This window comes from Microtus oregoni, unplaced genomic scaffold, assembly GCF_018167655.1.
Source record: "Microtus oregoni isolate MIOR12 unplaced genomic scaffold, Mior012 000102F_ref0000329, whole genome shotgun sequence".
In the NCBI taxonomy this organism is placed as follows: domain Eukaryota; kingdom Metazoa; phylum Chordata; class Mammalia; order Rodentia; family Cricetidae; genus Microtus; species Microtus oregoni.
The window spans coordinates 409,327-481,415 of record NW_024544716.1 but is presented as its reverse complement, the minus strand read 5'-3'; the positions used below and the strand labels follow the sequence as shown (position 1 = coordinate 481,415).

Genomic DNA, 72,089 nt, shown 5'->3' with positions numbered 1-72,089 from the left:
AGAATGGTGAACCCTCGGGGTCCTGTCCATTCTGGATTTCCTGCCGCTCTAACACTTTTTCTTTTGCAGTCGTCTCTGCCTACTTAGCAATGCTTGTCCTTCACGGCTCATGAGAAATTACCAAGAATGTTATTGACTCTAATTCTAATTTGTCTAGCAGTCTTGTTAATGATGTCTATTTAAGATACCCATTAAAGGCCTATGAGGTTAATTAAACGGACAATTCCAATACAGTTCTATTAGAATTAAATTAATATTATAGACATTTAACAGATGTCTTAATGAGTCATTATAGATAAGAAATGCAAACTAAATTAATACAAAACCCATTGTCCAGAAAGTGAGCCTTTTTACCATAATTATGTATTTGGGAAGAATCTTCATGTTTATTATTCAGAATCTGAGAGCCTGGTCACTGGATGATCCTTTCCCGCATCCAGAAAAGACTGGCCCAAGAATCTATGGTCAAATCAGATGTCAGGACTGAGAGACTTAGATGCCATCTGGAATGTACCATCTTCAAATATTGGTGACTGGAGGAAGCAGGTGGTGTTACACAAACACATAGACATGCGAGTTCCACTCCTGGGACCTGACTCTGTATGGCTGAAGTGCAGCATAGGACAGCTGCTGCAGACATGTGCCTGCTTATGCTGCTGCAGGAATCCCAGCACCCTGATCTAGGAGGCCTTCATGCAGTAAGTTGTCTCACTTGACAGATGGTAGGTAGCTTGGAGACCCTGAAAGATTTCAGGTGTTGATGAACTGATCAGAATTTTGTAACCTGCCCCTTGGTTTACAAAGCTAGTTCCTGCTGTGTCTTCCCCACCATTAGAGAGCTGGGTGCAACCTGAGGCATCGCCATTGAGGCCAGTGGTCACATGTCCCCTTCCCATTTCTCCTCCCCTAGATAGACCTTCCCAAGCCTTGCTCTGATTTCCTGGGTTCTTCAGGTTTCTGACCTGGGTGTGATTTAATTCTTCATATTCCACAGCTCCCCTCAGGGGCCAACTCTGCCCATCTCCCATGTTGGACTTTTTGTCCCTGTGATAAAATCCCTGACACAAGTGACATGAGGAAGGCATTATTTTGCTACAGCCGTCAGCCATTATGGCAGGGAAGGCACAGTGGGACAGGACACGTGACAGAGAAGTGGAGAGCAAGCTTCCTTCTATTGTTTCCAGCTCCTGACCCTAGGGAATGAAACTTCCCATGTATAGGGTGGATCTTCCACCTCAGTTAATCCTCTCTGGAAGCCTCAGAAACACACCAAGAAGTGCCCTTTTCAAAGCATTTCCCAATCCAGCCATGTAGACATTAACCATCCCCTCCCTCTACACATTTCCCCCCGGACTCTGCTGGCTCCAGTGGAACAAGGAGGGAGGAGTTTGGCTGCTCACAACTTCGGGACTCTGGATACTGTGCGTGCACCTTAAGTCAAAGCCCATGAAATTCAGGAAAATGTGAGCTCGTAGCCTAGCAGTTAGGCTGAGCTGCCTGGTGTCCCAAGCATAGCATACAGCAAAAAAACCAGCAGAGAAACCCAGGCCACTGTCTGTGGATGGGGTCCAGACTGGACATTGCCACCTTCCTTGGAGGTAAAGCCAACTTTTCTAATTAGGAACATTTTACAGTCGTTACTAACTACCCTCAAATTCCCGTGTTGAAGGTCTAACCTCCAACACGACTGTTTGGAGATAGGATCTTTATGAGGTAACAAAGGATAAACGGGTCATAGATGAGGTGTTATCTCATCTCATCACACCGTCGGAAGAGGCACACTAGAGCTCCCTTCTTGAGGACAGACCATGCGCACAGAGAGGTAGCTGTTGACCAGTCAGGAGGAAGCCTTAGCAGAAACCAATTTAGACAGCAGTCTGAGCCCTTTCTTGAGGTGCCAACTGTTCTTCCCATTGGCTTCTATGGCACTCTGCATGGGGCTCATGTTTCTGTAGTGCATGGTTTACATTCAACAGAGTTGGTTGTCATGTGACTCTCTACACCCCAAATCTCATTTCTACCAGTCCTATTCCTTGGAGACAGTCACAAGTACCAGTACCATACCCCCTCCATGAAGTTGTGGGGACTTGGATAGTCATGCTGTATGTAATACCAAGTGCAGTTTCCTCAGGACCAGAGTCTGGAGGATGCTGGGGAGGTCAGGGAGACAACAGCAGCACATCCCAGACAAGGCAAAGAGCAGAGACTCTATTTCAGGTGAGCAGTACATTGTCTCCCTTGAGGGAGAATGTCCTTAGCGAGTTAATGGACACTTGAGTTGGGGCCAGCAGTAACATGCTTCACTTGGCAAGTGGCACCAGCAGCTTTTCTGGGAAGCAACTGTGTTTATGCAACATAGCGCGCCCCTTACATCACAGAGGGTGGGGCTGGACAGGTCTGCTCTGAAGGTGCAGCACCTGTGCACTTTGAGCCAGCTAGAACAGCAGTCACTCTACACAGAAGAGTTCCTTGGTAGAGCGCTGGGTAAATAAGGAACATACACACACACTTAGCTGTCTCTCTCACCCCCCTGTGGCTGTCCTCCTGGGAAGAACTTGACTCTGGAGCCAGCTCTTCTGGTCCAGATCTTAGCCTTTCTTTACCAGTCCGTAAGACAATGATCATTTTCAGGCTGAGAGGTCATGTGTGCCCTGAACCTGGGTGGCAAGGACTGTGATAACACGGGGGCCAGGTGGGACGGGGCAGTGCCATGAGGAATGTCTAGATGATGTTGACAGAACCAGGGCCTAGATAATCTCGGGGACTTGGGGGAGCACTTTGGTTTCTGAGAGGGAGTAGGCTTTCTGTTTTTCTGTCATATAAAGATCATCAGGCTCACTCATTCCTCTTCCATCCAGTGCAGTCTGAGTGGGAGGCACCGAGCAAAGACCCCCAGCACCACTGCTGACCTGGGGTGAGTGCTGGATGTGCCGTCACCTACTATTGCCAGGGCAGTTTCTGAGCCGGCCAGCAGTCACACACCTCTTACAAACAAGGGGCAACTGGCCCCTCCGAACTAGGTGTCAATGACAAGGCCTCCTCAAGGCTACTGGCACAGAGTAGCTGGACCCCAGCCATTTTTAATGCTGGTCCTGACCTGTAGTTCCAATGGCCACGTGCAGAAAGACCTCATCTGGTCTTACACAGTAGAAATGTTAAAAATATAGCAGCCAAAATGGAACTAAGATGTCCAAATTTATCATTATTAGCACAGAATGTTCCAGAAACACAGGAAAGTATGAAAGACAGAACCTAATGGCCACCTTCTTCAAATCACCCAAGGTTAGTCCTGGTATATTTTCTGTTAGTCTTTCCTCCCTGGAGAGACAAATCTCTATCCCCGACTTCTTCCTTTGTTGTTCAATGTTCTTTAGCCACTCTTTTTTCCCTGGAGTCAAGACGAGCCACAGCCAGAAAGTGCTTCATGGAAAAGTGTGTATTTAAGGTGTTTCCAGTTCTCAGCTGCCAGGTACATCTGTAGCCAGTGGCAAAGAGTTCACAGGTCAATTGTTCCCTTTACTTTGAACTTCTTGGCAGATCTCTCACTTGACCGAAGCTGGAAGTTGCTTCCATAAATGTAGGAAATGAAGCCATCAATTTCTATGGTGAACACACAATTTAGCTTGGGGATAACTGAATGGAAAAGAAGAAAGGAAAAAGAATGAGGAACAATACAGACAGTGCGTTCATGTTCATGTAAGCATGATTCATGCACGTTTACAATTTAAATTGTATTAAAGTAGTCGGAGGCTGCTTGTTCACTTCCCAGCTGCCAAGACCCAAAATAATCACACAGAAACTATATTAATTGCAACACTGCTTGGCCAATAGCTTAGGCTTCTTACTAAGTAACTCTTACATCTTAAATTAACCCATTTCTATTAATCTATTAATTCTATTATTGCCATGAGGCTTGTGATTTACCGGTAAGGTTCTGGCATCTGTCTCCTTCGGCAGCTACACGACATCTCTCTGACTCTGCTTTTTCTCCTCTATCTCTGCTTGGAATTCCTGCCTTGTTCTGTTTTGCTCTGTCATAGGCCCAAATAGCTTCTTTATTCATTAACCAATAAAAGCAACAATACAAAAGGACTTCCCACAACATTATTAAGGTGATGCTAGACCTTTATGGCCAGCACTTAGGAGACAAAACAGGCAGATCTGAGAGTTCAAGGCCAGCCTGGTCTACATAGCAAGCTCCAAGCTAGCCAGGACTGCATCTAAGACTGTCTTTAAAAAAGTGTACAGGAATGAGAAGACCCATGCCAGAAGTACGCAAAAAAGACCTGGGCTATTTGATTCACAGTCTAAATATAACTCACTGCCTAATTTCCAGATTTAGGGGTGATTAACTTAATTCCCAGAACTGAGGGCTCTCACACCACCAAAGCCAATTTCCCATACAGTCTTGAATTGGTTCTTAGATTTGTGCAGAGTGGGGAAACTTCTACATTACTTCCTTAGACTTATAAAGTGAGCAGAAGAACATACAGGGAAATGGAAAAACAATGAAGCAAGGCTGTGGGGGTAGCTCAGGCGTAGAGCCCAGGATTAGCTTGGTCTTGATTTCTAGCATCAACAGAAATGAGTACAAACCCCTCAACTGTTGTTTGAACTTTGGATTTGTGGGCAAGGTCAGGTACTGGGGTATTGGAAGATTCAAAAGTACCTGCTGGAGTGGCAATAACCATGCTATGGTGTGGGATTTCCCCCTGTATGCTATGATTTCCATTAATGAATAGAAAAACTGCTTTGGATCTATAGCAGGGCAGAACTTAGCTAGGTGGGGAAAACTAAACTGAATGCTGGGAGAAAGAAGGGCTGAGTCAGAGAGAAGCCATGGAGCCTCTGCCAGAGACAAACTCTGGGAACTTTACCTGGTAAGCCACAGCCTTGTGGCAATGCACAGATTAAGAGAAATGGGCTAAATTAACATGTAAGAATTAGCCAATAAGCTAGAGCTAATGGGCCAAGCAGTGATTTAAATATGTGTGATTATTTCAGGGATAAGTGGCTAGGGATGAACAAATGGCTCTCTCCTCCCAACAACACTAAAACTCAAGAGTATCTCCAGCAAGGGTGCAGTTTTCAGAACTCCAGTGGCAGGCTGTTTTGGTTTCTTCTGCCTGTCTTTTAGTTATTCATTTGAGAGGTGGTGACCTTAGCAATGAGTGCCGAAGACCCAGATAAGCAGTTCTTCTGTCCTATTTATGGACAGGCTGCTGTGTTCATGATGTCTCTTGGTAGCCATAGGGGCAGGGGCCTCTCTCTGCAGTTCATAACATAGCAAGAACCTGCAGACTCTGACTCCATTGTCAAGTAGAACCTGAAAACCTCAAGGAAAGGATAATGCTCTCTCTCTCTCTCTCTCTCTCTCTCTCTCTCTCTCTCTCTCTCTCTCTCTCTCCCTAGGGACACAGCACACACCTTTCAGTCTGTCTTCTTTGGTGATGATCTTGAAGACACGCTTGGTCTCCTGCAGGAGCATTCCTGTGACCCCCAGATAGGAGGGGCACTTGGATTTTGTCACTGCAAAGGAGAAAAGCAGATGAGGGTAAGGCCTGGGTAGTGCCAGCAGTCACAGCTTGGCCTCAGGGACTAGGAGCCTGGCCCTTCTAAGCTGAGGAAGAGAAGGCCCAGAGGATAGTGGCTCTGTAGCTGGGCAATGACCAAGCCAGCAAGAGCCCAGGATTCCCAACTCTTAGTCCTGAGCTTTGCAATCTCTGGGCTGTTCTCAGGTATCCTTTGGGTTTTATGCAGGGTTCTGGAGCCACAAGGCCATACACATAAAGAACTAAGTCCAGTCGTGTTGCTTTGATGGAGTAAGTGCCATGGGCAGGACATCCATCATTCACTTTTGACTCTCCTGAACATTTCCTTGAATGCAGTCCTCCTGTAGAGCTGCCCAGAAGTGACAGGCGATTCACCTCACTGGCAGGGCCCTGCCTCCTCCATGTAATCAGCACTTGGAGCTAACTATGTGCTTAGTGTGCTAGGTCAGTGCTGGGACAGGACACTGAACGTGATGGCCTGTATCCTGCTCCTGTGAGCTGAAGCTCTCATGGAGGACAGTGATAGACAGCACGGGCTATTCTATTTCTTGATACTGATAATGGCTATGAGGAAAATAAGAACAGCACAATGAGAGTGGAGGGGAAACCTTAGTGGTGGTAGACTCTCAGGAAGTGACATTAGGAAAGGGACCTGAGTTACAGCAGGAGTCAATGCACGAACCTTCAGAGCCCCTTCGTGGAGAGAAGGAGCCAAGCCAAGGTACCAGGTGTGCAAGTCACACAGAGGGCAGCCAAAGGACACCATAGATTTTTACTCTGACTGGATGGGAAGCTGCTGGAGGCTTAGGACAGGCAAATGGCAGTCGGGAGTCTGATGTCTGATGACAGCCTTCATTCTGTGTATTTCTTCTGGTGTGTATGTGGGAATAAAACAGTATGTGAGCCGGGGGAGGGTGAGAGAAGCTTCCACAGCAGCTTGAGGGAGTTAGAGGCAGGTCAGATTCAGGAACTAGGTGTGTTAACCGACTTGAGGTGCAGGATTAGGAAAGAGGTAATGTGTATGTACTTCTAGGTCTCTAGCCTGAACAAACTGATATGGAGATATGTCATAATCAGAGAGCTGACCTCAGGGGAGACCAAGGGCTCTGTGTGAGGTACTTTGAGGCCCCTCCTGGCTGTCCAAGTAGCTGTTGGGTGCCATGGGGTGAATGAGTCTGGCAATCATGGAAAAAGTCTGCACTGGTGATGGCACCCTGGAAACATGAAGAGGGGGATCTGTCCCCCAGAGTCTGCACTAGAGGCGAGGTGACAACAGTATGAGCTGACGGCATGCAGACACCACTTAGTGCGTGTTTAACAAGTCCCAGCACGGGTCAGGACACAACCACCTTAGATCCTCACTGCTTGTAACTTAGAGAAACCTCAGGATGGCAAGTGACAGATTCCAGGCTGAGTACTGCCACTGAGTAGCAGTCTCCAGATGACCATATGCTCTCACAGAAATTACCTGAAATAATAGCACCGTGAAGATCCGCCTTCAGGAGCTTTGCTTGAATCATCTGTGGCTGCCTAGGAGGTCAAGAGAGCCCACAAAGAAGAGCTGGTAACAAAGCAAACAGGATCACAAACGCCCACAGCCAGCTGGTTTCCCAGGCTGCGTCTCTAGTGCACGCAAGACTTGGGATCTAATCCCATGGCAGGCATCAGAAATAAAACTCACGTGTCTGGCTTGAGCCCGTTGCACAGGTCACGGATGTACTGCTTCCAGAGTTCATGCAGAGGGAGGAAGAGACTGTATCTGTCAGAGTCAGAAACACGAGCTTGGGATTTCCAGTGTTCGGCAAACCAGAGCTGGGCTCAAGGCCGAGAGTAAGCACGAGGGAATACCCGAGACTGCGTGGAAGCCGTAGGTGCCCTGACGACAATGTGACGAAGGCCAAGTACATTCCCCTCCTTGAACCTCAATTTCTTCCCTGGCAGAACCTTTTCAGGGCTAAATTACTGCTCTCGAGAAGGGAAGAGGGGGCCCTTTGCCTTGATGCCCTTCCTCCTGGCCAGTTGTAGACATGATGGAGGAGCCCCTGGCTCTGAGCAGGAGAGCATCTGAAGGTGGTGATGTAGCCTCAGCCATAACAACCCAGGTGCAGGTTTCCAGGCAGGCCCTTGTATAAGGTGGCAGGATCGTCTGGAAGGGAGGGTAAAGGACCAAGAGCTTTTCTCTGGGGTTATCCTTTGTCTTGGTGCCCATTCATACCAATCCAGGATCAGAGTCAGGAACACCAGGCTCGAATCTGAAACAGGCACTTCCTGCAAGGACTCCAGGAAGGCAGCCCCAGTGCAAAGTGACACTCTCTTGCCTTCTGGGACAAGAAAGGCTGCGTGGCTATGGAGTGTTATACAAAGCCTAAACATAGTGGCTGTAAACACAAACTCAGAACCATCTCGAGGGAGACATCCTTCCACAAAACAGTGACACATTCCTTTCAGAAACTTCTGAAATGCCAAGGCAGGACCTCTCTCTGGCAGCAACCTCTTAGTGGATGATTCTGTCTGGTGATGTTAAAGGGTATAGGAAAGCACATATTAAAGAATATCAGCCTGTTGCTATGGGAAACAGAGACACTTACTAGTGAGGCTAGGAGAGAAGTTAAATGATGAAAAGTCCTCAGTCTGACCAATGCCTGTCTTTTAGAGGCCAAACTATGACATAAGAAAATTGGTATCGGGAAGCCGCCCCCTTGTGGCAGATGGCGAAGAAGCCCCTGAGACTAATGGGGCAGAGCTGTCCAGGGAATCCTTGGGATCCCCAGTCCAGAGCCCTACCAGGAAGGCTAGGCAATGGTGAGTGGCAAGGCCATGGGAAGACTGGAGTACCTCTGTTGCTCTGGGCTAAAGTCAAAGAGCCTCTGTCTCTCCTCTGTTTGGAAGAGAGGCCTTTGGATTTCTTCTTCTGCTTTGGTTTCTGGCGAGTGAAGTATTCCAAGACCACAGCCTTGCGCTGCAGATGGCTCTCACAGTCTTGCTGGCTCAAATGAGGGATGGTCCGCTTCAGGAAGGCCCTCACAAAGGCCTCAGCCCGCTGGGTTCCCAGCTCCTGCTCAGAGACAGGGTGGTGTGGTTCACTGTTCCGCTCTCAGACACCAGGGCACTCATCCCGTTCCTGAGAGCCACCATCTCTGCTGAGCTAGGCTCACACATCTCCTGTCTGCCTAGTGTTTCCTACACACAACTACCAAAATGTAAAAGTCACACTCATGTGCTAACTGTGACACCGCCCCACACTGCAGCCAGGTCAAACGCTGACCAGTCCTGCTTCCTTGAGGTTACTCTACTGAGCATTCAAAATCCTTTGTAATGCAAATCTTCTCTAATCCTTGTGGGGAAGGAAGCTTGAGAAATGAACTACACAGGTTATTTAATAAGTCATGACCACAAGACTATCTTGAAGTGAAAGAGAACTGGGGTTGTTAGGGAAATGAGCCATTTCAGTATTAGGGGAAACTGTCTGGGGGTTCCAGGTAGGTCAAGGAGGAGAAATTCTGACAGTGAGCAGCACAGTCCTCTTCCCTTGCTTTCAGCCTTGTGGACTCCACGCGGCTGCCCTTGGAGAGGTCTGCTCCAGGCCCACTTTGAGGCAGAAACTGTGAAGTGCATCTCGGGCACACTCACTCTCAACCACAGGACATATACAGAGTTATATGGACTCCTGGGGAAGGTTGGGAGACTGTTTCACAGCCGCATCAGTCCTGAAACATGCTTCGTTTCCCACCTCTCAGGCTGGGGTAGCAACAGTCTACTCTACACTGGCCGGCAGGTACCTCGCTTGGCCTTCATCTGCTGCAGCTCTGGGCAGTGTTCTTTCCTGAGCACCTACCTCTTGGCTGGGCCATTTGCTGGGTTCTTTTTGCATCACCCAGACAGTAAAAACAAGTCTGAGGCTAACTGCCAGCTTTAGGTTAGCATATCAATAGTAAATGATACCCTCTTTGTGCTAATACAGGAGATAAAAAGAATACATAATCTTTGAGGTAGTTCAAGTCAGGGATGGCTAAACATTCATCATCAATAGAAGGACAATTTGGTTCTTTTAAATACATATGTGGTCTCTCTTTCAAGGGGAAATACAATTAAAGGTGGTTAACTGGCCTTTTAACATCTTGATTTAAAGGATATTCATTCTCTCTCTCTCTCTCTCTCTCTCTTATTCTCTCTCTCTCTCTCTCTCTCTCTCTCTCTCTCTCTCTCTGAGACAGGATTTCTCTGTAGCTCTGACTGTCCTTGAACTTAGAGAGCTGCCTGCCTCTGCCTCCAGGTGCTGGGATTAAAGGCGTGCCCCACACAACCTGGCAGGATAGGAGCCACAGGTAAAGCTTCTGCCCAATTGACAAAGCCTGTGAAGCATCCAGAGAGAATCTGTAACATCCACTTATGGAATGGGCTGAGCACTGAATGGGGCACAGAAGCAAGATCAAGACATGTTTCTGGTAAGCACAGGCTGTCTGTCGTTCCATACAGAGTGGGAGATGACATGAAATTAAGAGCTGACTCCGGTACCCTAAGAAAGGAGCCTAGAACATGAAGACACCAACCAAAAAGACCTTGATTTGGCCTAAAGTACGACCTGTGCAGATGAGTAATCCATGGAAAAGAACAGCTAGATGAGTCTAAGAAGACATTGAGCCTGCTCTGCTGTCAAGTCTACTGCTCCCAGCCTCCTCTGAACGACTGTACCTGCACCTCGTGCTCTCTGGCTTCTTTGTGAGGAAATGCACGGTAAATCACAGCTGGGGACAAACACAAAAATAGACGATTACTTCTGTTAGGAATGAGTATAATACCCAAGGCTTTTCTAACTATGACAATAGCTACACTTATTTAGAGAAGGAATACTGAGTTAGTAGGAAACGGCAAAGCTTTCTTGGATGATCCTCCTGTTTTACTCTGCAGTGTTGGGGGGTTAAACTCAGTGGTGTTTTATACACGCCAGGCAAGTGCTTCACCTTGGATCCATGTCCTGACCCTACTGAACACTGCTTAGTTACATATTACTTAAACAAGGCCTCACTTTGTATCCTAGGCTCGCTTAGAAATTGCTATGGAGCCCACAGTGGCCTTAATCCCCCAACACTCTGGTCTCAGGCTCCCAGTGCTAGTTGCTGGGATAATAGACATGTACCACCTCAACTGTCTTACATACTTCTTCCTCTTTCCTCTGGCTGGATTTGTCCTAGAAATTCCCAGGATGAGGTTTAAAAAGAACACTTCTCAAAGCTTAACATGTTTAAGAATCACTGGTATCTTATTAAAGCATGGGTTTAGTTCCTACTCCAGATTCTGCCTGTCTAAAAGAAGTCCTCACTGGAGCACTCTAGAGTTGATCTCATTTAAAATACTGGTTATAGTTACACGTGGGCAGCGCTCACTAAGTAGTGAAGACTCTAAAGGTGAGGTGACATTAATGGCTAGGGCATGTGGTTGGTTGAAATACTACAATTTGCTGACTACAAGAAATTCGAAACAGATTTTTCACAGTTCAGAATCCTGACAAGATAAAATACAACAGTCTTTTTTTCAAGTTCTAAATATGTCCAGCATGATGCTGAAGTCCCTTTAACCATCCATGCTCCTGTTTCTTATTTGTTTGGAGGAAACCATCATGGTGGCACTGGGGGACAGAGTACAGGAGTAAATGGGATAAGAAAGAGCAAATGACCAGAAAATGTAGCTCACACGACCCCCTATACATTTATTTCTAAGGTGAGTGTAGTGACACACATGGTTAATCCTGTCACTTCAGAGGGAGAGGCCAGCCTAGTTTACACTGTGAGTTCCACCACATAGCTCGCCTTATCCCAACAGCAACAACACAAACAAAGAAACAAAAACCCATCTCTGTTCTCTTGGGCTTCCCTGAGTACATGTTTGCCCAAGTAAACAAACCAAGGTAGTTAGCAGTTTTACATGGAGAATCTGGTTCTCCCTTGAACTGTAGATTGAGTTTGTTTACTGAGAAAATTGTGCAGGGCCTGGGACCCTAGGAATAACTTTGTTTTACCTACGCCAGATGCCTATCATCAGGATTAGAAGTCTTTATGCATCAGTACACATGTAACAGCTCTGGTATACTCATTGCTTGTCAAGCAGTTGATTTAAAAGGACACAAATACACTCAGAAGTGTGTGTGCACATTTACTTTAGTCTCATTAATTCTTCTAAGCAATTTTAAATTAGTTATTCCTAACTATGCCCATAATATTTCAAAATTTTATTTATTTTTTATTTTTTTTCTTTTTAAAAGATTTATTTACTTTTATTATGTATACAACATTCTGCCTCCATGTATGCCCGTGCTCCAGAAGAGGGCGCCAAATCTCATTACAGATGGTTGTGAGCCACCATGTGGTTGCTGGGAATTGAACTCAGGACCTCTGGAAGAGCAGCCTGTGCTCTTAACCACTGAGCCATCTCTCCAGCCCCTAATCTTCTAAAAAAAAAGTATTTATTTATTTATTATGCATACAATATTCTTTCTGCGTGTATGCCTGAAGGCCAGAAGAGGGCACCAGACCTCATTACAGATGGTTGTGAGCCACCACGTGGTTGCTGGGAATGAACTCAGGACCTTTGGAAGAGCTGGCAATGCTCTTGACCGCCGAGCCATCTCTCCAGCCCAAATTTATTTTCTTAAAAAACCATCTCTTTACATTTTACATACCAATCCCAGCTTCTACCCCATCCCCCTCCTCCCGTTCGCTTCACCTTCTCCCCCACCCTACCACCATCCACTCTTCAGAGAGGGAAAGACTTCCCATGGGAAGTCACCAAAGTCTAGCAAGACCAAGGCCCTCCCCAGTATAAGGCCGAGCAGGGTATCCCTCCAAAGAGAATGGGTTCCCAAAAGCCAGTACAAGCAGTAGGGGTAAACTCTGGTCTCACTGTCAGTGGTCCCAGTCTGCCCCAGTCATACAGCTGTCACTATAAACTAGAGGGCCTAGTTTGGTCCTATGCTGGTTGCCTCTCTGTCAGGCTGGAGTCGGTGAGCTCCCAGTTCATGTAAGCTGTTTCAGTGGGTATCTCCACCATGGTCTTGACCCCGTTGCTCATATTATCGCTTTCCCTCTCTTCGACTGGACATTGGGAGCTCAGACCAGTGCTTCACTGTGGATCTCTGCATCTGCTTCCATCAGCTTCTGGATGAAGGTTCTATGATGACATTTAAGATAGTCATCAATCTGACTACAGGTAAGGCCAGTTCAGGCATCCTCTCCACTATTGCTTAGGGTCTTAGCTGGGGTCATCCTTGTGGATTCCTGGGAATTTCTCTATGCACATAATACTGAAGTCGAGATATGCCAAGGCACGCGATCTCTGAGAACAGGACAGGGCAGGAGTGCGAATCATCTTGATCGTATCCACTCTCCCCTCTAATAGTGCTCCAGTGCTTGCTTCCCCTTCCTGACACATCTGTGTTCTGATCAAATACCACCGCCTTAGGTTTGAGATACTGCGCCTGGGAAGATTTTTTTACAGGATGAAGCGTGAAAAGCCAGGCTGTAGAGGGGAGCAGGCACTTGGCCACAGTTATCAGGGCAGGCAATGCCTAGTTCTGGCCAAGGCCTTGGATCCACCTCTTCTAGTTTCCCGGGTGAGAACACACTCGATCGATCGTGACATCTATTCCTAGCTTAGAGAGAGTCGGGCCGATTCACACTCTGGGTCTCGATTTCTTTTGTGTGCTGAGTCAACTCCATGGATATTGTCCTGGGACTCTTTGGGACAGGTATCCCTGATTCATCTTCCAGTCCCGACCCTTTCTATACTGTGATCCGTGCCCAATTTCGTGTCTCTCATCCCGCTTACCCTTCATCGTCGGAACACTTCCGGAGCGCTCTGATGACGTCTCCTTCGGGCCTCACGATTCTTTCTTTTTCTTCGTTTTGTTCTGCAGCTTTCGGTCACCAGGACTCTTTCTTGTCTAAATTTCCGCTAGAAAACCAAGAAACAACGTAGGCACAGTACACAAACAGACTTGCTCCAGCGGGCAACAGTGGACTGCGACCAGATTTCGGAGATGGCGCCTTGCGTGACGTCATCAACGCGCGTTGTCGTCTGGCGGTACCTGCGCCTTAGGTTTAGCTCCGCGGCCAAGGGAGGGGCGAGCTAACCGCCCCTTCTGTGCCGGGAGGAGTCCGTTCGTTGTGTCATCTTTCGTTTGAGTCTCTCACCGGTTGAAAGAGTCGGGTCACGGGTCAGAATTAATGAAGTACAGCGAGGCAAGCTGTCATGGAGGAGACGCAAGGGAGATTGGGGACAGGGAGGGCAGAAATGGGTCTGAAATAGTGGAGGTAATGGCTGTAGTGAGGTCTTAGGATTCCTTCAGCGTGTTTGAGACAGGGTTTCTCTGTGTAACAGTCCGGGCCGCCCTGGAACTCACTGTAGACCTGGTGCCCTAAGACTTAGACATCTGCCTGCCTCTGCCCCCTGAGTGCTGGGATTAAAGGCCTGACCACTACTGCCCCGATTGTCTGTCTGTCTGTCTGTCTGTCTGCCTGCCTGCCTCCCTCCCTCCCTCCCCCTCCCCCTCCCCCTCCCCTCCCCCCTTCTCTCTCTCTCGCTCTCGCTCTCTCTCTTCTCTCTATTATGGCGTGAACCACCGCCAACTGTTTATTTGTTTGTTTGTTTAGCAAGGGGCTCTTGTGACGCTGACTGGTCTAGAATTCCCTCACAGATACTATTCCCATCTTGTAACGGTGTCCGGGAATTTCCTTCTGTCTACTAAGGACAGCTACTAAGTTTTATGATCCCGTTTAAGGGTCTCTTTTCTATGAGTAAAGAAGGAGAGTAGCTTTATCTGCTTTTGCTCTCAGAACGCGTGCTTTTTTAAATTAATTTTCCCCTGTGAAGACAAAAGTCTCCCTGTGGAGCCCAGACACTTGCTATGTAGCCCAGACTGAGGATGGAAGTGTCAGTCCTGTCACAGCTCCTGGAGCACTAGAATTTCCCTGCCTCTCTGACTGCCTCTAACCCAGACAGCGTTCTTGAGACTGGGAACATTAATTTCTGTCGGTAAGATAAAAGACAACAAGTAATTCTCATGGCTAGAGATCTGGGACACAGAGGCCCAGCCCAGCCTTCTCAGGTTGCTTGGGTTCTGTCCAGACACTGCCCTTAACTTCTCATGAGTGCTGCCTCTAACTTGGATGGTGGGTGAGAGAAAGCAAAGTTATTGTCCCTGTACTCTCTTAAGTCAGTGATTTTTTAATACTGAGTACTATGCATACAACCTCCTTTTAAAGAAGGACAAAGAATTCTCAGAGAAACTTGGGCAAACACCACCACATCCTTGTTTAAGAAACATAGGCTTTGTATCTCTTTGGGTGATAGTTGTGTGCCATTTTGATCTTAGGCAGTATAGGACATGCTAACACACATATGGTTTAGAGCTTGAGGCCAGCCTGACAGCAACAGGATGGACATTCTGTGTGGCATTCGCAAAGGCCTGTGACTAGTTTAGCATCTATAAGACTGTGGAGAGAAAGTGCCCTTGGGGACTCAACATGTGAACTCAGTATTGTACCACTTGATTTCTTTTTGTGACTGGGTCTTTGTAGGCCTGACTGTCCTGGAACTGGATATGTAGATCAAACTGGCCACAAACTCTACCTGCTTCAATCCCAAGAGTGCTGGGATTAAAACATTTTAAAAGATTATTTGACAAAAATTGTATATATGTATGACATTTAAAATGACACTTTCAAATTTATATATTGTGAAGAATAGCTAAATCAGACCAATTAACCCAATACCCTCATATAATTGTTTTTGTGGTGAGACATTTAAAATTGTAGTGATGTTTTTCAAGCAAATGATGTTGCTATAGTTACTATGACATAATTAGAATATTATATGTGAACTTTTGGTTTTCTTTAAAAAGTTAATTAATTAATTATTGATGCTTAGGATCAACCCAGGACTAACTTATGCTGTATACCACTAAACTATTCCTCCTCACAGTTATGAACTTAGAGAAGCACAAGACAACAGCGGACTAGGTGTGTAGCTCAGTGGTAGAACACTTGCTTTGTACAATGAGGCTCTGAGTTTGATTCCCAGAGCTGCAGGGATGAGGTTGGGTTAGACAACAAAAGCAGCAGTCATTTTGTGGGTCGTATATGACTTCCGTGGACACAGTGACAGAGGCAAAGGCCAGTCTCTTTCAGGATCTTAGGAGTTTCTATTTTTAAAAGAACTATTTTTATTTTGTGAGTGGTTTTGCTTTGGTTTTCCAAGACAGGGTTTCTCTGTGTAACAGCCTTAGCTGTCCTGTAATCCACTTTGTAGACCAGGCTGGTCTGCAACTCATAGAGATCATCCTGCCTGCCTCTCAAGTGCTGGGATTAAAGGTGTGTACTACCATGCCTGGCTCAATTTTATAGTCTTTTGTCTTTACGTAGCTATGCGCACTGTGTATGCAGTGCCTTTAGAGGCCAGAAGAGGGAGCCAGATTCTCTGGAACTGGACTTAACACAGACAGTTGTAACCCTTTGTGGGTTCCATGTGCATTGATCCTGATCCTTGGGAAGAATAGCAGGTGCTCTTAGCTGCTGAGCCCTCTCTCTAGCCTAGTTATTAGAAACCACTTAATGAACTCTTTTCAGATAGCCAGCATAGCTTTGGGTATCTGCCAATGTTCCCTGTGATACTCAGATTACAGTAGGGTAATGAGTTCCCTAGAGCACAGTTGTCTGCTTACTAAATATTTGCTCTTTAAGAAGGAGATGCCCCCACTTTATCATCTTCAGAAAACAGTGCAATACAAGAAATATCTATTAGAATTCTTGTGATTATTCTTTATGATAGCAAAGTCTCAGAACAATATTTGACAGTCATGGGCTGAGCAAATAAAATATGTGCTAATTTATTTGGTAAATTTATCATGTAGGTGATAGAGGGCATGTCTATAATCCTAGCACACAGAAGGCTAGGCCAGGAGGGTAGAGAGTTTTTTTTTTAAATTTATTTATTTATTAAAGATTTCTGCCTCCTCCCCGCCACTGCCTCCAATTTCCCGCCCCCTCCCCCGATCAAGTCCCCCTCCCTCATCAGCTCAACCGGCAATCAGGGTTCCCTGCCCTGTGGGAAGTCCAAGGACCACCCACCTCCATCCAGGTCTAGTAAGGTGAGCATCCAAACTGCCTAGGCTCCCACAAAGCCAGTACGTGCAGTAGGATCAAAAACCCAATGCCATCGTCCTTGAGTTCTCAGTAGTTCTCATTGTCCACTATGTTCAGCGAGTCCGGTTTTATCCCATGCTTTTTCAGACCCAGGCCAGCTGGCCTTGGTGAGTTCCCGGTAGAACATCCCCAATGTCTCAGTGTGTGGGTGCACCCCTCGCGGTCCTAAGTTCCTTGCTCGTGCTCTCTCCCCTTCTGCTCCTGATTTGGACCTTGAGATTTCAGTCCGGTGCTCCAATGTGGGTCTCTGTCTCTGTCTCCTGTCATCGCCTGATGAAGGTTAGTATTCAGGAGGATGCCTATATGGAGGGTAGAGAGTTTGAGACCCTCTTAGCATACACAGTAGGACCCTGTTTGAAAAAGCAAACAAATGAAAGGCTTCAAAAATTCTGATTCCTAGGCGTCTCTTATGAGAGTTGCCTAGCAGATGAGTACCTAGAATCTGTTTTTAAAAAGGATTTTAAAAATTTGCCAGAGAAACCCTGTCTCGAAACAAAACAAAACAAATTTGCATGTTTGTGTGTGTGTGGTGTGCATGTGTGTGTGTGTACACACACATGTGCACGTGTGTGCTCACTGTACCTGTGCCAGTAGTCATAGAGGCTAGAGAAGAGTTCCACTGAATCTGGAGTTTGTGGAGCCACCTGCTGTGGGTGCTGGGACCTCTGGATGAACAGCAAGATATCTTAACCCCTGAGCCATCTTGCAGCCCAGAATCTGTATTTTTAGAGGATGTTCTCAGGTGAGGTGTTCTTAAAGAACAGCTGAAGTAGGGTCACCTTACAGGTTAGATAATCACAATGTTTAGGATGGTTATGGAAAAATGGTAAATGACACCAAATCTACACTGAAAAATTATACAATTACATTGAAAGATATCATAATGGGTCACGAAATGTTTTTGCTCATTTAAAAAATTCATCTTATAGAAGTGACACCTTAACTTTCCCCTTTATAGCAATGAGCGGTAACCTTTGCATCATGGATGTGCACATATTTTTCCACAAGCGAATCTGTGGAAATTCTGCGAGAAGTTGCGGTTCAGTGACATGACAGTGACTCCACCCACCTCCAACAACTTAGTATGGAAAAGTTGAAGTAGGATTGGTGAGTTGGCTCAGCAGGTAAAGTGTTTACCATCTAAATCTGACCATTGAATTTCATCGACAAATTCCACTAGGACAGAAAAGAACTGACTCCAGAGAGTGACCTCTGACCTCCACACATGCCATGACACGCGTGTACCAGCGTTTACACTCACCCTCTCCAGGCTGTAAATGTTTCTATAGCTAGATTATTTTGCTTGCTGCCCTAAGACCTTCAGCTTGCCATACTGAAGACTGAAGAATTTTTCATATAGAAAATCAAGAGTAAGTTTCAGTCATTAAACACATGAGTATTTGAAAATCAAGTGATTGACTTGAATTACTTTCTTTTTTTCCCTTTTTATTTTATTATTGTTTTTTATTTTTACTTATGTGCATTGGTTTTTTTCCTGCATGTGTATCTATATGAGGGCATCAGGTACCCTGAAACTGGAGTTAGAATTGTGAGCTGCCGTGTGGGTGCTTGGAATTGAACCCACGTCCACCAGAACAACCAGAGCGCTTGACCACTGAGCCATCTCTCCAGCCCCCTTTTTTTCTTTTACAGTTATTATGTGTGTCTGTGTGTGTTTGTATGTGCGCACCACAGCGCATGTGTGAAGTCTAAGGACCGGTGTAGGGGTCAGTTCTCTCCGTTCACTCTGTGCCCCTGAAATCGAAGCCCTGCCATCAGGTTTGGCAGCAGCATATTCACCCACTGTGTTAGTTAGGATTTCTGTTGCTGTGATGAAGACTACGACCAAAAGCAACTTGGAGAGGACAGGGTTTATATAAATTTATTCACATCCTGAGTCACAGGCCGTTGAGGGAAGCCAAGGCAGGAACTCAAAGGCGAATGAGTCTGGAGGTAGGGGTGATGCGGAGGCCATGGAGGAGCGATGCTTATTGGCTAACCCCTCAGTGTTTGTTCAGTCTGTTTTCCTACAGAACCTAGGACCACCTGCCCAGGAGTGGTAGCAGCCACAGTGAGGTGGGCCTCTTACATCAATCACTAATTTAGAAAATGCTTTCTGGAGGCATTTTCTCAACTGAAACCTCAGTTTCACCCTGCAGTCGGGTGAACTCGTATCAAGTTGGCACAAAACTAGCCAGCATACTCACAGAACCAACTTGCTAGCCCCTTAGTTTATTTCTTGCTGCCGTGACACCATACACACAAAAAATAGGGTGGGAAGGTTAACTTTGGCTCAGGGTCTGTGATCTGCAGTCTGTCACAGCAGAGTGGGCGTGCTGGAGTGGCCCAGTTCATGGCAGCGGAAGTGTGTGGCAGTGACTGCTTATGTCATGGCTGACCAAGAAAAGCAGAGCGGCTAGGACTGTCTGGGCTCTAAACTCAAAGGCCACTCCTACTTATCCACTTCCTCCAGGAAGGCTGGGCTTCCTGAGGGTTCCATAGCCTTCCCAAATATTACCACCAGCTAGGGAACAAGTACTCAAAACATGAGCCTCTGGGGGACATTGCAGATTCAAGCCATGTGTTCCGTAGGTGACGGAGATCCGTTTATCTAATGACTTCTGGTGACGGTGGGAATTACTTTCTGTAGCCTCCTTCACTTTCAAATTAGGGAATCACATTTCTACAGGAGTTTCCCAACACCACTTAAAACTTAGGGATTAGATGAATTACCTCCAAGCGTGCAATTAGAGCCAGAAGGCCTGGTTAATCATCAGAGGTGTAATCTACCAAGTTTCCTTACTCTTTTATTTCATTTGCTGTATGAAATGTGTGTACACCCATGCATACATGTGTCTCAGCCTGCCCAGTGATGGGATTGTAGATCACTACTGTGTCCAATTCTGGCTCTTTTGAATATGCATGAGAGAGAGAGAGAGAGAGAGAGAGAGAGAGAGAGAGAGAGAGAGAGAGGCCTTTTTGTGCTTTCACAGAAGAAATCCCCTTGTGTAACAGCATGAGAACAACAGAGGGTGAATATTTCCCATCTTATCCAAAATGTCTGGGACCAGAAGTGCCTCTTTCTTTGGAGTTTTCTGAACTGGGGGAATATTGGCATGAATCTGCTGATTGAAGTATCTTAATCTGAAAACGCGAAGCTGGAAATTGTCCTGAAAATCTGATGGTTTTTCAAGATACTTTGGATTCTGGGTTACTTCCGATTTTAATTGTGAATTCTCCTGTGCTTGCTTCATAGCTGACTTGGAGTACTCTGCGATACAACACTGCCTGACAGGATACCCAGCTTTATCTATGCCCTCAACAATTAAGACACAGATTATGAACTTCCTGGCCCTGCTTTGCACTTGATCCAAATACTGGCCTCAGTACAGAGGATTGCCATGCAGGGCTTGGAGGTTGTGGATAGAGGAGAACATGGGTACAGTGGCACCAGCACGCTTCAGGTTGGTGATTACCTATTGTGTTTGGGAGTATACGTGTGTATGTTCACCATGCCATGTATGTGGACGTCAGAAGACAGCTCAGAAGAGTTGCTCTTTTCCTTCTATCTAGTTTAGGATATTGAACTTTGGTTATCAGGCGTGGCAGGCTGCTCTCTTACCCACTGACCCACTTTTCTGGCCATGGTCTTCTAGTTTAATAATGTCTCCAGATGCCACTGAAGAATCAAGAGACTGACCTTAGTTAGACTTTACGTTCATCCATTTATCTTGTTAGTCCCCACAATGTTGTGGATGGACCCAGTTTTCCCACTTTCCATGCAACAGATCTACTATTGAACTCTAGCCCAGCTCCACATTGAGCATTTCTCCTGGGCAGACCGTTTCCTGCATTGAATAAGTAGACACACTGGATATAGAAATTCCAGGCCTGATTATATGCACCCCCCTGGTCAAGAGGTGGCACTGTATTTTAATATTTGGAATTATCAACATTAGAAGCTTTGGCACATAACATGTATAGCCCAACATCAGTTTGTCAGATTCAATTCCCTGGTCTTTCAACTTGTGAAAGTGACTTTTCAGGCTATCTTGACCCCATGTTGTATACAATAGGGCTCTGGTAGATTTCTGTTCCACGGCAGTGTCTCATTATGTTGTCCTGGCTGTCCTGGTCCTCACTGTGTGTTGATCAGAGTGGCCTTGAACTCAAAGGGATCCACTGGCCTCTACCTCCTGAGTGCTGGGATTATAGTATGAACCACTACTTTACATTTTCAGTAGATTGTTTAGGTGAGCTGAAGGGTCTTGCTGTGTGTTGATCCCATTGAGTAAAACTTGGTTTGGTTTTCTGTGCAGGGCTCACATAAATTTGAGGCTCTTTGGATTTGGGGGCTATTCCTGAGACACTGGAGGAGTTTGCAAGGGTCGCACTGTAGGCTGCAAGGGTATGCACTCAGTTCACACTGTACTTCCCTTTCTCACAAGTTCAGTCTCAGAGAAGTTGGCACTGGCTGCAGGCCTCAAGAGTTCCCTGTGCATGTTGCCATGGTGGTTCCTAATACTGGCAAGTGAGAGAGGGGGAAAGTGGTGGAAGCAGAGACTGAAGTTCGGCTGTGGTGATGTGTCCTAACACCTAGCTGGGAGGAAGAGCCCTACCTCCCCTTCAGGCCACAGTAGACTTGGAGCTACCTTAGCCTGGTTCTGTGAAGAAGAGAGCCCCTCAGCATAGCTGCTTGCAACAGTTTAAAAGCCCTGTGTCTTCTGAGATGAGGAAATACCTTTAGCTTCTCCTGCTTCTTCTGTCCTGTAATGTGCAACATGCAGCTTAAAATATAAAAAGCAGTATAGGAGAATATATAAAAAAGAACAAAGGAGAAAATGATGCAGATGCAGGAAGCCACAGGTTAGACCAGAAAGGACAGTGCTATCAGATGCAGGGAACCACAGGCTAGACCAGAAGAGGACAGTGATATCAGATGCAGGAAACTGCAGGTTAGACCAGGAGAGGACAGTGATATTAGATGCAGGGAACTGTAGGCTAGACAGGGAGAGGGCATTGCTATCAGATTCAGGGAACTGTAGGCTGGACCAGGAGAGGGCATTGCTATCAGATGCAGGAAACCGCAGGTTAGACCTGGAGAGGACAGTAATATTAGATGCAGGGAACTGTAGGGTAGACCAGGAGAGGACAGTGATATCAGATGCAGGAAACTGCAGGTTAGACCAGGAGAGGACAGTAATATTAGATGCAGGGAACTGTAGGCTAGACCAGGAGAGGACAGTAATATTAGATGCAGGGAACTGTAGGCTAGACAGGGAGAGGGCAGAGCTATCATATGCAGGAAGTTGTAGGTTAGACTAGGAGAGGACAGTGCTATCAGATGCAGGAAACCGCAGGTTAGACCAGGAGAGGACAGTGTTATCAGATGCAGGGAACTGTAGATTAGACCTGGAGAGGACAGTGCTATCAGATTCAGGGAACTGTAGGCTGGACCAGGAGAGGGCATTGCTATCAGATGCAGGAATCTGCAGGTTAGACCAGGAGAGGACAGTGATATCAGATGCAGGGAACTGTAGGTTAGACCAGAAGAGGACAGTGCTATCAGATGCAGGAAGCTGCAGGTTAGACCAGGAGAGGACAGTGCTATCAGATGCAGGAAGCTGCAGGTTAGACCAGGAGAGGACAGTGCTATCAGATGCAGGAAGCTGCAGTCTAAACCAGGAGAGGACAGTGCTATCAGATAAAGGAATCTGCAGGCTAGACCAGGATTGAACAGTGCTGTGGACATCTGAGATGCCTGAACCGGAAGGATCCATGAAATACTACGACAGACACATCAACAGCTTAGAGGAAAAGATGGCTGAATAGGTGAGCAAATGATCCTCAGAAATGCTAAAGACCTTGCTCCTTGTTCTCATTGGTGGCTGCACGCATAAAGTAAGCTCATGGATTATTACTGAGCATAAACCCACCCTAAAGTCACAGACACACTTCATGCTCAGTCGTTTGATAAACAGTTATATGTGCGATTGACCCTAGCAGCTGACGTGTACTAGGCAAATGTTCTGCCACCCAGCTTGATCTCTACCCTCTTTATGCGTTTTATTTGGAGCCCAGGGTAGGTGCCCAGGCTACTCTTGAAGTTGTGATTTCCCGGCCTCAGCCTCTCAAGTAGGCTGGAAAACAGTTCGCATCACCGGGCCTAGCAACAATTATCTTCTGCCAGCTCTGAGATCTTTCCCTGAACCTCTGGGACATCGAAGTGCTCAGCTTGGAGAAATAAATACAAGCCTGCAAAATCGCAGGAGGGTCTTCAGAATAATACTCGAGTTGCCCACTAGATGTCAGTGTAGCATCAGGAATTGAAATAAGACCAGTCCCTTCCTGGGGAAGAGAGTGATTTTCACCTGTGCCTGTTTAAAGTCAGGATCACCCACCATTTCTGAGGAATGCAGCTGGTTCTTGTGAGAAGGAGCTGTGGACATTCAGGATCAGAATTATTTCTCTGTCCACATCCTGATTGGATTTTGATTTAATACTTCAACAGCTAGGTGGCTTCAGTTTAACAGATGTTAAAAAGGAGAAGAGGCATGTTTGCAGATGACATTCATGAACTGGTGGCTGCTCAAGGTGTTGGAAGAGCAGGCGGCCAGCCATCCCAGAGGAGAGGATGCACAGGTAGATCTTAGTGAGCCCAACACAGGGCTGCTCCTATAAACCCAAGGGGCTTGACTTGTCACTCTGGCTTCATCTCGTGTTTATTTCTTATTTATTTTTGATGGTATCCTTTTCTCTTTTCCCATGAAAGGCTTCTCTGCCTGGTGACTTTGTTATGGCCATGGAAGGACATTCATATCTGCAAAGTTCTCTGCATTGAACAGTATATATGTGTCCACCATTGTGTATTATGTATGTCCACAAGCTCATGAATTTAAGGTGCTGGTGTTATTTTCCTGTGACAAGTAAAACTCAAGCAGTCACAGGGAAATTGTTGCCAAATGAGATTATCTATTTTCACACTTAGTGTGTATATGATGACATTTATTGGTGTCATGTCATTGGGATTTCAATTTTCCTTCTTCATCAACATGAGAGACAAGTTTTTGTGAGAGGGGCTTCAGACATGTGTGATGGCAGGATCCCAAAATGCTGAGGTGTGTGCGGGGTGCAGACAGCATTTGTGAAGGAGTGTAGCAATGACTGAGTGACTGGCCCATGCTCAGGTAGCTTCCTAAGTGGTGTGATTCCAGGGAGCACCATAGCATGTCAGATTCCCTGTTTCTATCAGCATAGTAACAAGCAAGCTCTTGTTCCAAGGAACTGCAGGGCCCAAGTTCCCAACAGCAGAGAGGAGAGTCCTTCCATCAGCAGAGGTGGCCAGCTTTCTTCAGGGTCATATTCTGGAATGCACATGCTCTTGAGCGGGTACAAAAAGAACCCTGCTGTATCCCAAGGTACATCTGTAGCCTGCATCACTGATGGAGTCAGGATGTGAGCAGTGTCCCAAGGTGCATCTGTAGCCTGCATCACTGATAGAGTCAGGATGTGAGACGTGTCCCAAGGTGCATCTGTAGCCTGTATCACTGATGGAGTCAGGATGTGAGACGTGTCCCAAGGTACATCTGTAGCCTGTATCACTGATAGAGTCAGGATGTGAGCTGTGTTCTAAGGTGCATCTGTAGCCTGCATCACTGATGGAGTCAGGATGTGAGCCGTGCCCAAGGTACATCTGTAGCCTGTATCACTGATAGAGTCAGAATGTTAGCTGTGTCCCAAGGTACATCTGTAGCCTGCATCACTGATAGAGTCAGGATGTGAGCCGTGTCCCAAGGTACATCTGTAGCCTGCATCACTGATAGAGTCAAGATGTGAGCCGTACCCAAGGTACATCTGTAGCCTGCATCACTGATAGAGTCAAGATGTGAGCCGTACCCAAGGTACATCTGTAGCCTGTATCACTGATAGAGTCAGGATGTGAGCTGTGTTCTAAGGTGCATCTGTAGCCTGCATCACTGATGAAGTCAGGATGTGAGCCGTGCCCAAGGTACATCTGTAGCGTGTATCACTGATAGAGTCAGGATGTGAGCTGTGTTCTAAGGTGCATCTGTAGCCTGCATCACTGATGGAGTCAGGATGTGAGCCGTACCCAAGGTACATCTGTAGCCTGTATCGCTGATAGAGTCAGGATGTGGAGGGAGCAAGTGAGTAGGTAAAGATCACGATTGGGGGTGGGGAGGACTGAGGATCAGACAAGCTACACACACAGATTCCAGTTTTCCCCCTAAGGACAATAAGATTCCACCTGACTAGGACAGAGCCTCTGGGAGCTTGGCTCATCTCTGGTGTGTGTAACTAGGGAAAAGTAGCTTGTCTTCTTATCCACTGGGCCCCACCCACCAAGGATCCCCACAAAAGGTTGCAGGAAGGCGGGATGTGAGGAGACACAGTTTGAAGAGCTCACCCCTGTTTGTCACCTCCCTGAACTGACCACTTTACTTTGCCTACTGAGTTCTGTCTACTCAAGCTGAGTTCTGTTTGTCCCACACACTGTACTTTTCAAAGTGTCCCCCCCACTTCCTGGAGATGCACTCTCTTTTGGAGCCACAGAGCACACATCTTTCTCACTGTTCTTGCAAAGTGATCCCTGTTAATGCTGAACCCCAGTAGAGAGGCAGCCCCAATGGATATGAGAACTGCCCATAAATGCACTCTGGTGGGCAGAGAGGCTCTTCCTTCTCTTTAATTAGGAGATTGATCAGTAACATGGATGAAAAAACTCTGCCTGTTGACCATGTTCCTGGATGGATGGTAATCAGTGATGCTAATTTTCAGCACACGATTTCTGCAGTAGGCACTGATTGGAAGGGATAAAGCTGTGTGGTGGATCACGGTGTGAGATCTAGGAAAGACACACACTTAAAGGGTGTCCAGGAGGTTTGCTTTTACCCACCTAGCTAACAGGTAATGAAATGGGGAAACATTCCTTGTAGCTGGTCCTGAAGACAGATGTTTAAAAGTTGTTCCCTATGTCACATGAATGACCATTTATGCTCTCTGGGTTCCAGTGACAAGAAAATGACAGTGCAGAGCTGGCAGGAGCCTCTGTCCCTTCTGATCCAGATGGGAGTCACTACTGGGAGGCAATGAAACTTTTAGGATTTGGGGACATGGGAGAAGTTAGGTCATAAAGAGGAGTGTAAGATCCTGGCTCCTTTTTGACTTTTTTTATTTTAATTTTTTAATTTATTTTACATACTAACCACACTTTCCCCACCCTCCTCTCCTGCCATTCCTCCCCCACCACCTTTCTGCCCTCCATGCACTCTTCAGAAAGTAAGGGGAATCAACAAAGCATAGACTATCAAGTTGAGGCAGGACCAAGCTCCTCCCCCTGCATCAAGTCTGAGCAAGGAATCCCACCTTAGGGAGTGGGTTCCATGCACCAGGGACAGATCTTAGTCCCACTGGTAGGGGTCCCATAAATAGACCAAGCTTCACAACTGTCACTCACATACAGAGAGCCTAGCTGGTGGTCTTGAGTCTGTGAACTCCCACAGGCTTGTGTCATCTGTCTCTGTGGGTTTCCCCATCATGATATTGACCCCCCCCCCATCATCTAATCCCTCCTCCGTCTCTTCGATTGGACTCCCAGAGCTTGGCCTAGTACTTGGCTGTGCATCTCTGCATCTGCATCCATCAGTTACTGGATGAAGGGTCTGTGATGACAATTAGGGCAGTCACCAATCTGATTACAGGAGAAGACCAGTTCAGGTACCCTCTCCACTATTGTTAGGAATCTTAGCTGGAGTCATCCTTGTGGATTCCTGGAAGTTTTCCTGGCACAGGTTTTTCTCTAACCCCCAAATGACCCCTCTATCAAGATATCTCTTTCATTGCTCTTCCTCTCTGTCACTCCCCCTATGGACAATCCGGATCGCTCCCATTCCCATTCCCTGCCCTCTGTCTCCCTCAGCCCCAGTTTATCCAGGAGATCTCATCGGTTTCCCCTTCCCAGGGAAATCCACATATCCCTCTTAGGGTCCTCCTTGTTACCTAGCTTCTCTGGGACTGTGGATTGCATCCTGGTTATTCTTTGATTTACATCTAATATCCACTTAGGAGTTAGTACGTACTGTTTTTGTCTTTCTGGGTCTGGGTTACCTCACTTAGGATGATTTTTTTCTAGTTCCATCCTTTTGTCAGCAAATTTCAAAATGTCTTTTTTTTTTCCTTTTTTCTTTTTTGCTGAGTAATACTCGATTGTGTAAATGTACCACATTTTCCTTAACTATTCTTCAGTTGAGGGCATCTTGCTTGTTTCCAGGTTCTGGCTATTCTGAACAATGCTGCTATGAACATCATTGAGCAAGTGTCCCTGTGCTATGATTGAGCACCTAAGAGTGGTATCACTGGTTCTTGAGGTAGAGACTCCTAATTTTCTGAGAAACAGCCCTACTGATTTCCAAAGTGCCTGTACAAGTTTGCACTCCCACCAGCAGTGGAGGAGTGTTCCCTTTACTCCAACACATCTGCAACAAAGCAGTCATCAGTGCTTTTGATCTTAGCCATTTTGACAGGAGTAAGATGGCTTCTCAGAGTCATTTTGATTTGCATTTCCCTGATTACTAAGGATGTTGAGTAATTCTTTAAATGTCTTTCGGCCAATTGAGATTCTTCTGTTTAGAATTCTCTGTTTAGATCTGTTCCCTTTAAAAAATGGAATTATTAGGTATTTTGATGTCTACTTTCTTTTTTTTTAAATGTTTTTTTTAAAGATTTATTTATTATGTATACAATGTTCTGCCTGCATGTGTCCCTGCAGGCCAGAAGTTGGCACCAGATTTTATTACAGATGGTTGTGAGCCACCATGTGGTTGCTGGGAATTAAACTCAGGACCTGTGGAAGAGCAATCAGTGCTCTTAACCGCTGAGCCATCTCTCCAGCCCCTGATGTCTACTTTCTTGAGTTCTTTATATATCTTGGATATCAGTCCCCTGACCTTAGCACAACCGACACCATGTTGTAGGGACCATTCTGACCCTAGAACCCAGCAAGTGGGTCCCAACACCTGCTAAAATGGGAACAAAGACCTAATCCTCAAAGACATAGTCAATAGTTCCAGGATACAGGAAAGTCTAAATGTACTAGCCTTACCTTTTGGCTTCTATAGTTCTGCTTCTTGCTAACTAAATTATGTCAACCCAGGAGGTAGTTTTTGTGCTTAGAAGATCAGAGGCAGTGAGTCTTGGGGCTGCATCATTTATGCAAGTTTCCCAGGCAGCTGCTGGCCAGAAATAAAGACTTTGTACTCAACTTTAAGAGTGTCCATGTGTGTTCTTTGTTAGAATTACCACACAACATAATCACAGTGGAGGCTCTTCAAAAAATTAAAAGTGAATCAGTTATACCACTCACGGGTATATACACACAGCATTTCAGTTCTTTATATTAGAGGCATATCTGCACATCAATATTGATTGCAGCATACTTAAACTAGTCAGGCTTCCTTAGAGGAACAGAACTGATAGAATCTATCCATCTGTGTATTTATAGAAAGGTGATTTACTAACGTGGCTTATAGGTCATAGTCTACCTATTTCAATAATGGCTGTCTACCATCAGAGATGGCAAGAGTAGAGTAGTTGTTCACACCATGAGGGTAGATATCTCAGCTGGTCTTCGGTATATTCTGGAATTCTGAAGAAGTAGGCTCTAATCCCAGTGAAGGAATGGACATGCTAGCAAGAGAAAGGGCCAGCCAGCAAAGAGCAAAGGGCTTTCTTATTCTTTATCCTTTATGTAGGCTGCCACCTGAAGATGTGGCCAAAGTTAAAAACAAAGCTTCCCATTTCAAAAGAGCTGGATTAAGTTGGGTATTCCTACTTCAAATGATTTAATTTTTTAATTAAGAAAGATCCCTTACAGGTGTACCCAATCAGTTGGGTTTTAGTTAATTCCACATGTGTTCAGGTTGACACCAACAGTAGTCATTGCGACAGTACGCAGTAGTTACATTAGGAAAATAGTCTGGGTGTCAGAATCAGAGAAAGGTATAAAGAAAATGTGACGTATCAGCATAATGGAAAATTATTTATTCATAAAAGAATGGAAATTATGCTTTTTTTGCAGGAAAAAAATTGAGTGGAGATAGTCATATAAGTTAGCCAGGTTCCATAAGCTATCCATGTTTTCTAGCAGATGTGGTTCCCAGATTATATTTACATAATGAGCTCCTGTGTGCATATGTTTCAGGAGACTAGAGGCAAAGCTCTGTAGCGGAAAATGATGACAAAGCACTGCGGGGAGAGATGAGAGCTGGGCGGACTGTGGTAACAAGGAGTGTGCTCATACTCAGTATGTGCTTCAAGACATCCCATGTCCAGTGAATGAAGTCACAAGGAGAACGGTTTTAATACCACTATAGCTTTTTATTAATTGATCCAAGATTAAATACATATTTTGTGAGCTTTATTTCATATAGAATATGATACTGCAATTAGAAAACATAAATGTTAAATTATCAGAGAGAAATATTCAACCACTCATTACTCACAAATAAAATAACAGACTTAAGATTTTTAGAGAGTTTTACTAAGTACTCAATTATGTGTGAATAGAAATATTTTACATATCCATCTATATCTACATGTCATCTGTACGCCTATACTTGTGCCAATGTATCAATATATTCACACAAGTCTTTAAAACCTATGTATGCCTGTGTTTTGGTACTTATATCTCTTCTTAGTCACATTGAACAGCACTTTACTCTGAAAACCTGGCTAGCTCTTACATTGCATACCCATAATATTTTGAAATTTCCATATCCTTCTCCCTCTGAAGGAAAAACTGCAGTTTTCCCAGAGAGGTACACTTGGCAGCATTCTCTCGCTCCTGTTGAGCCCGCCTCTTCATGGCTTCCCTCTCTGGCCTCTGCTCTTCAGTGATAGGCTGTGAGATGACTGGCCCTGGAATGTCCACTTTCCTCCATGGGATGGGTTGGCAACTGAAGTCTAGCAGCAGGTATTGGGTTTTAGCTTTGGGAGATGAAAGGGCCTTGTTCCTGGCAGCAGAAAGAGGCTCCCTGTGGAGTAAAGTGTGAGATGATGCTCTGTAGGGTGCAGGCAAAGAGGCAGCCGGCTGAGGCCCAGTGCAAGGCTTGGTTATGTTGGCTCGTGTGGCACTGGTGCCATTTGGCGGAGCTGGCTTGTCAGAGGCCATCAAAGATGTGCTGGCAGGAGCTGGTTGGGATGGCTTGAGCGTGGGAGGCTGAGCTGAGTGGGAGTGAGGCCTCACTGGGTAAGCCATAGTGGACCTGCGTGAAGCCAGGCAGAGAAGCTTTCTAGAAACAGGTTTAGTTTGAGGCTTGTCCGGGACTGGGAAAGGCAGAGGTACTAATTTGACCTTCCCAGGTGGGGGCAGCTCATACTGGGATGGAGATGGACACCGCTTGGGAGCACTGCTCGCTGGTCTCTGAATCTTGCCCAGGCTTTTGTCAAGGCTTTGGCCCTCACGTGGCATATCCAGCAGTGATGTGGTATCAGGGCCTGTCCTGGGATCTTTGTTGCTGCTCAAGTTCAGCAGAGCCCGGGAGGAGGAGACGCCAGTTTTCCTCTCACTCTTCTTCCCCAGTGGGTGAAAGACCTGCACAGACGCCAGCATGTGCATGCCGAGGTGAGTTCGAGGCTTCTTAAAGCTGTCATGGCTGAGCTCAGGTGGATTCCTCTTCCTCTTGGTCTTTGGGATGGCGGGCTTCTCTTCTGCCTTGACTCTGTGACTTGATGGCTTCAGCTCCTCTGTTTTCTTGGAGTTGTTTTCTCTAGTCTTCTTGGCCTTGTCTTGCCCATGTGCCCTAGCTCTGCTGCGCTTTCTGGGTGTGACTTTCTGAGCTTTGCCCTCCAAGTGCTTGGCCACGTTGTCGAAAGCCCCTTCACTGAACCCAGCACTGCCCACAGCCTCTTCTCCCTCCACCAGTTTCTGGAGCTGGATTCTGGCTTGAGGAGCTCCATCAGGCAGCTCAGAGACTTTCTGGTCATTCTTTCTTACTTGGTCTGAGAGTGCACTGATGACGCTGGAGCTTTCCTGGGCCTGATCCCTCCCGATGACTGTGGAGTCTTTGGATTGAGCTGCTCTGGGATCTTGGAATTGGTTTAGCTCTGTGAGGGAGTTGAAGAGTTGGGGAAGGTGAATATCTGCCACGAGTGCAGTCATGTCTGCAAAGTCCTTGTTGGAGCCCACCACACTCTGAAGCACCCCAGGCTCTTCCTGACCTAGGCTGCTGTTTCCCAAGGTGTCATTGTCAAGAACAAGGTTCTGCTGTAGGCTTTCAGCATCAGTGTATTTCAGGGTCTGCTGCATGTTGGGGTGCACTAAAGGTAGAAGTGCTAGTTCTTGGTTTTCTTTTGTGCCCTCATAGGTAACCAGAGGTGTTGATAGATTGGCTATCTTGAAATCCAAGTTGTTATTTTCTGTTTGTTCCAGGCTTGGAGCTGGAGGCAAGGGCAGGAATTCTGAAGGACTGTGGATGGGGGCAGTTAATGACCTGTCCTCACTGACAGGTGGTGTCCTCATCCAGGTGTCATGGGTGCAGGCATTGCCAAGGTCTGGACTCTGCAGCAAACAGAATGTCTGAGCTGAAGGTGTCAATTCCAGGGGTGTCTCCATTTCCACCACTGAAAAAGAGTCAAGTAAGAAGTCAGTGCCTGGTAAGTGAGATGCTCCCCTCCTCTTCCCCTCCTTTTAGTGCTCCTCAGTACTGAGACCCTACAGCAGTGGGGCAGGCATTCCTATGAGCTCTGCTTGAATAGCAAGGGGCAGCACCTCTTTTGGGAGACTCGTAGTGAGTGCTCTGTTCTTTCTGGTGATAATGCAAAGTCATGTTTTCACAGATAATTGTGTGTTCCTTTGTGTTTGTGTGGTGTGTGCACGCGTCTTCACCATGGGGAGGTTACAGAATTCCCTGTGTGTGCCCCTCTCTTGCTTTACCCTTTGTCTTTGAAAGTGTACCCCTCATTTCCTTGCAAGTTTGTTATTAGGCAGGTTGTCTGGTCCATCATTTTTAAGAACTTAATCCATATCTTCCAACTTCTTTAAGTTTTTGTCATTACTTAAATACCCCCAGAATCTTGGCTTTTTATGTGGCTTTAGGTATCCAAACCAAGTTTCTCCACTCCTACAAGTCAGGCAGTTCAACAACCCAGGATTTCCTCCAACCCAACATTTCAAAGTCTTGTTAGTAGTGACAAAAAATTGGTTTAAGAAGTAAAATCAGCCAGGGAATGGTGGCACACACCTTTTATCTCAGCACTTAGGAGGCAGAGGCAGTCAGATCTCTACGATCGAGGCCAGGTTGGTCTACAAAGCAAGCTCCAGGACAGTCAGGGTGGAACAGAGAAACCCTGTCTCGAAAAGCAAAGCAAAGAGAATAAATGATGTAGGTGGGTCTTCTTTCTATGTGTTGCTTTTATTGGTTAATTAATAAAGAAACTGCTTGGCCTGATAGGTTAGAACATAGGTGGGTGGAGTAGACAGAACAGAATGCTGGGAAGAAGGCAATGGGGCAGTCTCCATGAAGCTCTGGCCCAAGATAGACGTAGGTAAGCCACCACCTCGTGGTGCTACACAGATTATTAAATATGGGTTGAAGGAAGATGTGAGAATTAGCCAATAAGAGGCTGGAACTAATGGGCCAGGCAGTGTTTAAATGAATACAGTTTCTGTGTAATTATTCTGGAGCTAAGCTAGCCGTGCAGGAGCTGTGCGGGATGAAAAGCAGGCCTGCTCATCTCATCACTACAAACAAACAAACAAAATTGTAAAATCTTTGGGCTTGAGTGTGACTGTGTTGTAGAAAACATGTCCTAATGATCATGGTCTTAGAGAGAGAGGGAGAGAGAAAGAGAGAGAGAGAGAGAGAGAGAGAGAGAGAGAAGCTTTACCCAACTTAGCAATTGTACATGGGTTATACTGGACTCTGGATGCACTTATATTTGTAAGAGAATTGCAGGGCCAGCACTTGGAATCTGGGAGTAGTTCCTCCAGGACTGGTTTGGAGTTGCATTGTTCCAGAGTCAGATCTCAACACAGGGAAAATCAAGTGTTATGGAAACAGAAAGGCCTTTGTGTCCTCTAGAGCCCTGAGCAATAAATTAGGAAAGAGGTGACTGCTGTGTGTTGATGGATGGGATGAATTAGCTTGCAGGGTGACATACGTGTCTGTGGGGGTAGTCCTTGGACATGTCTTAATGAGTGATGGATGCCACTCATTGCCCTACATTCTCTCATTATAGAGACTGAAGACTGCGATGATTAGCCCGAGGCAAACCTAACCTATCAGAACTTACATTCTCCCTTTGTATGGACTGTCCACTACTGAGAGGTAAGTTGTGCCCTCTTTGTTCGAGGGTTGATCTCACTCCTTCCCCTCCTGGCTCTGTTCTCACCTTGAAGGCTGCTGTCCGGCATGGCTTGAGCAGATGAGGGATAGTAGAAGGCAGAGGTGGAGAAAGGTGTTTGAACGTTCATTGAATGAAACTCCCTTAGCATCATCACCATCTCTGGTTGCAGGGAGGAGGCCTGAGTTCCAGAGTAGGACACAAGGCGATAGGCCTGCAGGCACTGCTCGAGTTCTCCAGCCATCAGAGGGCCCAGGCTGTTGAGGCTGTAGTAATAGAGCTGGCTGCCATCCTGGTAGGAAGGTGCCAGGTTGTATCCTTGATTTGGCACCTCTGATGGTGTGGCCTGGACGAGGCTGGCAGAGAGTGTCGGATAAAGAGGGACTAAGGCATTGGGATCTAGAATGTTATCACACTGGGCTGTCATAGCCAGGGAGGAGAGTGTGGTATTCTGGTCAATGATAGTTACAGTGAAGTCCTGGAATGCAGTTTCTCTCCTGTCAGAGCTTCCTGTGAGATCACACTGGAGAACACCTGCATAGGGGAGTGGCAGGGTGGAGATCTGGTTCTGGTTGGTCAGTGCAGTCAACGTGGTAGTGCCAGCTCGTTGGTAAAGGGAGGCACTGTCTACGAGCTGCTGGCAACAAGTGCTGGAGTCTGATGGCAGGAGCCATGCTGAGCTCGCGGCTGGGGTGGATACCCCATAGAAGTTGCACACACTTCCTGCTGAGGGTGTGGCATTCCTCAGCACAGGCACAGAGGGCTGCAGAGCACTTTCTGCCCCAAAGAATGGTGCACTTTGACAATTTTCTGTAGGAAACAAGAGGACAGTGGGAAAATGGTGAGATGGAAGCTTTCTCGCTTCCTGTGAGGAGCAGTGCTGTCTCCAGGTTGTACTATCCGGAGGAGTCTAACACCTATGTCCCCTCACATATCCCAGACAAATGGGTTCAGAATGATTCTTGTTACTATATAGGATGGCACTCATTTAATAAGCTGCCGGTTCTTCCTGTGTGGAACTGTAATTCCCAGTTGATCTGCTTTAACTCTCACTGTGCTCTAGACACCACTGTTCTTTCCCCTGCTTTGTCTTGCTCTAATACCTGCTTTGACACCGCCTTACAACTGTGTCCTAGAACAAAAGTGTTTAGAGGTAGGAGAACCTTAACAGCTTCTCATGGCTGTATCTTTACCCTATTCTGTGCAGATTTTTACTCTGTGTAGACACAGGGTCTCATTCTGGTCTTGAAATCACACAGATAGGCCTGCTTCTCTATCCAGAGTTCTGGCTCCATAGACATTTGCCATGTCCACCGGGCTTGTCTCTACTCTGAGCTTTTTAAGTAAATGATGTATCAGGAATTTCATATATAAGTACTATATTTAGGTAATTATATGTTCCTCCCCTAACGCCTCCTGTTTCCCTCTACTTCTTGTATAAGTCATGATGTCTTATTTTGTATAGCCATTGAGTGCGTATGCATATATGACTGCACGAATAGCCTGGTGATAACATTTCACATTGCTTGCCTGTGTTTCATGTGACATCTTGGGAATGCTAATGTAGTATGGGTTCCTCTCTGAACAAGATAGTTTCTTAATCTAATAGTTGGTAACTGAATCTTAAATGATCAGTTCCTCAGTAACTGTTAATTTCTTGTAACTCTTTCTAGTGGGCATCCTTGTGAGAATTCCCCCCACCCCATGTGTCAGTTCTTGTCCAGAGAACAACTGACCATGGAGTACCCAGCCCCTGTTGAAATCATCCAGCACAACAGTGCACATAAGGTGTTGGGAATGCTCTGGAAGTTGGGCTGGGTAGATGTTAAGAGCCAGAGACCAGAGTGGGATGTTGTTTTCTATATTTGATAGGGAATCTCAGCAGTGTGGTTGCCTAAAAATGGCTTGGAATATAATGCTATCTTGTGCCTTTAGATTTAAAATCTCTGGCTGTCTGTAACATTCAATTCCCAACTACCTACATGTACCTCTACAGCCATCTGTGCAGTTTATCTTCTTTTATTTCTGTTTTCTAACCCCTGGTAAGAACCAAAGCTAACTGTAACATTCAACCGGAGATATCTATATCAACATGAATAGTGTGCCCATTAAACAAAGATTTAAAAGCATAGTGAAAGTAAGAGAAGTGATCAAAAGAAACATGTTAAAGTTTCTTTCCTTACCTGACATGGTCGGGGGAGAGGATCAGCAATCCACAGTACAATGGAGGAAGGTCATCCTTGTCTGATCAGCTGACCTCAGTGGCAAGTGTGTCCAGTATCAGACAGCACTTACTGGTCACTGGTCACAAGTGATCTGTGATGATCCAAATTTGTTTACAGGCATCACCATGGAAACACCAAGATTCTACCAGGTGCTGGTAGGGTAGGAGGGAGAATGATGTCATAAATAGGCAGCAGCCAATGGGGATGTCTGATTCCTAGCTAAAAGATGGGATTGGATAGAGCAGATGCCAGAAGACCAACAGCAGTCATGAAGGCTGAAATTGGGCTAATGAAAGGAGGAAATTATGGTACAGAAATCCTGCTTCCCATGGTGTTTAGCCTAGGCTATCATGGCAGTGCTTCTTCTAAGGTTCACTGATGAAGCTGTGCATGATGCCCCATCAGCCTACCCTGTCCATACAGTCGGTAGCCTTGGGCAGGAAGGAGAGGAACACCTAGGTTGAGGGAACTCAGGTGGGAAACCATTTCAGCTGATCTGCTTTATGAGCTGTCTATTAGGGTCCGAGAGAAGTCCCATAAAGGACCACCTGTCATGTATGCAGTCAGCAAGAACATTTATTAAAAAAACTGCCAACATGTTGGGGTGGCAAATGGCAATCCCCAGAGAAGCTCACACTTATGTTTTATACAGGGTGAGGGAATTCTAGAGAGGAGAGGTTATTCTGAGGGATGGTTGGTGGGTATAAATCAAACTTTCATGGGATTGGCAGGTGGCTCTAGGAACTTTGCAACAGCAGGGTAGGGAAAGCTATCTTTAGCTAGTAGGAGGCTGTGGGGCATCTGCTGAGCTAGTAGAAGGCTGTGGGGTCCCTGGTGACTGGTTGCTCCTGAGTTGTGATTTTTCCAAGAACTGCTTGCTCAACTCCAGCCAGTTCCAGTAAACCAAAACTAAGGCCTGGTCACTGACAGGGGTTGTTAGAAACCTGTCATGCCATCAAACCACACACACTAGTAGTAGGAGACTTCAACACACCTCTCTCTCCAAGGGACAGGTCAATCAGACAGAAACCTAATAGAGAATTAAGAGAATTATTGGAGGTAATGAAGCAAATGGACTTAACAGACATCTATAGAACATTCCACCCAAATAGGAAAGAATATACCTTCTTCTCTGCAGCTCATGGAACCTTCTCAAAAATTGACCACATACTCGGAAACAAAGGAAACCTCCACAGATACAAAAAAATCTCAGTGTCCACCTGTGTCTTATCAGATCATCACGGATTAAAGTTAGAAGGCAACAACCACGCTGCCCCCAAAAAACCGACAAACTCATGGAAACTGAACAGTCAACTACTGAACCACGCCTGGGTCAAGGAAGAAATCAAGAAAGAAATTAAAGTCTTCCTTGAATTTAATGAAAATAAAGGGACAACATACTCAAACCTATGGGACACAATGAAAGCAGTGCTAAGAGGAAAGTTCATAGCACTAAGTGCCCACTTAAAGAAAACGGAGAATGCATACATTGGGGACTTAAAAACACACCTGAAAGCTCTAGAAAAAAAAGAAGCAGACGCGCCCAGGAGAAGTAGAAGACTGGAAATAATAAAACTGAGGGCTGAAATCAACAAAATAGAAACACAGAAAACAGTCCAAAGAATCAATGAAACAAAAAGCTGGTTCTTGGAGAAAATCAACAAGATCGACAAACCCCTATCCAAACTAATTAAACGACAGAGAGAGAACACGCAAATAAATAAGATCAGAAATGAAAAGGGGGACATAACCACAGACACAGAGGAAATTCAGAGAATCATTAGATCTTACTACAAAAGCCTGTATGCCACAAAACTGGAAAATACAAAAGAAATGGACATTTTTTTAAATAAGTATCATATACCAAAGCTAAACCAAGACCAGGTGAATGATCTAAATAGACCGGTTTCTCGCGAAGAATTAGAAATGGTTATCAAAAATCTCCCTTCGAAAAAAAGCCCAGGACCAGATGGTTTCAATGCAGAATTCTACCAGAACTTCCAAGAAGAATTAATACCTATACTCCTTAAGGTATTTCACAATATAGAATCAGAAGAGTCATTGCCAAATTCCTTTTATGAAGCTACAGTTACCCTGATACCAAAACCACAAAAAGACCCAACCAAGAAAGAGAATTACAGACCGATCTCACTCATGAACATCGACGCAAAAATCTTCAATAAAATAATGGCAAACCGAATCCAAGAACACATAAGAAAAATTATCCATTATGATCAAGTAGGCTTCATCCCAGAGATGCAGGGCTGGTTCAACATACGCAAATCTATCAATGTAATCCACCATATAAATAAACTGAAAGAAAAAAACCATATGATCATTTCACTAGATGCGGAAAAAGCATTCGACAAAATTCAACACCCCTTTATGATAAAGGTCTTGGAGAGAATAGGGATACAAGGGTCCTACCTAAATATAATAAAAGCTATTTACAGCAAGCCAACAGCTAACATTAAATTGAACGGAGAAAAACTCAAAGCCATCCCACTAAAATCAGGAACACGACAAGGATGTCCACTCTCGCCATACCTCTTCAATATAGTGCTTGAAATTCTAGCAATAGCAATAAGACAACATAAGGAGATCAAGGGGATTCGTATTGGAAAGGAAGAAGTTAAGCTTTCGTTATTTGCAGATGATATGATAGTGTACATAAGTGACCCCAAAAATTCTACCAAAGAACTCCTACAGCTGATAAACAGCTTTAGTAACGTGGCAGGATACAAGATCAACTCCAAAAAATCAGTTGCCTTCCTATACACCAAGGATAAGGAAGCAGAGAGGGAAATCAGAGAAGCATCACCTTTCACGATAGCCACAAATAGCATAAAATACCTTGGGGTAACCCTGACCAAGGAAGTGAAAGATCTACTTGACAAGAACTATAAGTCTTTGAAGAAAGAAATTGAAGAAGACACCAGAAAATGGAAAGACCTCCCTTGCTCTTGGATTGGGAGGACCAACATAGTAAAAATGGCAATTCTACCAAAAGCAATCTATAGATTCAATGCAATCCCCATCAAAATCCCATCAAAATTCTTCACAGATCTGGAGAAGACAATAATCAACTTTATATGGAAAAACAAAAAACCCAGGATAGCCAAAACAATCTTATACAATAAAGGATTGTCTGGAGGCATTACCATCCCTGACTTCAAACTCTATTACAGAGCTACAGTATTGAAAACAGCGTGGTATTGGCATAAAAACAGAGAAGTCGACCAATGGAATCGAATAGAAGACCCTGACATTAACCCACAAACCTATGAACACCTGATCTTCGATAAAGGAGCTAAAAGTATACAATGGAAAAAAGAGAGCATTTTCAACAAATGGTGCTGGCAAAACTGGATGTCAATCTGTAGAAGAATGAAAATAGATCCATATCTATCACCATGCACAAAACTCAAATCCAAATGGATTAAAGACCTCAATATCAGTCCGAACACACTGAACCTGATAGAAGAGAAAGTGGGAAGTACTCTACAGCACATGGGCACAGGAGACCACTTCCTATGTATAACCCCAGCAGCACAGACACTAAGGGCATCATTGAATAAATGGGACTTCCTGAGGCTGAGAAGCTTCTGTAAAGCAAAGGACACTGTCACTAAGACAAAAAGACAACCCACTGACTGGGAGAAGATCTTCACCAACCCTGCAACTGACAAAGGTTTGATCTCCAAAATATATAAAGAACTCAAGAAACTAGACCGTAAAAGGCTAATCAACCCAATTATAAAATGGGGCACTGATCTGAACAGAGAATTCTCAACAGAAGAACTTCAAATGGCCAAAAGACACTTAAGGTCATGCTCAACTTCCTTAGCGATCAGGGAAATGCAAATCAAGACAACTTTAAGATACCACCTTACACCTGTCAGAATGGCTAAAATCAAAAACACCAATGATAGCCTTTGCTGGAGAGGTTGTGGAGAAAGGGGTACACTCACCCATTGCTGGTGGGAATGCAAACTTGTGCAACCACTCTGGAAAGCAGTGTTTCGGTTTCTCAGGAAATTCGGGATCAACCTACCCCTGGATCCAGCAATACCACTCTTGGGAATATACCCAAGAGAGGCCCTATCATACAACAAAAGTATATGCTCAACTATGTTCATGGCAGCATTGTTTGTAATAGCCAGAACCTGGAAACAACCTAGATGCCCTTCAACGGAAGAATGGATGAAGAAAGTATGGAATATATACATATTAGAGTATTACTCAGCAGTAAAAAACAAGGACTTCTTGAATTTTGCATACAAATGGATGGAAATAGAAAACACTATCCTGAGTGAGGTAAGCCAGACCCAAAAAGAGGAACATGGGATGTACTCACTCATATTTGGTTTCTAGCCATAAATAAAGGACATTGAGCCTATAATTCATGTTCCTAGAGAAGCTAAATAAGGTGAATCCAAAGACAAACACATAGGCATCCTCAGGAATATTAACCTTCATCAGGCGATGAAAGGAGACAGAGACAGAGACCCACACGGGAGCACCGGACAGAAATCTCAAGGTCCAAATCAGGAGCAGAAGGAGACGGAGCACGAGCAAGGAACTCAGGACCACGAGGGGTGCACCCACACACTAAGACAATGGGGATGTTCTATTGGGATCTCACCAAGGCCAGCCGGCCTAGGTCTGAAAAAGCATGGGATAAATCCAGACTAGCTGAACATAGCGGACAATGAGGAATACTGAGAACTCAAGAACAATTGCAGTGGGTTTTTGATCCTACTGCACGTACTGGCTTTGTGGGAGCCTAGGCAGTTTGAATGCTCACCTTAGGAGACCTGGATAGAGGTGGGCAGTCCTTGGGCTTCCCACAGGTCAGGGAACCCTGATTGCTCTTCGAGCAGATGAGGGGGGGGGGGGCGACTTGATCGGGGGAGGGGGAGGGAAATGGGAAGCGGTTGTGGGGACGAGGCAGAAATTCTTAATAAATAAATAAATTAAAATAAAAAAAAAAAAAAAAAAAAAAAAAGAAACCTGTCATGCCTGTGGTCTGGCTCCCTGGCCCTCTCATCCCCCCTTGAGTAGAATTTAAAATCCTTGAGATGTTTTTCTTCTAAATTTATAGGCTTGTATTGTTTTTTAGAACCACTAGTTGGACCATAGAGATCTGCTTCTTTATAAATTTGACTAGCGCGTTAATGATGCAAGGTCCATAGGTTAAGGCCAACATTAAGTGGATCAAAGGCACAGCCAATGATGACAGGAGAGTAATTAACCAGGGTGACCAAGTGAATAGAGATTCATATCATAGCTTTTTATTCTTTTATACATTTTTATTGATATTTATTGAGCTCTACATTTTTCTCTGCTCCCCTCCCTCCTCTCCTCTTCCCACTTCAATCCTCCCCCAAGGCCCCCATGCTTCCAATTTATGTTTTTTTTCTTTTTTCTTTTTTCTTTTCTTTTCTTTTTTTTTTTGATTTTCGAGACAGGGTTTCTCCATAGCTTTTTGGTTCCTGTCCTGGAACTAGCTCTTGTAGACCAGGCTGGCCTCGAACTCACAGAGATCCGCCTGACTCTGCCTCCTGAGTGCTGGGATTAAAGGCACGCGCCACCACCACCCGGCCATGCTTCCAATTTACTCAGGAGATCTTTTCTTTTTTTACTTTCTGATTCCCATGTAGATTATATCTATGTAAGTCTCCCTTCATGTTGACATTGTTGTCTAAGTTCTCTGGGTATGTGGTTTGTAGGCTGGCTTTCTTTGCATTATGTTTAAAAACCACCTATGAGTGAGTACATATGATAATTGTCTTTCTGGGTGTGGGTTACCACACCCAAAAAATAATGTTTTCTAGCTCCATCCATTTTCCTGCAAAATTCAAGCTGTCGTCATTTTTTTCTGCTGTGTAGTACTCCATTGTGTAAACGTACCACATTTTCCTTATCCATTCTTCGGTCAAGGGGCATTTAGGTTGTTTCCAGGTTCTGGCTATGACAAACAAAGCTGCTATGAACATAGTTGAGCACATGTCCTTGTGGCACAATTGAGCATCCTTTGGATATATACCCAAAAGTGGTATTGCTGGGTCTTGAGGAAGGTTGTTTCCTAATTTTCTGAGAAATCGCCACACTGACATCCAAAGGGGACGTACCAGCTTGCACTCCCACCAGCAGTGCAGAAGTGTTCCCTTTTCCCCACAACCTCTCCAGCATAAGTTGTCATCAGTGTTTTTGATGTTGGCCATTCTTACAGGTATAAGATGGAATCTCAGAGTTGTTTTGATTTGCATTTCTCTGATGACTAAGGATGTTGAACATTTCCTTAAGTGTCTTTCAGCCATTTTAGATTCCTTTGTTGAGAGTTTTCTGTTTAGGTGTGTACTCCTTTTTTTTTTATTGGATCATATGTTCTTTTGGTGTCCAATTTCTTGAGTTCTTTGCATATCTTGGAGATCAGACCTCTGTCTGATGTGGGGTTAGTGAAGATCTTTTCCCATTCTGTAGGCTGTCGTTTTGTCTTGTTGACCGTGTCCTTTGCTCTACAGAAACTTTTCAGCTTCAGGAGGTCCCATTTATTAATTGTTTCTCTCAGTGTCTGTGCTGCTGGGGTTCTATTAAGAAGTGGTTCCTGTGCCAATGTGTTCAAGTGTACTTCCCACTTTCTCTTCTATGAGGTTCACTGTGGCTGGCTTTATGTTGAGGTCTTTGATCCATTTGGACTTGAGTTTTGTTTATGGTGATAGATATGGGTCTACTTTCATTCTTCTACATGTTGATATCCAGTTATGCCAGCACCACTTGTTAAATATGGTTTCTTTTTTCTGTTTGATATTTTTTGCTTCTTTTTCAAAGATCAGGTGTTTGAAGATGTGTGGATTGATATCTGGGTCTTCTACTTGTTTCCATTGGTCCTCTTGTCTTTTCTTATGTCAATACCAGGCTGTTTTCAGTACTGTAGCTCTGTAGTAGTGTTTCAAGTCAGGGATTGTAATGCTTCCAGATGTTCTTTTATTACATAGGATTGTTTTGGCTATTCTGGTTATTTTGCTTTTCCATATGAAATTGAATACCGTTCTTTCAAGGTCTGTGAAGAATTTTGCTGGGATTTTGATGGGCATTGCATGGAATCTGTAGATTGTTTTTGGTAAGATTGCCATTTTTTACCATGTTAATTCTGTCTACCCAAGAGCATGGGATATCTTTCCACTTTCTGGTGTCTTCTTCAATTTCTTTCTTTAAAGATTTAAAGTTCTTGTCATAGAAGTTTTCCACTTGTTTGGTTAGAGTTACAATGTATAAATATCTTAATCAGAGGTAGAAATATATAATGCAATATGATAAATACATCCTAAAATTGTATCAATATACAAAATGTCTTAAACAGAGGTAGAGACATGCATGAATGCATACAATATGACAAAATAACTTCACGTAGGTGTACAGATGTTGTAAAGTGGAATAACAAATATAATTTGATCTTGTATCAATATACAAGAAACTATACCATGCTGGAGAGATGGCTCAGAGGTTAAGAGCACTGGCTGCTCTACCTGCGGTCCTGAGTTCAATTCCCAGCAACCACGTAGTGGCTTACAACCATCAGTAATGAGATCTGGTGCCCTCTTCTGGCCTGCAGGGATACATGCAGGCAGAACACTGTAAAGATAATAAATAAATAATAAATAAATAAAAAAAGAAACTATACCAGTGTAAATTTTCCATAAATAATAGCTCACAAGTATTCACTCTATTACTCACTATTATTACTATTATCAGTATGAATAAGTTCACACTAAATTACCTATTATCCTATTCAATCTTCCTTTTTTTATCTCTAGGCCTACATAATTTCTACCCCAACCCTCAATCCTATGTGAGTAATAATCAAACCCTAAATCGTGTCTCTAACCGTGAGGACAAACTTTGTGGGGAGAGGGAACAAACTTTGTGCTTTGTGGAATTGCTTCCTGCTGTCATGGGGCAATGGGATCTTGTAAAAAATAAAATGATGGTTAAGTTTCAAGATTACTGTTTTGTGCAAATGGTCTCTGAGTAGTCCATAGGGTCTTTTTGTTTGTTTGTTTTGAAGTTCTTATTTGGAGTTCTGGCCAGAATGTTGTAAGAAGGTGCACCATTTCTGCTGGTGGTACCCAAAAACTAGTCTCATAATAGCGTTACCAGCATCATGACGTCATATCAATCAGGTGGAGTCATTGTTGTGGGGCACCATCTTCTTCCTGGAAGCTTCAAATGTTATGGCAGGAAAATCTACTGTTCATTGTGGGAAAACTAAAGCATTATTCATATAGACATATGTTCAATGAAAGATATGATATAAATAAAATGGTCACGGAGAAAGTAAAATATTTCCTTTAAATATATCTTCTTTCTGTACCATACCAGATGGTTCTTGACATGAGACAGAAATTCTGAACTTTTCTTTTAACTCCTTGCTTGGATTTAGAGAAGGATAGCCATTGTCCAGCTCCAAAGCCAGCTCTTATTTTTAAGTAGAGATGTATATGTGTCTAAATAATCAAAATTTACAATGCTGATAATACAGCATCATAAAGCAGATTTCTTTTTGCTTGTTGATTCTTTATGGATAGCTATCTTTTTATCTTTAGGCATCTAGATGTTCAAGGTCTCTCTACTCTTTGAAGATGAATATTTTCCTGCAAGGACAAGAACAGAACCCTGCCCCAATCCTTATGAGGTTTTCTTACCACCTGCATAATTGTCATCTTTGTGTATGAACCATCATTTCTATTTCTCAAGAGGTTTCTCCTTTTCAAACTGAATCTTTATCAATTTTGATGGTATCCATAGCTTTTTCCCCTGTGGAAACAAGTTCAAAACCCCTTCCCCAATGTAGCACATCTCCTGGTGAAGTGATGAGGTGAGCAGGCTTGCTTTTTGTCCCGCCCGGCTCCCGCATGGTTAGCTTTACACTCGAAATAATAACACACAAATTGTATTCATTTGAATACTGCCTGGCCCATTAACTCTAACCTCTTACTGGCTAACTCTCACATCTTGATTAACCCATTTCTATTAAGGTATGTAGCACCACGAGGTGGTGGCTTACTGGGAGGATTCTAACCTGCATCCATCTCGGAGAGGAGAGATATGGCGTCTGACTTTCTTCCCTTCTTCCCAGCATTCTGTTCTGTCTACTCCACCCACCTATGTTCTGACCTATCAGACCAAGCAGTTTTCTTTATTAATTAACCAATGAAACAACAGATAGATAGAAGACCCACCTATGCCATCCTGGTTTCCATTGTGAGGTTAGCTGATGATGGAAGTCACAAAAATAATCCCATACCAGTTCAGAATTATGAATAATCAAAGGGTTATTTATTTAAGAAGAAAACTTACAGATCACTGTCCTAGATAACAGTCCTCTGTGTGAACAGGAACAGAGTCTAGCAGCCAGAAGTGGGAGCCATAAGCAAGAGACCAGGCACATGCTTTACAACTGCTTTTAGAGTATCAGAGACCATACCCAATTGGGCTGGTATCTTAAAGGCTATTGGCTGAAGAAGTGGAATGTGCTTGCACAGTACCTTCCCCTTTTGTTTTAATAAGAGAGTTCCAAACCCAATACAAAACTATATACACTAGGAACAGATATCAAGTATAATTAGAATTACAACCAGCATAAACAATATTAAGCAAGGAACACATGCTAAATGCAATATGAGAAAATATTCTAAAAGTTGTATCAATATACAAAATGTTCTAAAAGAGGTAGAAACATGCATATATACAATCTGACAGAATAACTTTGCATAGGTATACAAATAATGTAAACAAAAATAATAAATATAATTTGAACTTGTATCAATATACAAAACCATACCAATGTAAATTATCCATAAATAATAGCTCACAATTATTCACTCTATTATCAACTATTATTATCCCTTTATTTTCTACAAACACAGTTTTCACCCCAACCCTCTATCTAGTACAAGTAATAATCAACAACCCCTAAACAGTGTTCCCAACCCTAAGGACAAACTTTTTTTAGGGGGGTATGGGGGAGTTGTCTCCTAGGATTGCTTTCCACTATCATGGGGGCAATGTTATCCTAATGGGATCCTGCAAAAGTAAAGTGATGGTTAACTAGATGTATAGATGCAAATGATTTCTGAGCAGTTGATAGGGTTGTTTTTTTATTTTCCTGAAGATCTTATTTGGAGTTCTGGCCAGAACATCATGAGAAGGCGCACCATTTCAGAAGCTGGTACCCATAAATACCAGTCTTATAGAGCGCTATCAGCATCATGCTATCATCTCAGTCAGGCAGAGGTCTTGCTGTCAGGCCCCATCTTCTTCCTGGAAACTTCTGAGTTCAAGGCAGTTGCCCATTGAAAACCTGAATACGTACGTGTCTGTGGTGTGGTGTACATATTTTAATTTACCAAATTTCATAGAGTGGAACAAATCTATCTGCCGTATCTCATTCCTCTGAGTACCCTTTGGGTTATTCCCTGCAAGCAATGGTGTTTGACTATAGAAAGAGCAAGTAGCACATCTCTTTATAATCTCCTTAGCTTGTTGCCATGTAATAGAAAACTTTCTTAAGCCTTGGCTATTGACATGATGTTTTTAAAATGAAATTCAGAGGCCTGAAATACACTTCCAATCAATAATTGATCAATTTCTGCATCACCTTGTGCTAGAGGACCTGGCAGACCTGTATGGAATCGGATGTTGGTTATGTATATAGAACAAAGCCTATTCCTGATTATATCTTGAACCTATATGAATAATAAACTCAATTCTGCATCATCTGGTATAAATTCAGTGGTTTCAATATGCAAGACAACTCTTTCTGAATATTGCGATCAGTAACTCTATGAGAGGTTCTTTAAAATCCCTTAGTACCATGAGAATAGCATATAATTCGGCCTTTAGGACAGAAGTATAAGGGCTTTGTTCCACCTTAATCTTCTGATTTGTAACCTGCCTTTCCTGGTTTATTTGCATCTGTATAAAATGTACAGGCCCTAGTTATTGGTGCGTCATGTACAATTCAGAGAAGAATCTAAGTAGTTCTCTTTATAAGGTTAAGTCTATTGCTTTTGGGATAATTGCTATTAATTTCTCCCCAAAATTTAGCACAAGCTCTTTGCCAAGGTTCTTTGTCTTCCCATTTTTTTTTATTTCATCAGTAGTAAAAGGAACTATACTCTCTGCTGGGTTTATGCCTGCTAATTGATGAAGTTGCAATTTACCTTTTATAATGAACTCAGATACTTTTTCCACATAAGTTTTTAATTTTTTTTACTTGGCTTATGTGGTAAAATTATCTATTATAAGATATCTTCCCTCTGCATTAAGATTCTTGTATGGGATGTTCTGGAAGGCAATATGACTAGAATAAAATTAAGATTTTGGATTTACTCTTATCTTCATGTGCCTCCTGTAATTTTTCTTCAATGACTATCAATTCTTTTTCAGCGTAAGCTGTTAATTCTCTGGGACTACTTAAGTCTTTGTCACCATTTAAGGTTTTGTTTCAATTAACTATTAAGTCAGGTATTATCCCAACAGCCAGCCATAGACTGGAAATATCATCTAAAAAATTTTAAAAGTCATTATGAGTCCACAACCATTCTCTCCTAATCTGTTTCTTTTGTGTTCTAATTTTCTATAAACCTATTTTATAACCTAGGTAATTGACAGAATCTCCTGTTTATATTTTTTCAGGAGCAATTTTTAATCCAGATTGTAGAGGGCCCATAGGTTGGGTAACCTTGTTGAGAGCTCTTAGATCTGTCACCATTCTCCATTTTCCATATTTTTAACAACAAATACAGGAGAATTCCAAGGGCTGCTTGATTCTTCAATATGGTGAACATCTAATTGCTCCTGTACCAGCTTTTCTAAAGCCTGCAGTTTGTCTTCTATTAAATGCTACTTTTTAACCTATATGGGTTTCTCAGTACAAGGCTGTTAGTACCTCTGAAGGTTTGATAGTTACTTTGTGTTCTTGTCCAGCCTGAATGGCTGGTGACCTTCCTTTATAATATCTTATATCCTTCCCAGAAACATGAGTTTTTGGGACTGCAGCATTGTCAACCTGTGTATTCCATTGCTGCAAATGGTCTCAGCCTCATAAATTAACTGCAATATTAGCTACATATGGCCTTAGCCTTCCTTTCTGTCCTTCTGGCCCTATGCATTCAACCCACCTCATGCTTTGTTTTACTTGAGATAGGGTTCAAATTCTTTGGAATTGAATATCTGCCTCTTGAATAGGCCAATTTGGATGCCAAGATTCTGGAGTAATGATAGTCACATCTGCACCTGTGTCTAGTAATTCCTCAATTACAATGTCATTTATATGCACTCTTACCTTTGGTCTCTGATCATTTATAAAAGTCTGCCAAAATATACGTTTCCTATTTCCCACTGGAATTTTTGACTAGTCCTCCAGGTCTATTCCATCGTCCAGAACTATGGTATGTTTTTTTTTTTACAGTATTCACTGGATTGTTTAATATTTCTGGTGAGACATGTTCTCCACAGTTCATGGGAATGGCTGGGCCTTTTTGACATAGTGGCCTGTGAGAGGTGCCCCAAGGAGTTCCCAGTGGTATCAGTTTGCCTTGTCTGTCTCTTGCTGACTGACATTCATTAGTCCAATGTTGGTCTTTGCCACACCTACATATACCAGAAGGGTGAATCCTCCTATTTTTGCCATTCCTAGAGGAGACATTATTCCTAGGAATTTCTTATCTACAGTCCCTTCTTAGATGTCCCATTCTTCCACAATTAAAACATTTGGCATTTTGCTGTCTTCTCATACCATTGGAAATCACTTCTCCTACCCAAGCTTCAGTTGGTCTTTGCCACACCTACATATACCAAAAGGGTGAATCCTCCTATTTTTGCCATTCCTAGAGGAGACATTATTCCTAGGAATTTCTTATCTACAGTCCCTTCTTAGATGTCCCATTCTTCCACAATTAAAACATTTGGCATTTTGCTGTCTTCTCATACCATTGGAAATCACTTCTCCTACCCAAGCTTCAGTACTACAATCAAATGTTTAAACATTAATTTTATGCAAGATCCATTTATCTAAGGGTGCTGATCTAACCTTTAAAGGTCCAAGGATAATCTTACATTCTATGCTGGCATTTTCAAAAGCCACGAATTCAATTACTACATGTCTAGCTTCAGGGTCTGTCACAGCCTTAGTTAATCTTTGCAGGAAGTCAGTAAAGAATTCTCTCTGGCCCTGTTTAACCCTAATATATGACTCAGTCCTCTTTTCTGGTTCCTGAATCCCATCTCATGTGTTTAAAGCTGTTGTACTATATAGGGACAAGGTGTGTTCATCATAGCGAGCTTGTTCCTGAGGATCAGAGTAATGACCCTTGCCAAGAATTTTATCTTGGGAAGTCTCAATCCTTTTACTTTCCCCTGTTGTTCTAAATTTTTTGCCTCTTCTCTCCAATAACAGTTCCAAAGCAGCTAAGGTCCATTTTCTAGGACTGCTGAGATTAATTGAAGCCAGTCTTGTGGGGTTGCTTTAGTGCTTAAAGACCACATTTTCACCACTTCCCTGACAAATGGTGAATGTAGCCCATAAGAAACTAGTGCTTATTTTACTTCTTTTAGTTCACTCATATGTATTGGTTCCCATGCATATTCTTTGACTACCTTAGCATTCTTTGTACTAGATGGTTTCTCTGAGGAAATTACTCGACATGCTCTTGAAACTCTGTATAACTCATCCAGGGGTTTGGCATGTACTGATGAGGCTAAATCCTGTCCTTGTACCTTCTGTCCCTGCTCATCAATTTCAATAAATTCTTCAATCTTTTCAAATCTTTTACTACTGCCTTTTTAAAAGTCTGAATCTCCTGTCCAGTGGTCTGTTCTAATGAGGATTCCGACTTGTCCAGTAAAGATAATGTCTCATCCTTGGACATATAACTTTTCAACAGATTCTGACAGATTCAACACCACAAATTTTTTCAGAAAATTTTGCCAATCTGATATTATCCCTCTCCATAGTATTGAACCATTTTTAATGAGATAATATTGAAAACAAAGCAAATCCCTAGAATCAAAAAATAGGAAGGAAAATAGCCTAAGTCTTGTACAATATCTTCCATAATATAAGCAAAATAATTATTGAAATCCTAGATGTTATCAGTCATTTTTTGTAGTTTTTCAGATCTTACCTGTCGTAAAGTAATTCTAATGAATTGGAGCAGGTGTAATAATCGTTAGCGGCCAGCAGGTGTCGCACTCGCAGCCATGTGACCGAGAGACATTAGCAGCAGTGAACAGCATGTGTTGCTTACTTAGGTATGGAAAATATGCTTTGTTTAACAAATTAAGAACAGTTATTAATGCAATCAAATGATTCTGAGAGTTGGGGCCCAGGATAAAGAGATGACTCAAAGTTTTCCGTTAGTGCAAGTTGTGGGCTGTGTACACTTCAAGGATCGCAGGCAGCAGTGTGTGGGCTGGTGTGTGGGTCATGAACTGGGATCCTCGAGCTGCAGCCTGCTGAGTCTGAGGGCTGGCTAAAGCCGTGGACAGGAGAGTCAGTCTGTAATGCACCACATGGTTGGTGGACTGATCCCAAAAAGTGTGGACTGGTCCCCAGATTTGGGAGCCAGATGATGGAGGAAGATACAAAATAATCCCACACTAGTTCAGAATTATGTATGATAAAGGGTTATTTATTTAGGGAATACTTATAGATCATTCTCCTAAATCACAATTTTCTTCACAAATGGGGAACAGGAACAGAGTCTAGCAGCTGGAAGTGAGAGCTGGAAGCAAGAAAGTGAGCGCATGATTTACAGCTGCATTTATAGTATAAGAGACCATGCCTAAGTGGACTGGTATCTTAAAGCTATTACCTGAAGGAGCAGAAGGAGCTCCCATAGTGTCTCAATAGGTTAAAGTGACCTGGTTTGAAGGGCAGGCTTGTGAGGTCAGTCCTTGTCAAAGACACTGTTTTAGCTTTCTTAGACCTAATTTTCTAGGCTTTTGGGTAACCATTACCTTATTGTGGCTCAAGGGTTTTCATGGCTGTAGGGGCCAAAATTCTAATTACAGGGTGAATAATGCCTCTAGGTCTTTCCCTATTGATCCTTTCATTTGGTGATATAACCTAAGGCCCCAGGTTTTCCTGACTCCAACCATATGTCTTCTTACCAGCATCAGTGAATTGAATTAGATTTGCATGCCCCTTCTCCAGAAAATTAAGACCATCAAGCTCCCACATTGTTTCATTCACCTTTTTTAGTTTGATAAAGTCTCTATCTCTTGGGGGCCTTCCACCATGTGTGACCCATGGAGACAGCTCCATGAAGCACAGAAATAGTTGCTGACCCCCCACTATTCCCTATCTGGGCCTATCTCTATCATGTCCAGGGCAAACATAAAAATGGGTGACTTCTTATAACTTAGCATCAGATATCTTAGTCCAACCATAAAGCATCCCCAAGATAAAGTACAAATCAGGAGAGTCAGTCCCTAAAGAGGCTTCTTGGGAAGTATGGCCCAGGATCTTTTCTGAGTCAGTGTTTATGATCTTCCATGTGAGAACAAGGGTAGGTGGTGGTTGTTGTCCCCCTTGATGGCCTGACTGGAAACCCCAGCAGGTTTGTACTAAGGAAGCACAGGGACAAGTCCATCACTTAGCTGCATCAGTGACTTTCTGCATTCTCAGTTTTAGAGGGTCCTGTAGGCATGCAATGGCTCCCCAAAGTCCAATGTTGACTCTCTCTGGAGTGTGGTAGACCTCCAAATCAGCCCGTGGATTCACACTGTGGGTGTTGCCATGATGATTGTAAGGTCTCTTCTAGCCACGCTCCAAGGACTTTTTTGTAGTGATATTTTGTTTGTAATCTAACAAATAAAGCTTGTCTGAAGATCAGAGTGCAGAGTTAAGCCAGTAGTTATCTATAGTAACCAGGCTTTGGTGTACACACCTTTTAATTCCAGCAGTCAGAAGACATAGGCAGCTGAATCTCTGTGAGTTCAACACGCTGGGCTACATGAGATTGAATTCAACACTTGGGATCACATGCCTTTAATCCCTGCACTAGGAAGGTGGAGACAGAGATATGGATGGGCAAATAGAGGACTGAATATAAGGTGAAGGAGATAGGAACTCAGATGTAGTCTGAGGATTCACTGAGCCAAATGTAGTCTGAGGTTTCATAGAGACAGCAGCAGTCTGAGGATTTGAATAGACAGGATCATGCCTTTGGTCTGAGCATTGAAAGAGATAAGAACTCTCCAGTGTTTGACTGTTCTGCTTCCCTGATTTTTTTGTATTAATCCTTATATCTGACTCCAGGTTTTTATTATTATTTTTAATTTTTTTAAAAAAGTATTTTTTCTAATTATACATGCCAAATCCATTTTCCTCTCCTTTTCCTCCTCCTGCTCCCTCCACCTTTCCTGCTCCCACACACCATCACACCCCTATCCACTCCTCAGAGAGGGTATATCTTCCAATGGGGAGTCAACAAAGTCTAGCACATTGCTTTGAGGCCCTCAGGGTATCTAGGTTGAACAAGGTATCCCTTCTGAGAGAATGAATTTCTAAAAGCCAGAACAAGCAGTAGGGATAAATCCTGGTTTTACTGCCAGTAGCCCTACAGTCATCTCAGCCATATAACTGTCACCCACATTCAGCTGGTTCCCTTGCTGTCAGGCCAGAGTTGGAAGGCTCCATTAGCTCAGGTAAGCTATTTTAGTTGGTATCCCCATCATGGTCTTAGCCTCTTTGCTCATATTCTCACTCCTCCCTCTCTTTGACTGGACATTGGGAGCTCAGACCAATGCTCCACTGTGGTTATTTACATCTGCTTCCATCAGTTGCTGGATGTAGGTTCTATGATGGCATTTAAAATAGTAATCAATCTGACTACAGGGCAAGGCCAGTTTAGGCACACTCTCCTCTATTGCTTAGGGTTTTAGCTGGGGTCATCCTTGTGGATTCCTGGGAATTTCTCTAGTGCTAGGCTTCTTGCTAACCCCATAATGGCTCCCTCAATCAAGATATCTCATCCCTTGCTCTCATCTCTGTCCTCCCCACATCTCAGCTTTCTATTCCCTCTAAGTTCTCCTCTCCCTCCAATTCTCCCCTCCTCCCCTTCTACTTTCCCTTTTCTATCACCCCCATGCTTCCAATTTTCTCAGGAGATCTTATCTATTTCCCCTTCCAAGGGATCTATGCATGTTTTTCATAGGGTTCTTCTTGTTACTTAACTTCTCTGGGGTCATTGATTATAGGCTCCTTATTATTTGCTTTAGAGCTAGTATTCACCTATGAGTGGGTTCTTACCATGCTCATCTTTCTGGGTCTGGCTACCTCACTCAGGATGGTTTCTTCTAGTTCCATCCATTTGCATGCAAACTTTAAGGTATCACTTTTTTTAATCACTGAGTAGTATTCCATTGTGCAAATGTACCCCCATTTTCTTGTTCCATTCTTTAAGTGAGGGGCATCTACATTTGTTTCCAGGTTCTGACTGTTACAAATAATGTTGCTATAAACATAGTTGAACAAATGTCTTTCAATATGGTTTAGCATCCTTTGGGTGGTATTGTTGGGCCTTGCGGTAAGTTGATTCCCAATTTTCTGAAAAACTGCCATACTGATTTCCACAGTGGTTGTACAAATTTGCATTCCCACCAGCAGTGGAGGAGTGTTCCCCTTACTCCACATCCTTTCCAGCATAAGCTATTATTGGTGTTTTTGATTTTAGCTATTCTGACGGGTGTAAGATGGTATCTCAGAGTCATTTTGATTTGTGTTCTCCTGATGGCTAAGGATGTTGAACATTCCTTTAAGTGTCTTTCAGCCACTTGAAATTCTGTTGAGAATTCTATGTTTAGATCTGTACCCCATTTTTTATTTGGATTATTTGATATTTTGATGTCTATTTTCTTGAATTTCTTATATATTTTGGAGATCAGTCCTCTGTCTGATGTGGGGTTGGTGAAGATCTTTTCCCATTCAGTAGGCTGTCTTTTTGTCTTATTGACTGTGTCCTTTGTCTTATAGAAGCTTCTCAATTTAAGGGGGTCTAATTTAAATTATTGTTGTTCTCAGTGTCTGTGCTACTGATGTTAAATTTAGGAAGTGATCTCCTGTGCCCATGTATTGAAGGTTACTTTTTTTTTGTTACTTATTTTTTTTTATTGCGAAAAGAAAAAAAAAACATAAACAAAAAACAAGTTTCCACCTCCTCCCAGCCTCCCATTTCCCTTCCCCTCCTCCCACCCTTCTCCCCCTCCTCCCACCCTTCTCCCCCTCCTCCCACCCTTTTCCCCCTCCCCCCGCTTTTCTCCCCCTCCCTCTCCAGTCCACAGAGCAGTCCGGGTTCCCTGCCCTGTGGTAAGTCCTAGGTCCTCTCCGTCCATATCTAGGAAGGTGAACATCCAAACTGGCTAGGCTCCCACAAAGCCAGCACATTAAGTAGGATCAAAACCCCCTGCCATTGTCCTTGGTGTCTCATCAGCCCTCATTGTTCGCCATGTTCAGAGAGTCCGGTTTTATCCCATGCTTTTTCGGTCACAGTCCAGCTGGCCTTGGTGAGCTCCCCGTAGATCAGCTCCTCTGTCTCAGTGGGTGGATGCACGCCTCGTGGTCCCGAATTCTTTGCTCATGTTCTCCCTCCTTCTGCTCCTCCTTGGGACCTTGGGAGCTCAGTCCAGTGCTCCTGTGTGGGTCACTGTCTCGATCTCTATCCATCACCAGATGAAGATTCTATGATGATATGCAAGATATTCGTCAGTATTGCTCTAGGATAGGGTCATTTCAGGTTCCCAATCCTCAGCTGCCCAAGGAACTAACTGGGAACCTCATCTTGGGCACTAGGGAGCCCCTCTAGGGTCAAGTCGCTTGCCCACCCTAAAGTGGCTCCCTTGAAGGTTACTTTTAACTTTCTCTTCTATCAGGTTCAGTGTGGTCAGATTTATATTGAGGTGTTTAATCAATTTGGACTTGAGTTTTGTGAATGGAGATAGATTTGGATCTATTTTCATTCTTCTATATGTTGACATCAAGTTATGCCAGCACCATAACTTGTTGAAGATGCTTTCTCTTTTCCATTGCATAATTTTAGCTTCTTTGTCAAAAAACAGGAATTCCTAGGTGTGTGGATTAATACCCAGGTCTTCATTTCAATTCCATTGGTCTACCTCTCTGTTTTCATGCCAATATCAAGCTGTTTTCATTGCCATAGCTCTATAATAGAGCTTGATGTCAGGGATAGTGATGCCCCTGGAAGTTCATTTATTATACAACATTGCTTTTGCTATCCTGTTTTTTTTTTCCATATGAAGTTGAGTATTGTTCTTTCGAGGTCTGTGAAGAATTGCGTTGGGATTTTGATGGAGATTGCATTGAATCTGTAGATTGATTTTGGTAGGACTGCCGTTTTTACTATGTTGATCCTACCTATCCAAGAGTGTGAGAGATCTTTCCATTTTCTGATATCTCTTTCAGTTTCTTTCTTCAAAGACTTTAACTTCTTGTAGAACAGGTCTTTCACTTCTTTGGTTAGTGTTACCCTGAGATAATTTATGTTATTTGTTGTTATTGTGAATGGCGATATTTCTCTGATTTCTTTCTCAGCTTTTTTTATCATTTGTATCTATCAGGAGGGCTACTGATTTTTTTTTGAGTTGATCTTGTATTATGCCACATTACTGAAAATGTTTTTCAGCTGTTGGTGTTCCCTGGTAGAATTCTTGGGATCACTTATGAATAGATATGGAGAGAGTGGACAGCCTTGTCTTATTCCTGTTTTTAGTGCAATCACTTAGAATTTCTTTCTGTTTATTTCAATGTTGGCTGTTGACTTGCTGTTTTTTGCATTTATTATGTTTAGATATGTTTCTTGTTGAACAGGTCTTTCATTTCTTTGACTAGTGTTACCCAAAGATATTTTGTGTTATTTGTGGCTGTTGTGAAGGTTGATACTTCTCTGATTGCCTCAGATTCTTTATTATTTGTATATAGCAGGGCTACTGATTCTTTGAGTTGTTCTTGTTTTCTGTCACATTTTTGAAGGTATTTATCATCTGTAGAAGTTCCCTAGTAGAGTCTTTGGTATCAGTTATGTATATTATCATATCATCTGCAAATAACAAAAATTTGACTTCTTGCTTTTCAGTTTGAATCCCCTTGATCCCCTTTTGTCTTATTGCTCTAGCCAGAACTTCAAGAACTTTGTTGGATAGATATTGAGAGAGTTGACAGCCTCATCTTGTTCCTGATTTTAGTGGGATTGCTTTGGGTTTCTCTCCATTTAATATGATGTTGGTTGTTGGATTGCTATATATTGACTTTATTATGTTTAGGTATATTCCTTGTATCCCTGATCTCTCCAAGACCTTTATCATGAAGGGCTATTAGATTTTGTTGGATCCTTTTAAAGCAGCTGATGAGATGATCATATGGTTTTTTTCTTTCAATTCATTTGTATAGTGGATTACATTTATAGATTTTCATATGCTGAACCATCCCTGCATCTCTGGGATAAGGCCAACTTGATCTTGGTGAAAGATTTTTTTTTGATATATTCTTGGATTCAGTTTGTCAGCATTTTATTGAGTGTTTTTGCATCTATATTCATGCATGAGATTGGTCTGTAATTCTCTTTCTTGGTTGAGTCTTTGTGTGGTTTTGGTATTAGGGTAACTATAGTGATGGAGGAAGGTCATTGGTTAAAAAATAAAGAAACTGCCTTTGCCCATTTTATTGGTTAGAACATAGGTGGGTGGAGTAAACAGAACAGAATGCTGGGAGGAAGAGGAAGTGAGCTCAGACTCGACAGCTCTGCTCTCTGGAGCAGAGGCCATGCTCCCCTCTCCCAGGCAAAAGCATGAAGCTCAGACCCAGGATGGACGTAGGCTAGAATCTTTCCCAGTAAGACTGATGCTACACAGATTATTAGAGATGGGTTGATCGGGATATGAGAATTAGCCTGTAAGGGCTAGAGTTGATGGGCCAAGCAGTGTTTAAAAGAAAACAGTGTCCGTGTAATTATTTCGAGGCGTAAGCTAGCAGGTGGCTGGGGTGCTGAGGACGCAGCCCCGCCGCTCCTAATACTACACTGTAGCCTCATCAAAAGTGTTTAGCAGTGTTCCTTCTGTTTCTATTTTGTGGAACACTTTGAAGAGTATAAGTATTAGCTCTTCTCTGAAGTTCTGGTAGAATTCTGCACTGTTCCTGGGCTTCTTTTGGTTGGGAGGCTTTTGATGAAAGCTTCTATTTCTTTGTAGGTTATAGGTCTATTGTTCACCTGGTCCTGATTTAATTTTGGTATGTGATACCTATCCAGAAAATTGTCAATTTCTTTTACATTTTCCAATTTTGTGGAGTATAGATTTTTGTAGTATTACCTAATGATTCTCTGCATTTCCTCAGTGTCTGTTGTATTGTCCTTTTCAATTCTGGTTTTGTTAATTTTGTTTTTTTCAGTGTTTATTATATTTTTTATTACTTTAAAAATATACCAATCTAATTCTAAATTTTCTTTAGAAGAAATTCCCACTTCTTCCCCTCCTCTCGCTTCCCTCCCAACCCCCCTACTCTCCTCCTCACCGCCTCCAGTCCTAAGAGAGGGCAAGGCACCCTATTCTGTGGGAAGTCCAAGGCCTTCCTCACTACATCCAGGCTGAGCAAAGTATGCATCCAAAGAGAGTAGGATCCCCAAAAGCCAATACATGCAGTAGAGACAAATCCCAGTGGCATTGTTATTGGTCCCTCGGTCTGCCCCAACTGTCAACCACATTTAGAGGGACCAGTTTGAGCCCATGCTTGTTCATTCCCAGTCTAGCTGGAGTTGGTGAGCTCCCATTAGCTCAGGCACACTGCCTCAGTTTGTGAACCCCTCATGGTCCTAACTTCCTTGCTCATATTCTCCCCCCTTCTGCTCTTCAACTGGACCTTGGGACCTCAGTCCAGTGCTCCAATGTGGGTTTCTGTCTGTCTCCATCTATCGCCAGATGAAGGTTCTATGGTGATATTCAAGATAATCATCAGTCTGACTATAGGACAAGGCCAGTTCAGGCACCATCTCTTCCACCGCCCAGTGTCCTAGCTGGGGTCATCCCTATGGACTCCTGGGAAACCCTCCAGAGCCAAACCTCTTGCCAACCCCAAAGTGGCTCCGTCAATTAAGATATCTCCTTCCCTACTCCCATATCCATCCTTCCTCCATCTCAACCATCCCATTCCACTAAGCTATCTCCAAACCTCCTTTTCTCCCCTTTCCCTCCCTCTCTCCCCTTCTCTCTCTCCTTTGTCCCCATGTTCCCAACTTTTGCTAGGCGATCTTGTCTGCTTTCAGTTTCCAGGTAGATCTCTCTCTATATGGTTTTCTTTGGGTTCCCCTTATTACTTAGCTTATCTAGGATCATGAACTATAGGCTCAATGTCCTTTCTTTATGGCTAGAATCCATGAATGAGTGAATAAATACCATATTCATCTTTTTGGGTCTGTGTTATCTCACCCAGTATAGTGTTTTCGAGTTCCATCCATTTGCATGCAAAATCAAGATATCATTGTTTTTTTACCACTGAGTAGCACTCTAATATGTATATGTGCCACATTTTCTTTATCCATTCTTCCATTGTTGGGCATCTAGGTTGTTTCCAGGTTCTGGCTATTACAAACAATGCTGCTATAAGCATAGTTGAACAAATGCTTTTATAGTATGATTGGACATCTTTTGGGTATATTCTCAAGAGTGGTATTGCTGCATCCTGAAGTGGGTTGATTCCCAATTTTCTGAGAAACCACCACACTGATTTCCAAAGTGATTTCACGAGTTTGCATTCCCACCAGCAATGGAGGAGTGTTCCCCTTACTTTACATCCTCTCCAGCATATGCTGTCATCGGTGTTTTTTTATCTTAGTCATTCTGACAGGTGTAAGGTGGTATTTCAAAGTTGTTTTGATTTGCATTTCTCTGATAGCTAAGGAAGTTGAACATGTCCTTAAGTAACTTTTGGCCATTTGAATTTCTTCTGTTGAGAATTCTCTGTTTAGTTTAGTACCCCATTTTTTAATTTGGTTATTTAGAATTTTAATGTCTGGTTTCTTGAGTTCTTTATATATTTTGGAGACCAGTCTTTTGTCTGGTTTGGGATTTGTGAAGATCTTATCCCATTCAGTAGATTATCTTTTTTTCCCTATTGACTGTGTCCTTTGCTTTACAGAAGCTTCTCAGTTTCAGGAGGTCCCATTTATTCATTTTTGCTCTTATTGTCTGTACTACTGGGGTTATATGTAGGAGATGGTCTCGTGTGTCTATGCATTGCAGACTACTTCTCTTCTATCAGGATCATTGTGATCAGATTTATATTGAGGTCTTTAATCCATTTGGACTTAGTTTTGTGCATGGTGATAGATATGGATCTATTTTCATTCTTCTACAGATTGACATCCAGTTATGCCAGTACCATTTGTTGAAGAAGCTTTCTTTCTTCCATTGTATACTTTTAGCTCCTTTGTCGAAAATCAGGTGTTCATAGGTTTGTGGGTTAATATTCAGGTCTTCAATTCGATTCCATTGGTCAACATCTCTGTTTTTATGCCAATACCAAGCTGTTTTCATTACTGTAGCTCTGTATTAGAGTTTGAAGTCAGGTACGATAATGCCTCCAGAAGTACTTTTATTGTATAGGATTGTTTTGGCTATTCTGGGTTTTTTGTTTTTCCATATAAAGTTGATTATTGTTCTCTAAAGGTCTGTGAAGAATTTCATTGGGATTTTGATGGGGATTGCATCGACTCTATTGATTGCTTTTGGTAGAATTGCCATTTTTACTATGTTGATCCTCTCAATCCAAGAGCATGGGAGATCCATTTTCTGTTATCCTTTTCAATTTCTTTCTTCAAAGACTTAAAGTTCTTGTCAAATAGATCTTTCTTTTCTTTTTTTTTTTTTAGACTTAGAGTGTTGGCACGTGGTACATTTTTTTTTTAATTTATTTATTTATTAAGGATTTCTGCCTCCTCCCTGCCACCGCCTCCCATTTCCCTCCCCCTCCCCCGATCAAGTCCCTCTCCCTCATCAGCTCGAAGAGCAATCAGGGTTCCCTGACCTGTGGGAAGTCCAAGGACTGCCCACCTCCATCCAGGTCTAGTAAGGTGAGCGTCCAAACTACCTAGGCTCCCCCAAAGCCAGTACGTGCTGTAGGACAAATAGATCTTTCATTTCCTTGGTTAGAGTTACCCCAAGATACTTTATGCTATTTGTGGCTATCGTGAAAGGTGATGCTTCTCTGATTTCCCTCTCTGATTCTTTATCCTTTGTGTATAGGAGGGCAACTGCCACATTACTTAAGGTGTTTATCAGCTGTAGGAGTTCTTTGGTAGAGTTTTTGGGGTCACTTCTGTACACTATCATATCATCTGCAAATATCAAAAGTTTGACTTCTTCCTTCCCAATTTGAATCCCCTTGATCTCCTTATGTTGTCTTATTGCCATTGCTATAACTTCAAGCACTATATTGACGAGGTATGGAGAGAGTGAACAGCCTTGTCTTGTTACTGATTTTAGTGGAATGGCTTTGAGTTTCTCTCCATTTAATTTGATGTTAGCTGTTGGCTTGCTGTATATTGCTTTGTTACCAATTATGTGATCAAGTTTTGAGAAGGTTCCATGCGATGCTGAGAAGAAGGTATATTCTTTTCTGTTTGGGTGGAATGTTCTATAGATATCTGTTAAGTCCTTTTGGTTCATTACATCTGTTAGTTTTTTTATTTTTCTGTTAAGCTTCTGTTTGGTTGACCTGTCCATTAGTGAGAGAGCAGTGTTGAAATCTCCTACTATTAGAGTGTGGGATTTGATGTATGCTATAGTTGAGGGAGGTAGGAAGAGGCAGTGGAGGGAGAATTCTTTTAATTTGGGATATATTTCCATAGGGATTTCATTGCTGTTCTTGGTAGAAACATCTAACTGTGAGCTGATCATAGATAGACTCTCCCTCCACTGCCTCTTCCTACCTCCCTCACCTATAGCTCCATTCCTCCAAATCCCTTAACTCTAGGGCTTGCTGTTTGATGCTCATATCTCTCCTACTCAATATGAGGGAAAACACCAGGTCCCTCAACTTCAGAATGATCCTGACAAAACCACCTATTCTTTCCCTCCCCCTGCTCCACTTGTGGTGTTTATGACAACCAAGCCTAATCATGCCTCTGTTGTTCTCTGACTACTAAAGTACCCTAACTCCACCTGTGAGGCAGACTCCATTTTAGAAACCACTTGCCTGACCTGCTGTGAATACAGAGCTGCCCCTATTCAGCATCCTTGCCTTGTCTTCCCCATCTCTGTGCTTCCATTCCTCACTCAGTGTAATCAGATCTGAGGCAGAATGGGTAGAGGTGTGGGGACCTAAGAAAATCGACTTGGCCTCATAGACTCCATTTTGAAAAAGGGCCTCCATCTTTAGACATCTGGTAACCAGGGGTTGAATTCAGTTCCAGAAAAAAAAACAACAAAATGTGCAGTGGCAGAGAAACTTAAACACTGACCCCTAGACACAGCCAATTAGAAGATAGGACAATGAACTTTACAAGGTCCGGATGGTCAGATATCCTGTTGGCATTTGTGTCTTTGGGCAATAGCCTGACCAATGATTTTAAAAATCACCTGGCCCCATATCCTCGACCCAATCCTGAAATGCCAAGACATGGAACTCCCTGCTTGTGGTTGTTCCCCTTAAAAACTTACCCTTCTCTGAGTTTGGGGTCATATTTTTTCCATCTGCTGTGTTGGAGTGTTGGGTTGCAGACCAGGCTTGAGCTTGTCAATAAAGACCCTTGTGTGTTTGCACTGGAAACCAAGTCCTTGCTGGTCTCATTGAGGGTCTTATGACATGGGTATAACACAAGAAGATGGCCAAGTTTGAGATCTAAAGTTCTTATCAGTAAAGCTGTGTCTTCCTGCATAAAAGAGGTGGAGACAATGTCTCTTATCTACAGCTAAAGAATCCTGAGGAAGAGATACATCCCTAAAATAATCCAAGCAACAACATTTATTTTGTTAAATTTATTTATTTTACATCCCAATCACAATTTCTCCCCCCCTCTACTCTTCCTATCTCCCCCCACCTCTCCTCTGCCCCCACCCATCTACTCTGTTTCTGTTCTGGAATGGGTATCAACAAAGCATGGTGTATCAAGTTGCTGTAGACTAGCTCCTCACATTGCCTTTTGTAATAAAGAGAAACTTCCAAGGCAAAAAGAAAAAAAAAACCCAAAGATTCCTGAACATCCCTTACTGTAGCTTTGTCAAATTTTACACTTCATCCTGTTTTAGGAGTCATCCCTACACACCACTCCACTGCCTTCTGTAACTGCTTTCTAAATGTTTCCACCAATGCAGTTTTAAAAATTAAATTGTTTTTAAAAACTATCTTTTTTCATTTTACATACCAATCTCAGTTCCTACTCCCTTCCCTCCTCCCAGCCCCATCAGAGAGGGTAAGGTTTCCCATGGGAGGTCAACAAAGTAAGGCCTCCCCACTATATTTAGGCTGAGTAAGTGTCCTTCCAAAGTGAATGGGTTCCAAAAGCTGCATTTTTTCAGAGCCATGATTTGTAACTTTCTTTGTTCTGTTACTGCTCTGAAACTGCTTCCATGTGGGGACATGGAACCTAGGTTAACTGGACTCTGTGTTTCCTGGGAAACAAAATCAAATTTTGCTCCAGAATGGTCTTTCATCCCTTTTGAGGTAAGAGCTGTAATTTTTGCATTAACAGAACACTGAAGGCAGGTCATTAACGATCAGGAATGAGGACTAGTGGTCATGGTGCAGGAGCAGGACCTCTCAAAATGCTGGCCTGAACAAGACATTGCCTATTATTGAGTGGGGATAGAGTAATGGGGGAGCCTACAGTATCTCCATTCCATCTTGACTCAAGGTCAGAGACTTCAAGTTTGTTCTTGCTCCTCAAGGCCAAATAACAGGATGTCTGACCAAAGATGTGGTTATTAGATGTTTTGCGAATTAAGGAGGTGATTATGCTTGTTTGTTCTTTGAACCATGGTAAGAACCTCTTTCACTTTGGGTATAAAAGGGCTTTGAGAAATGAACTTGGGGCTGCTGCAGTATTCACTGAAGCTCTCCTGATTCTATCTTCTGTCTTTTATCTCTTTCTTAATCCTCAGGCCCCTTTCTGGTGCTGTTCAACAGGTCGGCAGGTTCACACAGCGTGAGAGCACCATGGGGTAGACAAAGGCATGGGGCCATCTTGTTATAGCAGCAAGGCCTTGTGCTACCCTTCAGGATGTGCTCAACCCTGATTGGTCCAATGGTGACTAGTAGCTGTGCTCTGAGAGTCTGCCCCAGGCCAGTCCACTCGTAGGAACATGAAGTGACACATTGGGGGATGCTGGCCACTGAGCTCAACCACACTAGTGACAGCCTGGACAGCCATCCTCGGAGAGGTGGATGGTGGGACAGATAACTTCCCCTCTCCTACCTTTCTGATTAGGGTTCAAGAAGTCCTGGGTGTGGAACTCTGTCAGAATTGGCCCCAATACCAACCTGAACACATGGCATAAGTGAAAAAGTAGGAGGAGCCTTGGGACGGGGAATCTGAGGGCACAGCCTCTCTTCTAAACAGAGTTTGTCCAGGTTTGTTCCCCAGGGGCCTGGGAAGAAAACTCACCAGAGGTGCTTTTGTTGTGGGCTAGGCTGATGATCCCCGTGGCCTCTCATGGGTCATTTTAAATTAGAGTCAAAATTTGAGTGCTTACTAAGTGAAGTCATCTGCTAACAACGCAGTCAGGCAGTGGCCACTGGGAGAAACCATGAGGCAGGACTGATGCCCCCTGCCTTCCTTTTTTTTATTTCTATTTATTGATTGATTGATTGATTATTTATTTATTTATTTATTATGTATACAATATTCTGTCTTTGTGTATGCCTGCAGGCCAGGAGAGGGTACCAGACCTCATTACAGATGGTTGTGAACCACCATGTGGTTGCTGGGAATTGAACTCAGGACCTTTGGAAGAGCAGGCAATGCTCTTAACCTCTGAGCCATCTCTCCAGCCCCGCCCCCTGCCTTCCTTAAATGTGTGTTCAGAGGCCTTCCTTGGAGATGCATGAAAAATATCAGTGTACCTGGATCCGGTATTAACAGCAAACTGAAGAAAGGATTCTACCCGAGTCCAGCTCATTCAGACAATTGGAGCTCCTTGCAGAAGTGTGGGTGTGGAGTGACTTACAAGAAGGGGTGACTCATGGCAGTTGCATCGCGATGCCTGTCCCAGCACTGGCTTCAGCTGAAAAAAGTTGCATTTCTGGAGCTCTCTGACAACCTGGATATCATGCCCTGCTGGCCATTGTGGTTCATAGACATCCCAGCTCGGTACGACTATTTATGGCTCCTCCCTCTGAGAGCCTCCTTCCTAAAAGCCTGAAATGATCTGAGATCCTCAAGTGCAAAGGCCACTGAAGCGTCATATTGGCTTAGACTCATGAATAAGGAAATGTCGGCCTTTTTGATCATTGAGGCAGAAGCTACTATGGTGCCCTCATTTCTTTACTCTTGCTGTAATAAGACACCATGAGAAGGCAAGAAACTTGTAAAGGAGAGAGTTTAATTTAGTTTTACAGTTTATGGAATTAGTGTCCATGATGGTAGGAACAGCTAAGAGCATGCTTTGACCTACAAGTAGGAGGCAGAGAGGCAATCACTGGGAAATGCATGGGCTTTTGAGACTGCCAAACTCACCCCTAGTGACACACCTGCTCAAACAAGGCCACACCTCCTAATCCTTCTCAAAGAGTTCCATGGACTGAGGACCAAGTAATGACACAGGAGACTATGGGAACTGTTCTCCTTCAATCACTTCAGAGATCCTTAGCATTATCACAAGAACAGAAAAAGTTATTGAGGGCAAAAGAGGTGACAGTCACTGTGGGTTAAGGTGAGCAGTGTGGGAACTGTTTCTTGTTCACCGGGAACAGTTGTGAGCATGTATATAAGTCTGTGCTCTGGGTTTGAGTTTTGTCCCTACACTCTAGGAAGCTGTTCTTTTTGCAACCTAAGGAACTCATATGTACCTATGTTGGTTTCATTTCCAGTTGTTGGATTGAGATTTTCCCAGGACCTGTCAGGAGAGGAGCAAGGCAGCTGCTCTGCCTCACTTCTAGGCCAGCCCCTTCAGAAAAAGAGCCTCAGGAGAAAGTAGGTGTTACTTCTTACTAAGGTTGTGTGGGCTTGACCCTGTAAAATTAGCCTCTTCTGGCCTCGCAAGGGACCCAGCAGGCACACAAATCTTATCTTAGAAAGCACAGAGAAGTATCTGTGCTATGTTTTTTTTTCTTTTGTTGTTGGAAATGCCTGTTTTCCAAAGGTCACAGCATTTGCATGCAACCTGCTTGCTCCATATCATGACGGCATCTGTTTTTAATTAAGAACTGAATGTGCTGGGGAGGAATTCTGATTTCTGCTGGCAGAAGAGGTCAAGAAACAATCTGAACAGATCATAACAGCGATCAAATGCTGCCAGAAAACAAAGTTGGAACCACCCACTTGGATGCAGACAGCAATGTCAAGGTCATTGCCATTGGTCTCAATTCTAAGGGTAGAGTTGGGCATGAACTAAGCTCTTTAATGCTCCCAAACCCTTTCTCAGAAAAGGATATGATGAAAATAATGGGTAGAATTTGGGCAGGATGCTTTCTGAGTTTTGAACACTTGACACCGCCCCTGCTTAGGGAACAGCATTCACAGAGTGCAATGCATCCTAATAGGGACATACAAAATTCCAGGTCATGCCTCTGGGCAGCTAAAAACCCTCATGCACCAACTTTTGGCAGTTGTACCACAGAGGTCACCCACTACAAGATACTCAGAAACTCCTATGGTTCACTAAATATGAGCAAAGTCCACAGACTATTCCAAGTGAGATCTGCCCAGGCCACAGCAACTTAGCACTGTGCTCTCCGCTCTTGGGCATGACATGAATATGATCTGTGCCTCAGTGCAGAAGAGAGATTCTGAGAAAAAGAAACATGGGGATATTTCTCACCCTGAAAGGGTGTCCAGTACCTTGGGCTTGTCTGAAATACCTCTGCAAAGATCATATACCTTCCGGTGCCACACAAATTCTACCCCTTCTGCTTTCCTACAGAAACCAAGAGCCAGTATCCTGCCCTTGGCCTTTAGGGCATCTGCTCTCAGGTAAGCACCTGTTTGAGGACATGTCACAGGGGAGAGAAGTGTCTCCATGCTTTTTGTCTTCTTCTATTGTCCCAAGAAGTAGAGCCATCCACCTCCACCGGTAGTGCCCAGTTCCCCCCATGTTCAGCTGTGCCTTTCCTTTGCATGAGATTCAGCAAACTCTCAGAAGCAATGCCCTTGCCACCTGGGGCAGCACCCTGATTTTGCAAACTGCTTCCACACTGAAAGGAGCCCAGAAGAGGCAGGGAGGGGGATGAAGGCATGCCTTCCATGATTCTTTTGCTGCCTGCAGCTCAAAATAAATGCACACTGGTATCTTCCCAGATTGATGGCAAGGCCTTCTCCCTGTTTGATGGTGTTTGCATACTGGTATCTTCCCAGATTGATGGCAAGGTCCTTCCCCCTGTCTGATGGTGTGTGGACACTGGTATCTTCCCAGATTGATGGCAAGACCCTTCCCCCTGATGGTGATTGGTGACAGGCCTTCTGTAGATTTTGTCATAGGGACAGGCTTTCAGCATGCACTTAAGTGCAGCTAGAAAGAAGTCCCCATCATAGGAGGACCCAGAGAGCAACAGCCCCTGCAGAGCTGGAAGAGGCCTCACTGGGACCCCACTCTCTATTATCTGATGAGTACTCACTGCAAATGCATTTTCCTCTAGTCCCTGAGCAATAGCTGAGGAACTGAAGCCCAGGACACATCAAGGAAGGGAAAGGGGCCGGGCACAAAGCCCATCGATCCTCAGAAGAAGCCTGACAGAGGGAAGAATGCAGTGTCTGACTCTTCAAAGCCAGCTCGCCATGTCCTCACAAGGAATCCTGTGGCCAAAGACGTCAGACTCCAAAAAGAGAAAATTACAGATATTGAAGTGACCTGTTCCCAAGCTTAAGTTGTAGGATTGTCATCCACTTGTCATAGCTGATGGAAACAACGGCTGAACACCTTGATTTCCTTACAGAATCTGAGCATCCTGTTAGATGCACTCCACAACACCAAGGTCATAGATAGTTGTCTGGAGACAAAGTGTAGAGCCGGGCGTACACTATCACGGTCCTAGGGAAATGCAAATGGAGACAGCAGGGATACAAGGAACATATCTAAACATATTAAAGGCGATACACAGCAAGCCAACAGCCAACATCAAATTAAATGGAGAGAAACTCAAAGTGATTTCACTAAAGTCAGGAACAAGACAAGGCTGTCGACACTCTCCATATGTATTTAATATAGTCCCTGAAGTTCTGGCTAGAGGAGTAAGACAACAAAAGGAGATCAAGGGGATTCCAATTGGAAAGGAAGAAGTCAAACTTGCACTGTTTGCAGATGATATGATAGTATACATAAGTGACCCCAAAAACTCTACCAGGGAATTTCTACAGCTGATAAATACCTTCAGTAATGTGGCAGGATAAAAAATCAACTCAATAACATCAGTAGCCCTCCTATATACAAATGATAAAGAAGCTGAGAGGGAATTCAGAGAAATATCACCTTTCACAGTAGCCACAAATAACATATCTCTGAGTAACACTATCCAAAGAAATGAAAGACCTATTTGACAAGAACTTTAAGTCTTTGAAGAAAGAAACAGAAGAAAATACTAGAAAAATGGAAAGATCTCTCATGCTCCTGGATAAATAGGATCAACATAGTAAAAATGGCAGTCCTACCAAAAGCAATCTATAGATTCAATGCAATACCCATAAAAATCCCAACACAATTCTTCACAGTCCTTGAAAGAACAATAATCAACTTCACATGGGAAAACAAACAAACGAACAAAAAACCCAGGGTAGCCAAAACAATCCTACACAATAAAGGAACTTCCGTAGGCATCACCATCCCTGACATCAAGCTCTATTATAGAGCTACAGTAATAAAAACAGCCTGGTATTGTCATTAAAAACAGACAGGTTGACCAATGGAATAGAATCAAAGAACTGGCTATCAATCCACACACCTATGAACACCTCTTATTTTTGACAAAGAAGCTAAAATTATACAATGGAAAAAAAGAAAGCATCTTCAACAAATGGTGCTAGCATAACTGGATGTCAACATGTAGAAGAATGTAAACAGATCCGTATCTACCCCCATGCACAAAACTCAAGTCCAAATGCATTAAAGACCTCAGTTCTGGCACCTTTAATTGAACCCTGAACGGAAGCCTTACAGGCTAGAACTTTAAGACTCCCACTTACTGGCTCCTGAACAGATTTCTAGTTCCCTTTCACTTATTGTGGAGACCTTTTTTTTTAAATGCTGAGGGGGTTCCTGGAGAGATGGCTCAGAGGTTAAGAGCACTGGCTGCTCTTCCAGAGGTCCTGATTTCAATTCCTAGCAACCACATGGTGGCTCACAACCATCTATAATAAGATCTTGTACCCTCTTCTGGTCGCAGGCATACATGCAGGCAGAACACTGTATAATAAATAAATCTTAAAAAATATCCTGAGAGGGGTCTCTAGAAGCTGAACTTTTAGGGACCCCATTACCTGTCACCTTGAACTATGTACTCAGGATTCAAAAGAAGTAGGCATAAAAACACCCCCGGAGAAAGAGGTGTCACTCATTTGGAACTGTTCCCATAGATGAAGCTTCCTGGAGGTACTGATCAGGAAATATCGCTGAAGGAACAGGAGATCTTTTTTGAGGGATGATCAGGAGACCCTAAAGCATCAACCTCACAAATAAGATTTCACCAAGTGTCCTTCAGACCCCGAGGACACTGACCCACTTGTTGAACTGGTGAGTAGGATTGAATAAACCCCCTCAGAGAATACCCTAGAGAGGTCTCTTCTGGAAGCATCCCAGGGACACTTCCAGTATCGGCAACTTTTCAGAGAGTCCTCACCAGTAGAAAGCTACTGGTTTGAAGGACATAAATGCCCTGTTAAGGATGAATGATTTCCCTCCTTAACCCTCCTAAAATGTTCACTTTATGTAATTTTCTCTCTTACTAGAGGTCAAAAAAACTACAATGCAATGGGCAATTGTTCAGATTAGCAGTTCCATAGATGATACTGATACATCAGGCATAGAAAACTTTACCTTGAGGATATAACTGAAAGTCAAATGCAGACAAAAGAGGCTGCTGCTCTTTTACTTGGGGTCTAACAGAGAGGCAGTGAAACACTACAAACCTAATTGGTGTTCCTTGTTACTTCTAATGAACCATTTAACAAGACCCCCTGAGAACGCAGCAAGGACCAATGATGTTTCTGCCACAATCTCCAAAAGGCTTTCTTTACTATGACTCCTGGAAGCTAAAGGGTTAAATTTTGCTCTAAAACTCCCTAGACCCTGCTCCAGGGAGCTCAGCTGCCCCCACTGCTCCTCACTTGGGTGCAAAACAGGTTTCCCTGACAGACAGACAGACAACTCTGCACCTACAGGCTATCAAACTCCTCACGCTGATTCCCCAAACTTTGTAGAGGATTTCTCTAGGCTGTTTCTCCTATCACTGCAAATCTGTCTCTCCTTCTCTTTATCTCTATATGGATGAAGTTATCCAAGCAGACACATGGGGCAGCCACAGCTCTGGATGGAGGGTATAGCTATAAGTGGGGCTCTTCTTCTGGGGATAACACAGAAGCTTGGAGGCACTTCTGACTATCTTCTGCCCTGATAATGCCAGGACATCAGGCAGGTGCTGTTGTGAGGGCTGGGTGTGAATGAGGCTAAAGGTGGGCTCGCTGGTTCTTTGTTTTGGGGGAAGACGAGAGATATAGGATGTATTGGAGATGGAAAAGGCATATGGCCAAGGTGCGCGGGCTTGGCTGAGGTGGTAGAGCCAACCTCTAGTTCCTTGTGTATCTGCTTTTTGATGATAAGGTATGTCCCTACCATTTAATCATATTTTCTTTTTTTTTATTAAAAATTTCCACCTCCTCCACTCCTCCCATGTTCCTCCCCATTCCCCCACTCCCGCTCCCTCTCCAGTCCAAAGAGCAATCAGGATTCCCTGCCCTATGGGAAGTTCAAGGTCCTCCCCGCTCCATCCAGGTCTAGGAAGGTGAGCATCCAAACAGACTAGGCTCCCACAAAGCCAGTGCATGCAGTAGAATCAAAACCCAGTGCCATTGTCCTTGGCTTCTTAGTCAGCCCTCATTGTCAGCCATGTTAAGAGAGTCCGGTTTGATCACATGCTCCATCAGTCCTAGTCCAACTGGCCTTAGTGAGCGCCCATTAGATCAGCTCCATCATCTCAGTGGGTGGGAACACCCCTCACAGTCCTGACTTCCTTGCTCATGTTCTCTCTCCTTCTGCTCCTCATTTGGACCTTGGGTCTCTGTCTCTATCTCCATCCATCGCCAGATGAAGATTCTATGGTGATATGCAAGATATTCATCAGTGTGGCAATAGGATAGGGCCAGTTCAGGTGCCCTCTCTTCAGCTGCCCAAGGAACAAGCTGGGGACATCTCTTTGGATACCTGGGAACCCCTCTAGAGTCAAGTCTCTAGCCAACCCTAAGATGGCTCCCTTAATTAAGATATATACTTCCCTGCTCCCATATCCACCCTTCCTCCATCCCAACCATCCCATTCCCCCATGCTCTCCCCATCCTCCCCTCCTCACTTCTCTCTCCCCTTCTCCCCTAACACCCACCCTACCCCCACGCCGAATCTCCCAACTTTTGTCTGGCAATAATGTCTACTTCCAATATCCAGGAGGATAACTACACGTTTTTCTTTGGGTTCACCTTATTTAGCTTCTCTAGGATCACGAATAGTAGGCTCAATGTCCTTTATTTATGACTAGAATCCACTTATGAGTGAGTACATACCATATTCATCTTTTTGGGTCTGGCTTACCTCACTCAGGATAGTGTTTTCTATTTCCATCCATTTGCATGCAAAATTCAAGATGTCATTGTTTTTTACTGCTGAGTAGTACTCTAATGCGTATATATTCCACACTTTCTTTATCCATTCTTTCATTGAAGGGCATCTAGGTTGTTTCCAGGTTCTGGCTATAACAAATAATGCTGCTATGAACATAGTTGAACAAATGCTTTTGTAGTATGATAGGGCATCTCTTGGGTCTATTCCCAAGAGTGGTATTGCTGGATCCTGGAGTAGGTTGATCCTGAATTTCTTGAGAAACCGCCACACTGATTTCCAAAGTGGTTGCACAAGTTTGCATTCCCACCAGCCATGGATGAGGGTACCCCTTCCTCCACAACCTCTCCAGCAAAGGCTATCATTGGTGTTTTTGATTTTAGCCATTCTGACAGGTGTAAGATGATATCTCAAAGTTGTTTTGATTTGCATTTCTCTGATCCCTAAGGAGGTTAAACATGACCTTAAATGTCTTGTGGCCATTTAAACTTCTTCTGTTGAGAATTCTCTGTTCATTTCAGTGCCCCATTTTTTAATTGGATCAATTAGCATTTTAAAATCTAGTTTCTTGAGTTCTTTATATATTTCCTCTTTTATAGGGATTCCAAGCTGGTATTTGCATTAAACCCAAGACCAGAGAGGATTTCAAGAATGCTAGAATCTGGGTTGGTGTCACTTGAGATGTTTTCTTCATATTTCATGTCCCATGGATGTTGCTGAAGGTCTTCAATGGAGGGCCTCCTGTCTGAGGCAACTGTGAGCATTTGGTGAATTAGGTTTTCAAGTTGCCCCAAGACGTGAGCTGGGATGTCATAGGTCCCATTGGTGATGATATTCCTCTTGGACTCTTTCAGGGTGCTTCCTCTGAAGGGGTGGTGCCCAGTGGTGATAAAATAGAACAACTTCCCAGACTTTGCACACCTGCCTTCTTCCCATCATAGCCTTCTCTCAGTACCAGTTCTGGGGCTGTAACTCTTAGTCCCACAGCGCCCTTGTAGCACAGTGCCAGCTCTACACCTGGTGGCAAGACCAAAGTCTCCCAGCTTCATATTGCCATCTGCATCTAGTAGGATATTTTGGGGCTTCAGGTCTCGATGGATGACGTCATGGTCATGGCAGTACTTGATGGCTGACACTTGCTGCCCGGATATTTTCTGCGACCTTTCGTCCTTTAGCCTGCCCATCCTTCATTAAAACTTGGACCTAATTTCTTCCCAGGGCATATTATGTTATAAAATGAGAATGTATTTATTTTACTAGAACTCTGAGAAGGCAAATGATATTAGGATGCTCTAATATTTTGAGTGTCACTGTCTGAAGGTGCTTTTCTCTGTTGTCTTCAACTTTTATGGCCACCGTGCATGCTGCCTGTGAGGCAATGATAGGCCAGTTTCACAGGGCCCAATGCACCTTGACCAATGGTTAATAGGACCCTTGTACTGGTTTTTCAGGCTAAATTTTTTGGGATGGAGGTCATTGAGCTATGATGTGCTAAGGTCATTTGTCAATCTGTTGTTTCATTGGTTAATCAATAAAGAAAACTGCTTGGTCTGATAGGTCAGAAAATTAGGTAGGTGGAGTAGACAGAACAGAATGCTGGGAAGAAGGGAAGTGAGCCAGACACCATGCCTCTCCTCTCTGGGCAGACATGATGAAGCTCCAGCCCAAGATAGACATACACTAGAATCTTCCCAGAAAGACAATACCTC

General features: G+C 43.7%; 1 protein-coding gene and 1 pseudogene across 1 annotated transcript; both read right to left on the bottom strand.

Moving 5' to 3' along the window:
* Positions 1 to 2,091: 2,091 nt before the first annotated feature.
* LOC121443214 lies at positions 2,092 to 13,923 on the bottom strand (annotated as a pseudogene).
* A 15,578-nt stretch (positions 13,924 to 29,501) lies between these two features.
* On the bottom strand, positions 29,502 to 71,564 carry LOC121443186 (uncharacterized protein C2orf78 homolog). The gene is made up of 3 exons (XM_041644859.1): positions 71,336 to 71,564; positions 33,155 to 33,916; positions 29,502 to 31,384 (listed from the first exon to the last, which is right to left on the bottom strand). The coding sequence occupies exons 1-3, from the start codon at positions 71,562 to 71,564 to the stop codon at positions 29,502 to 29,504; spliced, it is 2,874 nt and encodes a 957-aa protein (XP_041500793.1).
* Positions 71,565 to 72,089: the final 525 nt, after the last annotated feature.

What these genes read in the sequence shown, in the direction of transcription:
- LOC121443186 (XM_041644859.1), bottom strand. Translation starts at nt 71,564, where the DNA reads ATGGGCAGGCTAAAGGACGAAAGGTCGCAGAAAATATCCGGGCAGCAA. An exon ending in GAGTTACAGCCCCAGAACTG is followed by an intron (nt 33,917 to 71,335) that starts GTACTGAGAGAA and finishes TGTTTCCTACAG; the next exon opens with AAAATTGTCAAAGTGCACCA. An exon ending in GCCGGACAGCAGCCTTCAAG is followed by an intron (nt 31,385 to 33,154) that starts GTGAGAACAGAG and finishes ACTCTTTTTCAG; the next exon opens with TGGTGGAAATGGAGACACCC.